General features: G+C 42.7%; 2 protein-coding genes across 5 annotated transcripts; both read left to right on the plus strand.

Moving 5' to 3' along the window:
* Positions 1 to 9,958: 9,958 nt before the first annotated feature.
* On the plus strand, positions 9,959 to 16,862 carry LOC149319114 (uncharacterized). 2 transcript variants are annotated; one of them, XR_016279844.1, is made up of 5 exons: positions 9,959 to 10,030; positions 12,284 to 12,450; positions 13,699 to 13,819; positions 15,036 to 16,658; positions 16,782 to 16,862. XR_016279844.1 is itself a non-coding variant. In XM_089507970.1 (4 exons), exons 2-4 carry the CDS (start codon positions 12,376 to 12,378, stop codon positions 16,355 to 16,357), a joined length of 1,518 nt encoding a protein of 505 aa, XP_089364096.1. In that variant the 5' UTR covers positions 9,959 to 10,030; positions 12,284 to 12,375; the 3' UTR covers positions 16,358 to 16,741. The 2 variants fall into 2 exon arrangements, 1 of the variants encoding a protein (XP_089364096.1); XM_089507970.1 differs by lacking the exon at positions 16,782 to 16,862 and having other exon boundaries at positions 15,036 to 16,741.
* Positions 16,863 to 25,394: 8,532 nt separating this feature from the next.
* UCHL3 (ubiquitin C-terminal hydrolase L3) lies at positions 25,395 to 60,647 on the plus strand. 3 transcript variants are annotated; one of them, XM_089511133.1, is made up of 8 exons: positions 25,395 to 25,668; positions 30,936 to 31,064; positions 35,315 to 35,471; positions 35,879 to 35,964; positions 38,212 to 38,259; positions 57,952 to 58,027; positions 59,278 to 59,336; positions 60,433 to 60,647. In XM_089511133.1, exons 2-8 carry the CDS (start codon positions 30,990 to 30,992, stop codon positions 60,514 to 60,516), a joined length of 585 nt encoding a protein of 194 aa, XP_089367259.1. In that variant the 5' UTR covers positions 25,395 to 25,668; positions 30,936 to 30,989; the 3' UTR covers positions 60,517 to 60,647. The 3 variants fall into 3 exon arrangements, with proteins under 3 accessions (XP_089367259.1, XP_089367260.1, XP_089367258.1); XM_089511134.1 differs by lacking the exons at positions 25,395 to 25,668; positions 59,278 to 59,336; positions 60,433 to 60,647 and adding exons at positions 27,640 to 28,911; positions 41,034 to 41,161; XM_089511132.1 differs by lacking the exon at positions 25,395 to 25,668 and having other exon boundaries at positions 30,730 to 31,064.
* The last annotated feature ends 301 nt before the right edge of the window (positions 60,648 to 60,948 follow it).

The following is a 60,948-nucleotide window of genomic DNA, read 5'->3' on the forward strand; positions in this document are numbered from 1 at the left end:
TACTGAGGATTGCTTTCTGCTCCTCTAGAGCAAAGGACACTGGACTGAAGCCACAGGAAAAGGGGTTCTACCTAAACATTAGAAGGAACTTCCTGAGCTATGCCACAGTGGAATATACCCCCTCAGAGCATGGTGGCGTCTCATTATTATTATTATCATTATTATTAATAATTTCTAAAGTTCTCCTTCTTTGAAGGTCTTTAAGGGTCTTTGAAGGTCTGTAAACAAAGGCTGGGTGGCCATCTGTCGAGGATGCTTTCAATGTGTTTCCTGCATGGCAAGGGGTTGGACCAGATGGTCCTTGTGATCTATTCCAGCTCTGTGATTCTATAATTCTAAAGTGGAATCACAGTGCCATGATAATCTAGAATGAAAGGGCCCTCACTCTTCATAGTAAGGGCAATGAATTGAGCTTCCTTACCCACAGAGGCCACATTCTCGTAATTCTCCATCATCACATCATTGTACATAAGTCTTTGCTTGTTGGTCAACAGTTTCCATTCCTCCTCAGTGAAATATACCGCCACATCCGCAAAGGTCACCTGCAATAGAAAATAGCCCTCATCCAGAGAATGACTAATAAAAGGGGAGGGAGAAGCACATGATGCATCCCAAAAATTATTTGATCACCTCATAATTTAGTCCAGGAAATAAACTTTAAATTCTGTTAGCAAGAGAAAAGCTACTGCCTTTGAGACCTAGTTTGTAATATACAATATAATCAACAATATAATTTAGACCATGGCTGGGCTACTGATGATGGATTAGCATACTGACTATCCTGACACGTAGGACCTTATCACACATGGGGTGGGGGTTGCAGCTCAGATCTGCAGTCACTCCTGTTCTAGCAATGCAAAGCGTGATTTTTTTTACACCAGATCCAGAGTCACTCCTCTCTAGCAATTCGGATTGAGGTTAAAACGTCATGTTTTTGCACACCAGGTTGCCTTTCTGTTGTCCTTCCGAAGTGAGGGGCAAGCAAAGTCAGTTCGATTCCAAGCAAATCACGTGATGCGGATTCAAGCAAAGGGGAGTGAGTGCACATTGTATTACCACACCAGAGCATACTTTGAGGGTTCAACAATGTGAATCGGCACCCTTGGGCATGCTCAGTGGGGCTCTGGACGCTGTCCTCATTTCCTGCCCCCTCCTTAGCTGTCATCCTTCATAGAGGTGAAGGAGGAGGCAGGGGATGATGGGATCGGTAGCAGGTTGAAGGAGAGGAGCAGATCAGAGTCTAGGAACAGTTAGGGGATGATGGGATAGGTCACTGGGGGTCCCTGGGTCCAGGATGGGGATGCAGGAGAAGGCAGGGGATGATGGGATAGCTCTCTGGAGGTCCCTGGGGCCAGGATCAGGATGCAGGAGCAGTCAGGGGATGATGGGATAGCTCTCTGGAGGTCCCTGGGGCCAGGATCAGGATGCAGGAGCAGTCAGGGGATGATGGGATAGGTCGCTGGGGGTCCTGGGGCCAGGATCAGCATGCAGGAGAAGGCAGGGGATGATGGGATAGCTCTCTGGAGGTCCCTGGGGCCAGGATCAGGATGCAGGAGCAGTCAGGGGATGGTGGGATAGGTCGCTGGGGGTCCCTGGGGCCAGGATCAGGATGCAGGAGAAGGCAGGGGATGATGGGATAGGTCACTGGGGGTCCCTGGGGCCAGGATCGGGATGAAGGAGAAGGCAGGGGATGATGGGATAGGTCGCTGGGGTCCCTGGGGCAAGGATCAGGATGCAGGAGAAGGCAGGGGATGATGGGATAGCTCTCTGGAGGTCCCTGGGGCCAGGATCAGGATGCAGGAGCAGTCAGGGGATGATGGGATAGGTCTCTGGGGGTCCCTGGGGCCAGGATCAGGATGCAGGAGAAGGCAGGGGATGATGGGATAGGTCACTGGGGGTCCCTGGGGCCAGGATCGGGATGAAGGAGAAGGCAGGGGATGATGGGATAGGTCGCTGGGGGTCCCTGGGGCCAGGATCGGGATGCAGGAGCAGTCAGGGGATGATGGGATAGGTCGCTGGGCGTCCCTGGGGCCAGGATCAGGATGCAGGAGCAGTCAGGGGATGACAGGATAGGTAGCTGGGGGTACCTTGGGCCAGGATTGGGATGCAGGGGCAGTCAGGGGATGATGGGATAGGTCGCTGGGCGTCCCTGGGGCCAGGATCAGGATGCAGGAGCAGTCAGGGGATGACAGGATAGGTAGCTGGGGGTACCTTGGGCCAGGATTGGGATGCAGGGGCAGTCAGGGGATGACAGGATAGGTCGCTGGGGGTCCCTGGGGCCAGGATCAGGATGCAGGAGCAGTCAGGGGATGATGGGATAGGTAGCTGGGGGTACCTTGGGCCAGGATTTGGATGCAGGGGCAGTCAGGGGATGATGGGTTAGCTCGCTGGGGGTCCCTGGGGCCAGGATCGGGATGCAGGAGGAGTCAGGGGATGATGGGATTGGTAGGAGGCTGCAGGTGGGGAGCAGATCAGGGTCTAGGAGAAGGCAGGGGATGATGGGATTGGTGGCAGGCTGAAGGAAGGGATCATATCGGGGTCTAGGAGGATGCAGGGGACGCAGGGGATGATGGGATCGGCTGGTTGGCAGAAAGGAGGAGATGGCATGAAGGAAGAGGAGGGGAATGACGGAGCAGGACGCAGGGGCCAAGGAGGGTGGCATCAGAGTGCTTTTTCCGACCAGAACAAATCGCAGTGCAATCGAAGGCAGCCTGGAAGCGAATTCTCTGGAGTCATGAGAACAGGACCCGGAACAATGGATGCAAGCTACAGGAAAAGAGATTCAACCTCAACATTAGGAGGAAGAACTTCCTGACAGTAAGGGCTTTTCGACAGTGGAACAAACTCCCTCGGAGTGTAGTGGAGTTTCCTTCCTTGGAGGTCTTTAAGCAGAGGCTGGATGGCCATCTGTCGGGGATGCTTTGATTTGGATTTCCTGCATGGCAGGGGGTTGGACTGGATGGCCCTTGTGGTCTCTTCCAACTCTATGATTCTATGAACATTGGACTTTTTCCCCGTTTTTCTCAAAATGAGGGGTGACTTCAGAAACACTGTTGAAGCAATTCGCAAGGGGCTCCCATAGAAATCAATGGCGTCTGATAAAACAGTCAGTTTATGACATGAAACCGGATCATTGGAAGTGCAATCACTTTGGAAGTGAGCTGGAACGGAGTCACAACACCACCAAAAAGCTGAGTGTGATATGCTCCGTATAGTACATTTGGCTTCCAAAGATTATAGTGCATTTAGCCATTTGTTGCCAAATTTCAGAGGCAAATGTCATTTCTAAAAAGCAGTTCTGGGCAGCACTGTGGGTTTGAGGGCCATAGAGCCACCCTCAATTTAGATCCGGAGACATTCTCCCTTATCCCCCAACATTTCACAGATGGAAAAAAACAAGACGCATGTGGACAAGCAACGCCAGAAAGTGGTGAAGATGGTCAAAGTTGTTTATGAGGAAGATCACACAAGCGGGGAAGGGCACAGCACTTTGCTTTTGCCTCAGACTCCTAGCAAGGACATGTCCCTGCCCCCTTCTTTCTTCGCCTTTCCCCATGTTTGAGTTGATGGGGTGCAAACTCCTTGGCATTCATTATGCAGAAACTGGAGTCAGCTGAAGAAAGGGGAAAGTGGGAGGAGAAGAGAGAAACCAGGACATTTTAAACGCCCCCGAAATAATGGGGTGACAGAGGATTAACCAGGACTGTCTCTGCCAAACTTGGACAGTATTGTATTTCATTCCTTTCATAAATTGGCCCAGCAGTGACCCAGATGAAGCTGAGAGAACATCCTCATCTCACCACTGCCAGTCTAATAATGTTTAAAATGCCCCATCTTTTAAAACTGAAATGGGGAATTGCACCCTCCAGCTATTTGAGGACTATAGCTCTCATAATCCTTCACCTGCGGCAATGTTGGCTAGGCCTGATGGGCATTGTAGATAAAAAATAATAAGAAGGGCCCTCCCTCCAGTCCATCTGCCCTGGTCCAGGCATAAGAGGGAGTGAAGACCTGCTGGACTTTCCCCCTTCCCCACTGCCATTCCCTTCTCCTTTTGTTTCTTGTCTCTTTAGATTGTAAGCCTAAGGGCAGGGAAATGTCCAATTAACAATTTGATAGCCTTCTGGCTGAAGAACGGGGTATAAGTAAATAAATTATTATTATTATTATTATTATTATTATTATTATTATTATTATTATTATTATTTGGATAGTGACTCACCAAAGAGCTGTTGTACCTCGGTAGCCTCTTTCTCTTGGAGCCCAGCTCCCTCTGGTTGGCCTCTCTGTCAGCCATCAGGTGGGCAGGGGTCCTGGTGGTCCTGCACTTGGGTCACTTCCAGCAAGAGAGGCCCCAAAGCCGTGTATAAGGAAGCCAAGATGAAGGTCCTGAGAAAAGGGACCAGGGACCAGGGTTAGGATTGGCTTGGCAAGAAACCCTGCAGCAGTCAAAGACAAAGAGAACAGCATCCTGCTGGGGACATACGCAGGTGACATATGCCGCTTTTGGGCCGATGCACAGGTGGGTATCCCCTTCCTCCCTCTGCACCAAACAAAGTCCCGTGGACCTAGCATAGATTCACTGCAGCTCCCCTACACAACAGATACGCCATGCCATATTAGTCATGGGGGATTAGGGCGTGGGAAATTGGAGAGGGCCCTGGTTATGTCCCCGTAGCTAGATGTGAAATGAGTGCATCATTTGCTGAAACCTCCTGACCTCCCCAGTGGCCCTCAGAGGAAGATGTCTTTGTTTTGCTTCTGGCTACAAAAACACAGCTGGATTCTTCTCCAATACCTCGCACCCAACACTCTCACCAGGCATGGAATGGCCATGCGAGATGGCTTCCACAACTCTATGGTAATACCTGGGTCAGTGAATGCCCAGTTGTACCGTGATTCCACATGGAGCAACACTAGATCATAGAGGGTTCTGCTGGGTCAGGCTGTCTGACCGCATGGCCCCTCATTCTCCCAGTGGCCAAACCAGTTGCCATCCATTCCCCAAGGAGGCCCCTGGTCAAGCAGAGCAGAAAAGGAGCTCTCTCTTCTCTGGTTGCCCCCCCTGCCAAGAGATCCAGCCCTCCTCCCAGGATCGGGGGGCACCAGAGGATTGAGCTGATGGGAAGGGAACACCCAATTCCCAAGGCAGCCTTCTGCCTGCAGAGAAGTCACAATTCTGAGAGTGTCTCTGCCCACACTGTTGCTTGGTCATCTTGGCTTGAGAATGTCCTGTTCTAGCCACATGCAGGACTAAATCTTAGCCTGTATCCTATCCTATACTTAGTCCTGATCAGAGTAGAATCACTCAGTCTCTTGGATTTACCTACAGATTGACTCACCAGTCAATTATGGGTTCAGTGAGTCTACGCTAGGGTTAACCAATAGGATTCATGACTCCTCAGACTTTATATTCAGAAATGTTGCAATAGAATGTAGAAAATATATATATACAGAATTATGCATTTTATAACATTCATTGTATGGACTTTAGTTTCAATAAAAATTATTTTTCAAAAAGACTTTAAATGCAGGAATGCTAATTTTTCCATGCTGTGTCATCATCACTGATGAGAATTTGATTTCTATTTCATGCAGAGGAGGAGGAGGACCACCTTCTTTATGGAAAGCTTCTATAGCAGATCATTAAAAAGAGAGTCTGTGAACATCTAGAAGGCAATGCCTTCTAGTCAACATGGGTTTCAACAAGAACATGGGTTTCAACAAGAAACAAGTCATGCCAGACAAATCTAATCTCCAATGATGATCCTGGTAGATGAAGGGAATGCTGTGGATATAGTATACCTTGATTTCAGTAAGGCCTTTGACAAGTTTCCCCTTGACATTCTTGCAAAGAAGCGATTTTGGGCTGCATCAATAGAAGTTTAGTGTCTGCATCAAGGGAAGTAATAGTGCCACTCTATTCTGCTTTGGTCAGGCCCCACCTGGAATAATATTGTGCCCAGTTCTGGGCACCACAATTCAAAAAGAATGTTGAGAAACTGGAGCCATGTGTCCAAAGGAGGGCAACTAAAGTGGTGAAGGATTTGGAAACCATGCCCTATGAGGAATAACTTAGGGAAGTGGGGATGTTTAGCCTGGAGAAGAGAAGGTGATATCATAGCTCTGTTTAAATTTTTGAAGGGATGTCATATTGAGGAGGGAGCAAGCTTGTTTTCTGCTGCTCCAGAGAACAGGACCCGGAACAATGGATGCAAGCTGAGGAAAAGAGATTCCACCTCAACATTAGGAGGAACTTCCTCACAGTAAGGTCTGTTTGACAGTGGAACTGACTCCTTCCTCGGAGTGCAGTGGAGTCTCCTTCCTTGGAGGTCTTTATGCAGAAGCTGGATGGCCATCTGTCAATGGGGATGCTTTGATTGAGAGTTCCTGCATGGCAGAATGGGGTTGGACTGGATGGCCAACTCTATGATTCTGTGATTTATATCCCAGGTGGAGAAACTCCGGCCCCTGGGCTGGATAAGACCTGTATTACTTTATGGATCTGACCCACGGCTGCCACTCATCACATCCCCTTCCCCATTTAGACACTGGCGAAAATAATCATTTCATTTTTCCAAATGAGACAAATCTCTGGGCTTAACTGCTGTGTTTATAATATAATAATATAATAACAATAAATTTATTTATATACCGTCTTACCAAAAAGGTCAAAGCGATTTACAAATTTACCATTACAACATTTGTGTGTTTGTGTGTGTCAGTCACAGCAGGAGCATGAAGTATGCACCTCCGCCCTCTGCTTGCTAAAGCCACACAGAAATTGAGGCATGTACATTTCTGGGCATTGTTTCTGAATGGATCTATTGTCAAAATCACAATTTCTTTACTTTTCCTTGTATATATTTTTTAAAAGATGCACACTGCTGAATATGTTGCACTTATACAACAAAAATCTATAAATGTATATAGGTTTATGAGTGAAGATTGCATCCTGGGTTATGCTCGTTTTTGGGAAGTGAAGACCTATGTAAATTCCTTTTATAAACCCAGTGAAACAAATACCTGACAAAGCTCTACTAAACAACACGAACACAGTCCCCACACAAAGGACTCACTGGCGCATTGTGTGTCTGTCTGGGGTCTGGAAATCCAACTTCCACCTTCTGGGAAGACAATGCTGCCAGAGGCTGAATTTGGGGCTTTACGGCTGCCAAGCATGGACCCAGTCTCTCAGCTGCAGCTCTCCCACACAATCCTGGACTGAAACATTTAAACAAAGGTCCTCTTCCAGCTCCAGGAATAAAGGCCTACCTTCAGTACAAAGCCCCTGATTCCTGCAGAAAGGCCTCTCCTGCAGTCCTTTATGGCCGGAGCTTCCTGGGTCAGAGGCGTCTCCTCAGCCGCAGAGAAGGGTGGCTCTGAGTGCGAAGGAGGAGGAGGAGGTCCACAGGGCTGAGGGAGGGAAGGCAATGGGGGAAAAGGTCAGTGCCAATGGCCATGGAGGGCAGAAGGTGATGCCTAGGAAGCTCCTCTGAGTCCCAGCCCTAGTAACTCCTGGTAGTAAATAGTCCAGGGGGTGAGGGGGTCTCCTTTTCCCAAAGTGGAGTAGTAAGGACCGGTTCCCATGGGACTGTGGGCCCCCATGACCTCTTAGCAAATCTATGGGATACACTGCCTCAAAGAGCATTGGAGGAGTCTCTGGCTGGATGGCCATCTCTTTGGAGGACTTGAGGGCAGAATGGGGCTGAATGCATGGCCCTTGGGGCTCCCTTCCAGCCCTAGGAGCCTTTGAAGCCTACCTTACAAGGCTGTTGTGGAATCACAAGACAATTACTACACAAGAATGGCCACCTTTTAGCAGCTTACAATAAAAAATATCCATACAATACAACAATAACTTGTTTCATGATCTCCCAAACCCTGACCTTAACATTCCCATCCAAAATAAAATACCATTAAATTATTGGACAGTTGTCATTAAAAACAGGGATAGTAGTCAAAGCCCGATGTTTGTGAAGAATAAGAATAAGGCTTCTATTAAAACTATCATTCCCATTTCTGATCCCTTTTAAAACCCTTGTTCCCCAGAAGGAGCAGAGCTGTGTAATAAGAAAACCCTCTCAGAAAAGAGACACACTTCCTCCCTTTTGGCCCAAGGAGCCTGGCCTCCTTCTCTCTCTGGAGCCTCAGGAGAGAAAGAGGAGCCTCAAGCAGCACAAAATGGCCAACACTCTCACCAGGCATTGAATGGCCATGTGAGATGGCTTCCGCCTCTCTCTCCCAGCCCCCAAAGCCCAGCCTCCCCACTGCCCCTGAGTCCCCTGCCCCCCCTTCCTCAGACCCCCACAGGCTCCTTCCTTTCTTCCTTCACCCCAAAATGGAGGGCCAGAGGCACAAAGAGACACACTTCCTTTTGGTCCAAGGAGCCTGACCTCCTGCTCTCTCTGGAGCCTCAGGAGAGAAAGAGAGGCCTCTGTTCAACTGAGGCCTCAGAGAAGGTTCTGGAAAATTATTCCCCAAAGTCACAAGCAGCACAAAATGGCCGCTGCAAAGACAAAATGGCCGCCTGTGCCTCAGCGCTTGGCAGTTTGAGGCCTTTAGGGAAGCCAAAATGGAGGATGAAAGGGCCCCAAAGTCAGAAGGGTCCGCAAATAGGATTCCTGAACCTAAACAATCCAGAAAGGTTTTCCTGATCACACACGATGGATGAGAGAACACAAAAAGTCCCCAAACAGGATTTCCAAACCTTAACAACACCTAAACATTTTCCTGATGCTATTGAAAGGAGGAACCTGATCCCCTCCTTAATTACAATCAATAGTGAAAGATATTAATATTAAGTGTGCCCATCATCCACAGCTCAGGTCTTGACCGCTCAGGGAGGCCAGTCCAGCGTCCGTCCTCCTTTCCTAACGCATTCCTCCTCTTTTCCCCAGCATCAGCCCCTTTCCCAAGAAGGCTGCATCTGCACTATAGAAATAAGGCACTTTGACACCGCTTTAACTGCTCAGTGCTATGGAATCCTGGGATTTTATCTTTGGGACACTTAGCCTTCTCTGCCAGAGAGCTCTCATGCCACAACAAACTACAAGTCCCAGGATTCCACAGATGGAACCAGGAGAGTTAAAGTGGTTTTGATTGGGATTATTTCTGTAGTGCAGATACAGCCTCAGTCTGTTTTAAAAGGATAGAAGCACCCAAGTCGAATTTTTATCCTTTTAAAAATGATTTTGCTTTTTTAAATTAAAACTAGTTTGTTTTTCTGTCTAATCCTTATTCTTCTTGTTGTTGTTGTTTGTATGTATCATTCTTGGTCATATGAGATGGTCTGGTGTCTCGCCTTCCTTCTTGCCTGAAAATCTATCCATAAGAAAACTGGGGAGACTTTTAAAACCTCCCAAAGGAGGTACTTTTGGCCTTTTGGGGGGCAGCCTCCTCTTGGAAGCCAAAGCCCAATGTTTGTAAAGAGGAAGAATAAGACTTGTATTAAAAGTATCATTCCCATTTCTGATCCCTTTTAAAACCCTTGTTCCCCAGAAGGAGCAGAGCTGTGTAATAAGAAAACCCTCTCAGAAAAGAGACACAAAGGGACACACTTCCTCCCTTTTGGCCCAAGGAGCCTGGCCTCCTTCTCTCTGTGGAGCCTCAGGAGAGAAAGAGAGGCCTCAGAGAAGGTTCTGGAACATTATTCCCCACACTCACAAGCAGCACACAAAATGGCTGCCGGAAAACAAAATGGCTGCTGGAAAACAAAATGGCCGCCAGAACACAAAATGGCCGCCAGAATGCAAACTGTGAGTCTGGGCAGTGGGCGGGGTCTTCCGGCTCCTCTGCCCCCATTGGCCAGCCTCAAGAGGAGGAGGAGGAGCTTCTGTTTCTCTATTTAGCTCTGGGTGCGGAAGAGTGAGTGAGGAGGAGAGAGACAGTCAAGGCCTGGAACTGTTAGGCTTCTCTGCTTTGCTGAGGTCTGCCTTGGGTCTGCTGCTGCTTTTCTTTGGCCTTGCCCTCAGGGTGAGGAGGCAAGGAGCCCAGCAGTCCTTCTAGGCATGGCCCACTCTCTCTGAAGGTGGGAGAGTGGGACTCCCCAAAGGGGATGGCTCTCCTGCTGTAGCTATGATGGTGGTGGTGATGGTGATATTTTGAGGGCTGTGGGGCAGGGATGGGGCTGCCTCCACCCCTTAATCATCATTAGTGCCACCACTCCTGGGCTTTCTTGCCTGAACCACTGTCATGGCCATGGCTCAGTGTCAGGGAGCTCTGGGAATTGCCTTTTGGTTTCCCATTTTAGCTGTTGTTAAGGTTCACAAATCCTGACTTTGGGGCCCCTTCATCCTCCATTTTGCCTTCCCTGAAGGCCTCAAACTGCCAAGCGCTGAGGCACAGGCAGCCATTTTGTTTTCCGGCAGCCATTTTGTTTTCCGGCAGCCATTTTGTTTTCCGGCAGCCATTTTGTGTGCTGCTTGTGAGTGTGGGGAAGAATGTTCCAGAACCTTCTCTGAGGCCTCTCTTTCTCTCCTGAGGCTCCAGAGAGAGAAGGAGGCCAGGCTCCTTGGGCCAAAAGGGAGGAAGTGTGTCTCTTTGTGTCTCTTTTCTGAGAGGGTTTTCTTATTACACAGCTCTGCTCCTTCTGGGGAACATGGTTTTAAAAGGGATCAGAAATGGGAATGATACTTTTAATACAAGTCTTATTCTTCCTCTTTACAAACATTGGGCTTTGGCTTCCAAGAGGAGGCTGCCCCCCAAACTAGGCCAAAAGTACCTCCTTTGGGAGATTTTAAAAGTCTCCCCAGTTTTCTTATGGATAGATTTTCAGGCAAGAAGGAAGGCGAGACACCAGACCATCTCATATGACCAAGAATGATACATACAAACAACAACAACAAGAAGAATAAGGATTAGACAGAAAAACAAACTAGTTTTAATTTAAAAAAGCAAAATCATTTTTAAAAGGATAAAAATTCGACTTGGGTGCTTCTATCCTTTTAAAACTGACTCAGGCTCTATCTCCGCTACAGAAACAATCCGGTTCGAAACCACTTTAACTCTCCTGGTTCCATCTGTGGAATCCTGGGACTTGTAGTTTGTTGTGGCATGAGAGCTATCTGCAGAGAAGGCTAAGTGTCCCAAAGGTAAAATCCCAGGATTCCATAGCACTGAGCAGTTAAAGCGGTGTCAAAGTGCCTTATTTCTATAGTGCAGATGCAGCCTTCTTGGGAAAGGGGCTGATGCTGGGGAAAAGAGGAGGAATGCATTAGGAAAGGAGGACGGACGCTGGACTGGCCTCCCTGAGCGGTCAAGACCTGAGCTGTGGATGATGGGCACACTTAATATTAATATCTTTCACTATTGATTGTAATTAAGGAGGGGATCAGGTTCCTCCTTTCAATAGCATCAGGAAAATGTTTAGGTGTTGTTAAGGTTTGGAAATCCTGTTTGGGGACTTTTTGTGTTCTCTCATCCATCGTGTGTGATCAGGAAAACCTTTCTGGATTGTTTAGGTTCAGGAATCCTGTTTGCAGACCCTTCTGACTTTGGGGCCCTTTCATCCTCCATTTTGGCTTCCCTAAAGGCATCAAACTGCCAACTGCCAAGCGCTGAGGCACAGGCGGCCATTTTATCTTTGCAGCGGCCATTTTGTCCTGCTTGTGACTTTGGGGAATAATTTTCCAGAACCTTCTCTGAGGCCTCAGTTGAACAGAGGCCTCTCTTTCTCTCCTGAGGCTCCAGAGAGAGCAGGAGGTCAGGCTCCTTGGACCAAAAGGAAGTGTGTCTCTTTGTGCCTCTGGTCCTCCATTTTGGGGCGAAGGAAGAAAGGAAGGAGCCTGTGGGGGTCTGAGGAAGGGGAGGCCGGGGACTCAGGGGCAGTGGGGAGGCTGGGCTTTGGGAGCTGGTGAGAGTGTTGGGTGCGAGGTACTGGAGACGAATCCAGCTGTGTTTTTGTAGCCAGAAGCAAAACGAAGACATCTTCCTCTGAGGGCCACTGGGAAGGTCAGGAGGTTTCAGCAAATGATGCACTCATTTCACATCTAGCTACGGGGACATAACCAGGGCCCTCTCCAATTTCCCACGCCCTAATCCCCCACGACTAATATGGCATGGCGTATCTGTTGTGTAGGGGAGCTGCAGTGAATCTATGCTAGGTCCAGGGGGCTTTGTTCGGTGCAGAGGGAGGAAGGGGATACCCACCTCTGCATGGGGCCAAAGGTGGCATATGTCACCTGCGTATGTCCCCAGCAGGATGCTGTTCTCTTTGTCTTTGACTGCTGCAGGGTTTCTTGCCAAGCCAATCCTAACCCTGGTCCCTGGTCCCTTTTCTCAGGACCTTCATCTTGGCTTCCTTATACACGGCTTTGGGGCCTCTCTTGCTGGAAGTGACCCAAGTGCAGGACCACCAGGACCCCTGCCCACCTGATGGCTGACAGAGAGGCCAACCAGAGGGAGCTGGGCTCCAAGAGAAAGAGGCTACCGAGGTACAACAGCTCTTTGGTGAGTCACTATCCAAATAATAATAATAATAATAATAATAATAATAATAATAATAATAATATTTATTTACTTATACCCCGCTCTTCAGCCAGAAGGCTATCAAATTGTTAATTGGACATTTCCCTGCCCTTAGGCTTACAATCTAAAGAGACAAGAAACAAAAGGAGAAGGGAATGGCAGTGGGGAAGGGGGAAAGTCCAGCAGGTCTTCACTCCCTCTTATGCCTGGACCAGGGCAGATGGACTGGAGGGAGGGCCCTTCTTATTATTTTTTATCTACAATGCCCATCAGGCCTAGCCAACATTGCCGCAGGTGAAGGATTATGAGAGCTATAGTCCTCAAATAGCTGGAGGGTGCAATTCCCCATTTCAGTTTTAAAAGATGGGGCATTTTAAACATTATTAGACTGGCAGTGGTGAGATGAGGATGTTCTCTCAGCTTCATCTGGGTCACTGCTGGGCCAATTTATGAAAGGAATGAAATACAATACTGTCCGAGTTTGGCAGAGACAGTCCTGGTTAATCCTCTGTCACCCCATTATTTCGGGGGCGTTTAAAATGTCCTGGTTTCTCTCTTCTCCCACTTTCCCCTTTCTTCAGCTGACTCCAGTTTCTGCATAATGAATGCCAAGGAGTTTGCACCCCATCAACTCAAACATGGGGAAAGGCGAAGAAAGAAGGGGGCAGGGACATGTCCTTGCTAGGAGTCTGAGGCAAAAGCAAAGTGCTGTGCCCTTCCCCGCTTGTGTGATCTTCCTCATAAACAACTTTGACCATCTTCACCACTTTCTGGCGTTGCTTGTCCACATGCGTCTTGTTTTTTCCATCTGTGAAATGTTGGGGGATAAGGGAGAATGTCTCCAGATCTAAATTGGGGGTGGCCCCATGGCCCTCAAGCCTACAGTGCTGCCCAGAACTGCTTTTTAGAAATGACGTTTGCCTCTGAAATTTGGCAACAAATGGCTAAATGCACTATAATCTTTGGAAGCCAAATGTACTATACGTATCAGGATAGTCAGTATGCTAATCGGTTATCAGTAACCCAGCTATGGTCTAAATTATATTCTGGATTATATTGTATATTACAAACTAGGTCTCAAAGGCAGTAGCTTTTCTCTTGCTAACAGAATTTAAAGTTTATTTTCTGGACTAAATTATGAGGTGATCAAATAATTTTTGGGATGCATCATGTGCTTCTCCCTCCCCTTTTATTAGTCATTCTCTGGATGAGGGCTATTTTCTATTGCAGGTGACCTTTGCGGATGTGGCGGTATATTTCACTGAGGAGGAATGGAAACTGTTGACAAACAAGCAAAGACTTATGTACAATGATGTGATGATGGAGAATTACGAGAATGTGGCCTCTGTGGGTAAGGAAGCTCAATTCATTGCCCTTACTATGAAGACTGAGGGCCCTTTCATTCTAGATTATCATGGCACTGTGATTCCACTTTAGAATTATAGTATCACAGAGCTGGAATAGATCACAAGGACCATCTGGTTCAACCCCTTGCCATGCAGGAGACACATTGAAAGCATCCTCGACAGATGGCCACCCAGCCTTTGTTTACAGACCTTCAAAGACCCTTAAAGACCTTCAAAGAAGGAGAACTTTAGAAATTATTAATAATAATGATAATAATAATAATGAGACGCCACCATGCTTTGAGGGGGTATATTCCACTGTGTCATAGCTCAGGAAGTTCCTTCTAATGTTTCGGTAGAACCTGTGGCTTCAGTCCAGTGTCCTTTGCTCTAGAGGTCTGAAACCAGATTGAATGCAATGGGTGTTTGGTGCAAATACAGTGGGCCCTCGCCTTACACAGGTATCCGTTCCGGATCCGTCCGCGTAAGGCGAATTCCACCTATGCTCAAGCCCCATTGTAAACAATGGAGCTCGTGCGCAGCGGGGCGCAACAGGTGCACGCGTCCATTCTATTGAATGGGACGCAACGCCCATTCCACCGCGCGCATGCCACGTGGCTTGAGCGCGTATGCTCAAGCCACGTAAAGCGTGCCCGCGTATGACGCGGGAGCGGTGTATATCAGACATAAAGGGTTAGCACACTGGCTCTTATGTCCTTCTTGGTTCTGAATTCTGATTGTGTTCACAATCTGAGGGGGATGCTCCAGATGCAGCTCAACAATAACATAGCAGAATACGGAAGCAAATACCCAGATATAGATATTGATATTGAGCTGCATACTGTATTGGCTGTGAGTCATATCCTGGTGCCAAACAGCATGAAGTGACCTCTGCAGTAAGCTAGCATCATGTGTTCCAACTCAGCACTGTCAATCAAAGTATTTTTGCACATGTTTCATGGGATGTCCTTTGACTATCTGCTTCCACTGATTCCTTCAAGGCAGTCCCCATACAGTCTCTTTGCTAGCTCGTGTGAGTAAGGATACAGTCGTTCTATGGATTTAGGGGCATAAACAGCAGGGTCACGCTTGGCTTTCTCACAGCAACTTTATTAATTTAATCTAAAATAAGGAGGGGTTAATGAGGGCTAAATCATGGTGTAACAACCTCCTTTCTTAACTCTGATTTTCAGTCTTAACTGTCATTGTGCTTCTTTACAGAAGAACATTTGATTCATGAGAGAGTCCAGACAGGAAAGAAGTCACATAAATGCCAGAACTGCGGGAAACGTTTTGCTTACAAGTCAATCCTTGTCATTCATCTGAGAGTCCACACCAGAGAGAAGCCACACAAATGCCAGCATTGTGGCAAATGTTTTTCTTGGAAGTCATACCTAATGACACATGAGAAAGGTCACACTGGAGTGAAGCCATACAAATGCCAGCATTGTGTGAAATGTTTTTATCAGAAGTCACACTTAGTGACACATCAGAGAGTCCACAGAGGAGAGAAGCCATACAAATGCCAGCGTTGTGGGAAAGGTTTTTCTCAGAAGTCAGTCCTAGTGAGACATCAGAGAGTCCACACAGGGGAGAAGCCATACAAATGCCAGCATTGTGCGAAATGTTTTTCTTTGAAGTCAGTCCTAGTGACACATCAGAGAGTCCACCCAGGAGAGAAGCCATACAAATGCCAGCATTGTAGGAAATGTTTTTCTTTGAAGTCAAACCTAGTGACGCATCAGATTGTCCACACAGGGGAGAAGCCATACAAATGCCAGCGTTGTGGGAAAGGTTTTTCTCAGAAGTCATACCTAGGGAGACATCAGAGAGTCCACACAGGAGAGAAGCCATATAAATGCCAGCATTGTAGGAAATGTTTTTCTTTGAAGTCAAACCTAGTGAAACATCAGATTGTCCACACAGGGGAGAAGCCATACAAATGCCAGCGTTGTGGGAAAGGTTTTTCTCAGAAGTCACACCTAGGGAGACATCAGAGAGTCCATACAGGAGAGAAGCCATACAAATGCCAGCATTGTGGGAAATGTTTTTCTTTGAAGTCAGTCCTAGTGACACATCAGAGAGTCCACACAGGAGAGAAGCCATACAAATGCCAGCATTGTAGGAAATGTTTTTCTTTGAAGTCAAACCTAGTGAAACATCAGATTGTCCACACAGGGGAGAAGCCATACAAATGCCAGCGTTGTGGGAAAGGTTTTTCTCAGAAGTCACACCTAGGGAGACATCAGAGAGTCCACACAGGAGAGAAGCAATACAAATGCCAGCATTGTAGGAAATGTTTTTCTTTGAAGTCAAACCTAGTGACACATCAGATTGTCCACACAGGGGAGAAGCCATACAAATGCCAGCATTGTGGGAAATGTTTTTCTATGAAGTCAATCCTAGTGACACATCAGAAGGTCCACACAGGAGAGAAGCCATACAAATGCCAGCATTGTGAGAAAAGTTTTTCTCAGAAGTCAAACCTAGTGAGACATCATATTGTCCACACAGGGGAGAAGCCACACAAATCTCAGCAGTGAACTAACATTATTTTTGTCAACAAGGAATATAAAAATATATATTTTAATTCAGTGGGGCTAAGGAAAGGCCTTTGTGATTTTGTTTATAAGGTTTGTCTGTCCATATGTCTGTTTGTGTTTTAAAGGTGTATTTTGTTAAGATTAGGTTTTAATTGCTAATAGTATAGATAGTTGTTTTGGTTTGTAAATTTGGGTGGGGTTTATGGCTTGTGGTATAGGTTAGATAGATGGGGGGCTGGGATTTGTTGTAGCTGGCTAGAAAGTTATGGGAATGATCGCTTTGGCAATGTGTGGGATGTTGGCTGAAGAAAGTTGGAGGCTGGTATTAGGAGAAAGGGGGCTAGTTTCTGGGAATGGCAAACGTGGCCTTGTTATCTGTGGGGCATACACTATGGGAATTGGAGGTGGGGGCTAGGTTTGGAAGAGGGTGGAGTTTTAGGTGTTGGGGTTTTAATGTATTGTTTGTCTTGAAGTGGGCAGTTCTGACTTAAACACTGAATTCCTGACTCTGTGTTCTTAGTAAAGTTCTTTGCTATTTCAAAACACTGGACTCTATGATGCACAGAAGTTCTGAATTTGCGCAAAACTGACCCTTTCCTCTCTCCTCAGTCCTCAGCTCCATTCCCATCCATACGAACAGCAGAGGCAAACACACACACAGACACACACACACACACACACACACAGGATACACAGAGAGAGCTTGATTTCCAAAGCAGAGCCTTCCTTTCCTGCCTTTCCCTCCTTAGTGCAGCTTGGCACCTTGGGCTCCATTGCAGTCTCCTCAAAGGAAGAAAGGAGGGATGGAAAGGGAGGCCGCTGAACCCCCGGCGCATACCTTCCTTTCCCACAAAAGCCTTAGTGGAATAAGCAGCAGCAGAGGGGATAATAGACGATTCCCTGCTCTCAGGCTTACAATCTTTAAAAATCCAAAATGTGTAACATATACATTTTAAATAATAGCCAAACCCTAACCCTCCCTCCCCCACCCCAGTCCCAATTACGCAAGTAAATGATGTAGTATAAATTAAAATAGAGATAAGAAAAAGGAAAAGGGGGCTAAAATTAGGGTGTAGAGGCTGAGGGGAGAACTTGTCTCTATGCAGGGTAGCTGGGGTATCGGTATTAATATCAGTGTCAATTGACAGTGATAAGAGGGGGGGAGCTAATCTGGAAACGCCTGCCGAAAGAGATCCGTCTTAACAGCCTTTTTAAAGGCTTGTAAGGCGGTGATGTGATTACCTGGATTCATTTTGAGTTTGTTTTCCCTCATCCAGTCCATTACTGCCTTAAAACAGTCATTCAGAGAGAGATGCCATCCTTAGTTACTGCGTCAGTCCGAGACGTAGAGAAACATATTTGGGTGTCATCAGCGTACTTGTAAACGCTTGAAAACACCCACCGGCCTATACGCGGTGTAAAACACATTTAGGGCACCTTCCTGGTAGGATTTTTCTTGAACTGCTTCCCATATAATATATCTTCTTTGAAAGATTATAACCATTGCGTCTTTTAAAGGGGAAAACTGTAAATATCCATGGCCGTGAAAGAGGTGCATAAATGTACACATGGGGTGGAGAAAGCGGAAGAAGATGCGGGTTTCTCCCTCTTTCATAATAGCTGATCTTCAGGTCATTTGGAGGAGCTAGCAAGCTCAGGACAACAACTTTATTGATCGGTTTCCAACATTTCTAAGTTTGCAAGGCGACATTATAGATGACTAGAAATTGGCGTGTACATTATTGAGATTCCCATGGCTTCATTTAGTATATATTTTAACAAGGAACAATAGAGAATCGTAGAATGGTAGAGTTGGAAGAGACCACAAGGGCCATCCAGTCCAACCCCCTGCCATGGAGGAAATCACAATCAAAGCATCCCCAAGAGATGGCCCTCAAGTCTCCGTCGAAAGACCTCCAAGGAAGGAGACTCCACCACTCTCCGAGGAAGGAATGTGTTCCACTTTCCAAGAGCCCTTACTATCAGGAAGTTCCTCCTAATGTTGAGGTGGAATCTCTTTCCCTGTAGCTTGCATTCTTTGTTCCATGTTCTAGTCTCTGGAACAACAGAAAACAAGCTTGCTCCCTCCTCAATATGATATCCCTTCAAATATTTAAACAGGGCTATCATATCACCTCTTCGCCTTCTCTTCTCCAGGCTAAATATCCCCAGTTCCCTTAGTCGTTTCTCATATAGCATGGCTTCTAGCCCCTTCACCATTTTAGTCGCCCTCCCTTGGACACGCTTCAGTTTCTCAACATCCTTTTTGAATGGTGGTGCCCAGAACTGGACACAGTATTCCAGCTGAGGCTTGCCCAAAGCAGAATACATTGGTGCTATTACTTCCCTTGATCTAGACACTATACTTTTATTGATGCAGCCTAAAATCGCATTGGTCCTTTTAGCTGCCGCATGGCACTGTTGACTGATGCTCATCTTGTGGTCTCCTTGGACTACTAGACCCCTTTTGCATGTCGTCTCATTCAGCCAGGTGTCCCCCACCCTATATCTATGCGTTTCGTTTTTCCGCCCCGAGTGCAGTACCTTACATTTCCCCGTATCGAATTTCATTTTGTTAGCTTTAGCCCAGCTTTCTAGTCTATTCAGGTCATTTTGAATTTTGATCCTGTCCTCTGGGGTATTTGCTATTCCTCCTAATTTGGTGTCATCTGCAAATTTGATAAGTATGCCCCCAATTCTGTCATCCAGGACACTGATAAAGATGTTGAATAGCACTGGGCCAAGGACAGAACCCTGCGGGACCCCACTGGTCACTTCTCTCCAGGATGAACAGGAGCCATTGTTTTGCACCCTTTGGGTTTGGCCAGTCAACCAATTACAAATCCATGCAACAGTAGCCTTGTCTAGCCCACATTTCAATAGCTTGTTTGCAAGAATGTCATGGGGAACCTTGTCAAAGGACTTACTGAAATCAAGATATACTATGTCCACACCATTCCCTTCATCTACCAAGCTGGTAATTCTATATATAAAAAAAGATACGATTTGTCTGGCATGACTTGTTTCTCTGAAACCCGTCTTGACTTTTTGTAATCATGCCATTGCCTTCTAGATGTTCACAGACTCTCTGCTTAATGATCTTCTCTAGAACCTTTCCTGCTATTGGTGTCAGACTAACTGGACGATAATTGTCGGGATCCTCCTTTTCCCCCTTTTCGAAACTGGGAGCAACGTTCGCCCTCCTCCAGTTTGCTGGGACTTCTCCTGTTCTCCAGGAGTTTTCAAAGATTATTGCCAATGCTTCTGATATTACATTTGCCAGGTTGTTTTTTTTTAACACCCTTGGATGTAGTTCATTTGGTCCTGGAGACTTATATTCACTTAGATGAACAAGGTATTCCTGTACTATCTCTTGACTTCTTCTGTGCTGAATTTCCCCTATTCTGTCCCCTCCTCCTTTATACTCATGTTTAGCACCCTTTGCCTTTTCTGAGAAGACTGAAGCAAAGAAGGTGTTGAGTAATTCTGCCTTTTCTCTCTCCTCTGTTAGCATTTTGCCATCATCTCCACGTAGTGGCCCTACCCTTTTCTTCTTCCTTTTGCTGCGGACGTACCCAAAAAAGCCCTTCTCGTTGTTCTTAATTCGTTATGTATTATTTTGTTTGTGGACTTTTTAGCGTGAGCCGCTCTGATTGTCTTGCTACAGAAGAGTGAGATAGATATCCACGTTTGATTGATTGATTGATTGATTGATTATTTAACCGCTCTAGCAAGCCTGAATTCATTCTGCGCTTGAGCTTTTCTGACTTACCTCTACATGTGCTGGCTATTAGTTTGAATTCCTTAAGGGTGATTTTCCCATTTTACCATTTCTTATACATGTTCCATTTAAAACTTAGCTCTGTTGAAAGTTCTGGTTTCTTGAGACACCTCCCATTTTTCTTTCTCATTGGAAGTGTTTTAAATTGTGACTTCAGTATCCCCCTTTTTAGAAACTCCCGTCCATCCTGAAATCCCTTCTCTTTTAGTATTCCTGACTGTCAGATCACCCCCAATATTTCTCTAAGTTGACTGAAATCAGCTCTCTTAAAGTCTGGAATGTGTGTCTGACTATGCCTGGCTTCTCCTTTCCACTGTCTAACAAACTCCAGGAGAACATGGTCACTTCCACCTAAGGATCCCACCACTTGCACCCCAGAAACCAAGTTATCCCTGTTGGTTAGGATCAGATCTAAAAGAGCTGACCCCTTTGTTGCCTCTTCCACCTTTTGGAAAATGAAATTGTCTTCCAGGCAAGTGAGGAATTTGCTAGACCTTGAGGTTTTGGCTGAGTATGACTTCCAGCAAATATCAGGAACATTGAATTGATTTCTCTTTAGTCAGGCCCTGTACAGAAAATGTATCAAAAGGGCTGGAGCATGGCTTTGGTGCGACTTCTGGACTCTTAGGATGCATGCATCATTGAAACACCACACCTCCACTGTGACTCGAAGCAGCTTTATTTTGGGCGTCTGTAACAGGCCAAAGTCAATGAAAAATTATAGCTGCACTGGTGTCTCATAGTCCAACAAGAGGAGGGGATAAATCATCCCACAGTTGTGGGTTTAGCCCCTGCCCTCACTTAGACTATATGTACTTACTTCTGGTGTATTACTTTGCAAAAGGACTAGTGTTATCCCTCGTTCTTGAGCTACACTCATAATGCAATTTAATCATATCATAATTTCTGGAAAAGGTACTTAAGTACAATAGCTAACTAGTTATTTGTAACCAATTACTTACAAACTCTGACATGTCCTCCCCTACCCCAAAATTATTGAGTACCTGTTTATTTGTTGCACAGCAAAATTCTTGTATCATTAAGTTTTTTTGTACAAAATAATACCCTCTTGCTATTATTGATGCAAAAAGACACCCTTGGTAGCTGCACTGTGCTCTGAAAATGCCCCTGTGTTTTGTGATGGAGAAATACATTGCTGAGTTTGTTCTAAGTCAGTGCAATGATACTTTAAAGTGCAGTATTGAGTAATACAGTTACTTTATTATATACTTCTTGGGGATACCACCTGACCAGGTATTGCACATATATATCACTGATATTTCTTTCTGCATTTTGGCTAAGGCATCTACAGTTCAAAACAGATTGAACAAATCATCCAGTTTGAGGCCACTTTAACTGCCCTGGCTCATCGCTGGGGAACGGTGGGGACTGTAGTTTTATGAGGCATTCGGCCTTCTCTGTCAGAGAACTCTGGGGCCACAATAAACTACAATTCCCAGGATTCCCTAGCACTGAGCCAGGGCAGTTTAAGCGGTCTCAAACTGGATTATTTATGCAGTGCGTTCTGGACCTCTGCCACTAATTTTAAAAAGGCTGTACTTAATATATGTGCAAAGAAAACATTTCACGCTTTATAGTACTCATGACACAACATTCATTGCTCACTGTGCTGAGGGCCTCAAATACGAAAGTTGGGAGGCATTCTTAAACACCTGGCGACACCCACCAGACACAATCCGAAAAGCTACAATGAATTGTGACTCCTTCTTTGCGTATGGTTTCATTGCACATTTAAGGTGTCCATCTTTACTGCTACAAACACAGAGTGTGACTCAGCATTGATGCACAGCATGTCATCCACGGAAGCTGATAAAGTCTCCAAAGATTACTGGCATGCATTAATTAAAAGGCATTAATTAAAAATGAACTGCCAGAAGGAAGTAGGGCTGCCAGCAACTATTACCCAGGACAACCATCAGGCCATGCAGCCTTCTTCAGGACTGACTCCTGGAAACTGAGGCAAAGAACAGGGAATGATGATGATGAATCATTGATTCAAAGCACACCGGCCTCCTTTGAACAACATTGCCTAATGGGAATTACCAGCTAGTCAAACAGGTGGCAAGGAGGACACCTTTGCTTTAGTCACATTTAGAGTTGCTATAATTTGCTAACACCAAAAACCAGGACAAAACGTAGATAAAGATGTAGGACAAAATTTGCCTGAAAATGTAAGACATTCAAGAAAAATGGAGGACACAACCAACTACAATATCTAGGTCCTCCAGTGCAACTCTATGGTCAAGTTTAACTTAGAGATTCCTAGAGAGGATGCTCTACTAGGCCTTTGTAGCTCCTCCAGTGCAATTCTATGGGGAGTGCCTGGAGGACCTAGAGATTCCTAGGGAGGTGTCCTTTCGGGTAAAAACGTCTTGCTTTTGTTATTCGTGGCCTTTTCCATATTCACAGGGGTCTTGTGCCCCTAACCCTGGTGAATACAGAGGGACAAATGTATATTGACATCCCAAGTGACATCTTTATAAGGCCAACCAAAATGCACAAAATATATGATGCAAGGTTTCGACGCTCCACTGGCTTATCAGGTAAAGGTGTTAAAAACCATACAGGAGAAACTATATATATATATATATATATATATATACAATGATTCCAAACACACTGCAGAAATAATCCAGTTTGAGACTGCTTTAACTGCCCTGGCTCAGTGCTAAGGAGTCCTGGGAACTGTAGTTTATTGCAGCCCCAAAGCTGTCTCTCTGACAGAGAAGGCTCATAGTTTCAGGAAACTACAGTTCCCAGGATTCCCTAGCCTAGAGCCAGGGCTGTCCAAGCTGTCTGAAGGTGGACTACTTCTGCTGTGTGTCTCTGAGTCAATGGCCCTAGGGTTTCCTCCAGGGGAGCCCAAGGTATCACAATGCACACTGCGCCCTCTAGAGGCCTCCAGAGGCCCTCCCTCAACCAAGGAGGGCGGGAGAACCCATTTAGGGTAACCGGGGGGGGGGACCAGAGACAGAGGCACCATCTATCCTGAGGAATCTCTCCCTCTTTCCCTTATTACTTAAATCAGGAGGTAATATTTCCTAAAAGGAGTGGGGGGAGAGGGACTCCTGTGGGGGGGGGGGAAGAAGAGGAGAATGAGTTTTTATTGTGTGGGCATTCCTCATAACCACCCCCCTGCTCGGGGATTGGTACAGTCCACGTCGTGTTCAGTCGAGGAGAGGGGAGGGGAGGGGAGGGGAGGGGAGGGGCGGGGCTGTGAGGAGGAGGAGGAGGAGGAGGCGGGGCTGCTCTAGGCTGGTGCTTTTCCAGGCAGAAGAGAAATAGAGAGAGAGTGAGCGCGCGCCCAGGGACGCACGAGCCACGACCATCCTCCTTTTTCAAACGGCTTTTCTTCCCCCCGCTTCCTGTTGAGCGCGAGCCATGGAACCTCACCGCTGGCTGCCCCTGGAGGCGAACCCTGACGTAAGCGCCTGGGACGGAGGGAGGGGGAGGGGGAGGGGGAGCAGAGCAGAGCCAAAAGGGCTCATAAAGGAACTGAAGGGAGGGAGGGAGGGAGGGGGTTCCCAGCCATGAAGAGCTGGAGCTTGGAGCCACTTTTTAACAAGACAGGGTCAAGATACTGCAGAAGGAGTATATCTATATATGATTCTCTCTCTCTCTCTCTCTCTCTCTCTCTCTATATATATATATATATATATTATAATATTATATATAATACTAATATATATATATATATATATATATATAATATTATATAATTATATATAGATATAGTATATATTATAATATAGATATATAATATTTTATTATAATATTATATATATATATATTATTTATATATAATATATATTTTATAATATATATATAGAGTATGTTTTATATATATTATAAATAACATATATATCATATATATATAATATTTTATAATGTGTATATATATATATGTTGTATATTTTATATATATTATAAATAACATATATATTACTTATATATATATAAAATATATATTTTATAATATATATATTGTATATTTTATATATATTATTTATATATATAATACATATTTTATTAATTATATATATATTGTATATTTTATATAATAAATAACATATATATTATTTATATATATAATATATATTTTATAATATATATGTTTTATATATATTATAAATAACATGTATATTATATATATATAATATTTTATAATGTATCTATATGTTGTATATTTTATATATATTATAAATAACATATATATTTTTTACGTATATATATATATATATATATGTTGTGTGTGAGCACCATTCTTTTCTGATTTTCATACAGTTCCTGCTTTCTGTCTGTTTTGCTTCAATTAATGCAAGTACTGCATTCCCTCCTGCCAGCATTCTTTAGTTTATACATTTATATTATTATTATTATTATTATTATTATGTATTTATGTCTTGAACCTTCTCTCTTTTAAAAAAAACAGAGAGAAGGCTCAAGATGTAAATACATAAAAATAAAATAATAATACAAATGCATAAACTAAAGAAGGCCAGTAAGAAGAATGCAGGAGTTGCATTGAAAGCAAAAGAGACTGAAAGCAGGAACATTACGAAAATCAGAAAAGCCCTAATAGTTTATTTTATATATCATTTAATATAAAAACATTGTAATTTAAGTATTGTTTCTATAATCCCATTGATATATTATAACCATCGCCTTTATAATTCGCTATAGCCTGTTCACTTGATTTGTTATTTTAATGGGTGGTTTTAAATCCTTCATTGTGTCATTGATGTTTTAGGGGAGGGTGGGATATTGGGACGTGGGATTATAGGTAATTTTTAACTTGTAAGCTGCCTCGATTGCCATAGACAGAGAAATAGGGTATAAATAAGGTTTTATTATTATTATATTACATGTGAGAGGAAGGATTGCTTCTTCAAAGGGAAAGGGAGTGTGGTGTAAAAAGTTTCAGAGAGAAGAAACAGATATCATTCAGCTGGACTTTGAAGATGAATGCTTATTTATTATCTATGTAGGAATGTAATGTTTATGATGTGGATTGTTACGGGGAGAAGGGGAGAGGCATTGTAAACACTAAAATATCCTTTGTGTGCATGCTATGTGGTGAAGGGGCTGCTGGAGTCGGTATTTTATAATGAAATATAATAATAATACTAATAATAATAATAGAAAGGAGGGTGGGTAGTGGCATGGTGCCAGAAGGAGTGGTGAGAGGAAGGTGGGAGGATGTAGGGGTTTTGGTGGGGGAACCTGAGAGGACTTGTTTTTAAGGGCTTTGGTTCTGAGAAAGACCTGGAGCTTGAACATTTCTTTGTATGTGTGTTCTTGTTTTTCAGGTCACGAACCAGGTGAGCAGCTCCTACCTGTTATTACCTGCCAGTCAGAGCATGGCCCCTCTTCTTCTCTGGGAGCGTCTGGGTCTTCTCCCGATAACCTTTCTGCTGTGTCATAGTGGAAACGAGGGAAATAGGGTGGCCTTCCAGATGTTGCTGGGCTGCATCTCCAAGAAACTGTCCTTTGTATAATCAACAGCCCGGTAGACATTGCCCACCTTTGTTTTGCGTTAAGGCAACAAGAGGAAGGACCCTACAATGTGGATTGAGTCATCTGCTTTCATGGACCTGCTTGAAGAGCAGGTGTAATGTAGTGGTTTGAGCATTGGACTAAGGTTTTCTTGGCGGGTTTCTTCAGAAGGGGTTTGGCATTACATTCCTCTGAAGCTGAGAGAGTGTGACTTGCCCAGGGTCACTCAGTGGGTTTCCATGGCTGAGAGGGGATTCAAACCCTGGTCTCCACTACACTACACTGGCTTTTCAAGAAGGCTGTAGCCCATGAAAGTGGATGACTCAATTCACGTTTTAGCGTCCTTACACTTCTTGATGTTGTTACAACCCCATAAATGAGAGCCCTCCAAATCATTTTATCTTCAGCAGCCCTACTCAGGTCTCACAGACTCAGGGCTGTGGCTTCCTCAACTGAGGCCATCCATCTGGGATGTGGCTTTTCTCTTTTCCTGATGCCTTACACCTTACCAAGTATTATTGCCTTTTCTAGTGAACCATGTCTTTTCATGATGTGGCCAAAACATGACAGCCTCAGTTTAGTCATCTTGGCTTCTGGGGAGAGTTCATCTCTTCCACACTGCACAATTATAGCACTATGGTTCCACTTTGATTTCCATGGCAGCATCCCATGGGATCCTGGGATTGGCAGTTGAGGGAAGGGCCTTTAGAGCTCCTTTGGTGCCTCTGACCAAACTGTAGACCCCATGATTCCATAGGAGGCCACTGTGGCAGCTAAGGTGAAATCATGGCCATATATAAATGACAACTCCCAGCATTCCTGACCAATAATCATGCTGGCTGAGAGTGATGGGAGTTAATCTGAAATACCTTGGAAGGCCCCACCTAATACATGGCAAGCTTTATAGTTAGAATGTAAGGTATTCTGGACTAAAGTGTCAGCTTTTCTGAAACCAACCTTTGTTCTATCTTTAATAAATTAGGACCTTTACATGTTAAAAATAAAATGGTTTGTGAATGGAGGTCTCTCTTCTCTAGCAGCTGGATTAATAATATATGAAATATGATCAAGCTAGTACTTTAATTATGGGTACATGGGTCAGCATAAGTTTACCTGAAGTCCTGTCTACAATTATATAGCTTTATAACTTTCTAGCATTAGAAAAGTGTCTAAATATTGATCACTTCAATTTTAGTGGTTACTGTTTTAAAATTGTGGTTACTTTGTGTAATTTTCTCTGCTTGCTGTCAAATCTTATTGATTCGATAATTTCCTTATTTTGGCTCGCTCTGACTTCATAATTTCTCTTCCATAATTCCCTTTAACATGTTTCATCCCTTCTGCATATACTGTATAAGCTATCTAGATAGTATCATGCCATTTCTGTAATCTGTCATACCTATAAGACGTCTCACTGTGTCCTGTATGACCAGTCCTAAGTGACACTGGGAAGTGTGCTTCCGTAATGCTTAGGCAATGCCTCAGTTTTGTAGAGAGGGACAGCAATTAAAAGATGATGGCGCTGATGTGGGAAGAAGATTAATTCTGACATGTGTGCATAAGGAATGAAGGTGAGGAGTAAGCTTTAAAAATATGGCAACACCTAGAATATACTTGATTATTAATTATATAGAACTCCACACATTTTTTTTTCATTCGGTTTATTTTGTCACCAACTTCAATGGAGGAAGCTCCTAGTTAACTAAGGACCTGAACATTTAGCTGCTTCAGGTCACTTTGGAGGTATTCTGTTCAAATGGCACACACATCTTAAGAGGCCAGAAGCTGTGCCAAAGCTGTGCTCTAGGCCTTAGGACTCGAGTGTGGCTTTGGTGCGGCTTCCTTAGGACGCATGCAGCATTTAAAGAGCATAACCTCCAAAGTGACCTGAAGCAGCTTTATTTTGGCCTGTCTGTTTGGGCCCATAGTTATAAAGTAGCCTTCTGCAACTTGGTGTTCTCCAGATGTTTTCATCTGCAGCTTGCATTATTCCTGCCCATTTACCCTACTGGGTAGGAATGATGTGAATTAGGGTATCCCAGTATATCTCGGGATATCAGAATAGAGAAGGCAGAATAATAGATATAGGGGAAAGGTAAGAATCATGTCATCTTCCAGATATTGAATTGCAACTCCCAGCATTCATCACCATTGGCTATGATGACTAAGGATACTGGGAGTTGCATTTCAGCAGTGTCTAAGATGCACATTTTCCACCCTTGGTATAGAGCCATCAAGAGTGTGACGTTTGAGAATGCTGTCCCTAAAGAAGCTGAGATGAGGAATTTAATTTGTATTTGGTTTCAGCTAAATACATTAATACGGAAGAATTCTTTTTTGTGAGACGGTTATCTCTATATACTGTGTAGGGGTTAGAAAGGCGTTGTTCAAGATTGTCCCAGAGAAAGCAAAAAGAAGGGAAGAGTTGACTGGTGTTCTGACAATGCTGAAATGATTCTTTCTAGCATGCTCAGAAATCTAATGCATCAGCACATTTGCTTCATAAAGGAACTTTCCTTTAAGTCTGTTGGGCAGGCTAGTTTTGATTTCCATGTAGATTTCCATGCAACAATTGTTGTTTATGCAGAGCCAGCCATGTACTTTGTAGCAGTTTATAAGCAAAATGAAACTAAAAACAAAAAGCCCTGACCCAGCTTAGTTTTACAGTGTCAATTAAGAGATAACAGAATGTGAGTAGCGAGAAACCTTGGTAGCAGGGCATGGCTATGAACAGAAGAAGTTAACATGTACTTAAGAATTTAATGGCAGCTCAGGATTAGAATTAAAGGGCTAAGCTGAAGTTCTTGTGGAAAATGTGGGTTTACCTGTGTAGCAGTTATTCTCATTTATGTGCCTGCACTGTAGGCTATATTTCAGAGGAAGGAACTGGCAGAACCACCACTGAGTGTTCAAGTCAACTAGTCAACTAGTGACTTGAAGGCACATATACACTTGTACATTGCTTATTGTAAAATTCCAAGCACTATGATCAGTCATGAAGCAAACTTTCCATTGGAATAAAGAAAATACTTTCTTCAAGCCTAATTATATAATCAGGACTGAAGCATTGTGACAGAAAGGAAAGGGTTAACCTTGAAGCAGTTACTCCTTTCTGCTGTTGCCATGTAAAACAAAAAGGCTTGCTAAAAACCCAAGAACCTCCCCTTGGTTCCAACAGAAGGCTTTTGACCAGACAACTATTATGCAAGTCTTTTGCTATGTGGTTGCATATGAGAAAGAAGATAAGAAAGAACTTGTGTGTTCTTCTTGCTTTGTGTCCCTCACAGTATTGTGTTTTTATATGAATAATTGTTTAATTCTATCCTAATATTTTAGCTCTCTGTGTTTTTATCTGTACCTACTTTTAATCCTCTTGTGTCCCAGTTTGGGGAGTAAGGTGCAATGTAAATTAAGTGCCTGAATGGTTTGCTAAATAATGTCTGAAGAGTATCTCCTGGATATGTCTTATGTAGTACTTGCTTTTTAATAATGAATGTCAGATTCCCATGTTGAGTTGCAAACTGCTTATACAGTGGGTCCTTGTTATACGCGGGGGATCCGTTCCAGACCCCCCCGCGTATAACAAAATCTGCGTATGCTCAAGTCCCATTTGTCCCAATGGCGGTGCGCGTGCACGCGCGCCGCCATTGGGACAAAAGTTCCTTCTCCCTCCCCTCCCCCGCTTCCCTCCTCCCTTCCCTCCCTGCCTCCCTCTCTTCCCTTCCCCTTACTTACCTTCTCGGCGCAGCGGCTTGGCCTCCGCCGCCCCGCTGCGGGGGAAGCCGGGTGGCAGCGGCGGCGGCGGAGGCCAAGCCTTGGCTTCCTTGCCGCCGCTGTGCAAGGGTGCGATGGCGGTGCTGGAGGGCTCTTGGCCCCCAACAGCACCGCCACCGGGCCTTTGCCACAGCGGCGGCGAGGGAGGAGGGCTGCCGTGCCGGAGGCTTTTAAGGCCTCCCGCGCCGGCATCCGGCCTCCTCCAGGCCGCCGCCGCTGCGGAAAGGGCGGGTGTCAGTGCTGGAGGCCAAGAGGCCCCAGCACCGATACCTGGCCCTTCCGTGGCCGCGGAGGCCTGGAGGAGGCCGGGTGTGGGTGCTGGAGGCCTCGCAGGCCTCTGCTGCTGCTGCCCTCCGCGCCTCCTCTTCCTCACCTCCGCGCCCAAAAAAGGCGTGGAGGTGGGGAAAAGGAGGCGCGGAGGGCAGCAGCGCCAGAGGCCTGCAAGGCCTCCAGCACCCACACCCGGCCTCCTCCAGGCCCCCGCGGAAGGGGCGGGTGTCGGTGCTGGGGCCTCTTGGCCTTGAAGGCCTCTGGCGCTGCTGCCCTCCGCGCCTCCTCTTCCCCACTTCCGCGCCTTTTTTTGGAAGAGGAGGCACGGAGGGCAGCAGCGCCAGAGGCCTTCAAGGCCTCCAGCACCAGCACCCGGGCTCCTCCAGGCCTCCACGGCCAAGGAAGGGGCGGGTGTCAGTGCTGGGGCCTCTTGGCCTCCAGCACCGACACCCGCCCCTTCCGCAGAGGCCTGGAGGAGGCCGGGTGTGGGTGCTGGAGGCCTCGCAGGCCTCCGGCGCTGCTGCCCTCAGCGCCTCCTTTTCCCCACCTCCGCGCCTTTTTTTGGGCCGGAGGTGAGGAAGAGGACGCGGAGGGCAGCAGCAGCAGAGGCCTGCGAGGCCTCCAGCACCCACACCCAGCCTCCTCCAGGCCTCCGCGGCCACGGAAGGGCCAGGTATCGGTGTTGGGGCCTCTTGGCCTCCAGCACCGACACTCGCCCCTTCCGCAGCGGCGGCGGCCTGGAGGAGGCCGGATGCCGGCGCGGGAGGCCTTAAAGGCCTCTGGTGCGGCAGCCCTCCTCCGTTGCCGCCACTGTGGCAAAGGCCCGGTGGCGGTGCTGTTGGGGGCCAAGAGCCCTCCAGCACCGCCATCGCGCCCTTGCACGGCGGCGGCAAGGAAGCCGAGGCTTGGCCTCCGCCGCCGCCGCCGCCACCTGGCTTCCCCCGCAGCAGCGGCGGCGGAGGCCAAGCCGCTACGCCGAGAAGGTAAGTAAGGGGAAGGGAAGGGAGGGAGGCAGGGAGGGAAGCGAGGGAAGGGAGGGAGGAGAAGAAAATTTTCCCCAATGGCGGCGCGCGTGCACACGCGCCACCATTGGGGACAATTTCCCGATTTGCCATCCGCGGATGCTCAAATCCGCGGATGGCAAATCCGCATATAAGGAGGGCCGACTCTATAGCTTCCCATAGTTCATAAATGCAAAGGATGTATTTATTGACACATGTTTCTTTTTTAAACTAGTTTCTCAAACAGCTGGGGATACATCCCAGCTGGCAATTCGTAGATGTATACGGTATGGATCAAGAACTACTTAGCATGGTGCCAAGACCTGTTTGCGCTATCCTCCTCCTCTTTCCAGTTACAGAAAAGGTAAATATTTGTAGATCCCTAACACAGTGATCTTGTTGATTACAAAAACCTTCTCCTGGGTCTCAGGAATGAGCTAACAAAATGAGATTTCAGCCTGGCATATTGGACCTGGGAAGCAAAGCAGTGAATGTCATTTTCCTCACCTTCTCTCCTCATGTACATCTTCTCAGGAAGAAGATGTCCTCATTTCTTAGGGCAGTTTCCCATGATAACCAGAGTGAAGAGCTACAATTCAAACCAGGATTTGTTCTTATGACCTCTTCCCTTATTCCACTATACCTAGGTATAGCTGAAACCCTGTAATCAGGAATCTTTGCAGTAGAGAGGTACTGTCAACATTTTATTTAGTAACCTTTGGCTGCTTTAAAACAATTTTTCCAAGATACTATGAAATAAACAGTGTGTGTCAGGCATTTGAAATTCTGATTAAGCGTGGCATTTCTTTAAGAAATTACTTTTTTTCTTTCTGAGTGAAAAAGCTATGTCAGCAATGTGTTGTCATATCTTCTAAATACATTTCCCTCTCCTATTGCATAAAGTGCATTCACCATCATTTTACAAACATATGCAAAAAGTTACAAGCCCATTCCCTCATATAACTTGATGGCTATGTTTGTGACACATCAACAACTTGAAAAATAATACAAGTAGAAATTTTCTTCCTGGTCACCTAGATGCAGTTCTTTGCACAGAAATGGCAATTTTGAAGCCTATGTTATAGGGTCTGATAATGTTGGCTCTAGACATGATAATATTCTAGAAGCATATTTTTATAGAGCTGTATATTGACTGGCAGGTTTTTTTAAAGAGTTATTTTTGTAGAACAACAACACTGGCATACCAGCGGGCATTGCTGACCAAAGCATATATTAATTGGTTAAGAGTTTCTAATAAGAGTGTTGTTGTGTGCCTTCAAGTTGTTTCCAGTTTATGATGACTCTAAGGTGACCTTATCAGAGGGCTTTCTTGGCAAGATTTGTTCAGAGGGGGTTTGCCTTTGCTTTCTTCTAAGGCTGAGATGATGTGACTTTTCCAAGGCCACTGAGTGCGTTTCCATGGCTGAACAGGGATTTGGACCCTGGTTTCTAGTCATAGTCCAGCACTCAAGCTGCTACATCACAGTAGCTGTATAGCTGCTTAATTTTATCAGACCTTCTTTCTCCCCACTAGGGCCCTCCGTTCTGGTAGTCAAGGTCTGCTGTCTCAGCCCAGGATTTCCTCTGCCCCATCCTGGATTCGCCCCTTTTCACTTGCTGCCCCTCACTCCTGGAACCTTCTTTCCCCACAAGCAAGAGCCATCACTTCTTTAACCAGCTTCAAAATGGAGTTGAAAACCATCCTGTTCAGAGTAGCCTTCCCAGGCATTGCATCATTGTCGCTTACTATTTGATGTTCTTTTGGTGCCTGTTTATCAAACCATTTCCTGTATTGCTATGTACTGTATATGCATTATCCTACTTGAGAGTATGTGTTTTCCCTGGAAAATGATTAACCATCCATTATGAAGCCAAGCCCTCCCTCCAGTCCATCTGCCTTGGTCCAGGCCTTGGAGGTAGAGAGGAACTGCTGGACCTCATCCTCTTCCCCTCCACCCCTCCCTTCTCCTTTTGTGTCATGTCTTTTTAGATTGTAAGCCCGAGGGCAGGGAACCGTCTAATTAAAAAAGATTGTATGTACAGCGCTGTGTAAATTTACAGCGCTTCATAAATAAAGGCTAATAATAATAATAATAATTAATCAGTTAAAATACACTGAATCAGTAAGATGCTATCCTTTGTTAGTTGGATAGCAGATCTGTTGGTGCCTAATTATTTTTTATTTTTAATATTAGTACTTAAAAGTACCAAAGATAGAATTGTCTGAAAAAAGAAAATGGTAGGTGCTTCTTCTCAGATAGCGCTTATTGCAGTATGTGCTAATTATCTAATTAGTTTTTCATCAAAGCAACAGGTTTTAATGACAACCAATTAACATGTGTGTAAGAGTATTTGAACTGGATGACAACACAGCTTTTTAATTACTAAAATATAGGAGGCAAATTGAAGATTGATACTCCTTTCATGTAAAATGTCTGAGAATGTTATACACCTATGCAACTAATTTTGTTTGTTGAGGTGTTCATATCATCTTATCTTCTTCAAGTGGGAAGATAATGATTAAAACCTTTGGCCTAAGTCTAACATCAGATTGGAAGAAACAGGCTGGACTGCCAGTTATGAAACAGTGGAATCCAACTAGAAGGGTGGCAGTATCTCCCCTGCAGCCAGTCATGCTCCCTTAAAACTAGCCCGAGGCCCACTTCCTGCTAAATCCTGTTATTCTGCCAGCAGAAGTTCAGGTACACACCACCTCCTGATACATTTTCAGTAGATTGTAATGTTCTGAATAATGAGCACAACCAGTCATTTGTGCTTTGAAGATTATTTAACCAAATATTAAGGGTTCTGTGCATAACAGACCATGCACTGCCAACTTTTTGGAAGCTTTAAGACATGTGACAGCCATATGAAAACTAGTCAGATACAGTCCTTTCAGTTGTCAGTAAAATAATATGATGTTTTTACATTATTTTACATTATTAGGAGTAAAGAACTAGATAAACTTTTGTTATATAAACATCCAATACAAACAATGAGTTAATGTTTTCAACTGGGACATATTTCAGATCCAATATATCCTTCACAATTAAAAATGAGCTAATTCATTAAATTATTTAGAACTGAATGGGACAGTAAAAAAAAAGGGGGGGAAGCACTTCAGCCTCATCTCAGTTTGTGGAGGGATGTTATAATTGATTAGTAGGAGTAAATACTAACCATGCTAAAGACAAAACATGAATGATACTCAATGCATGTATACTAAAAGTTAGAAGTAAAAATGGGGTGAGATCCTAAAGTTTAGAAAAATCTCCAGTTAATGCTGTACATACCTGACTATGGGCCTGAATAGATAGGCCAAAATAAAGCTGCTTCAGGTCACTTTGGAGGTATGCTATTTAAATGACACACACAATTTAAGAGGCCAGAAGCTGCACCAAAGCTTCCCTCTGGTCCTTAGGACTGGAGTATGGCTTTGGCGAGGCTTCTGGCCTCTTAGGTTGTATGCATCATTTAAACAGCATACCTCCAAAGTGACCCGAAACAGCTTTATTTTGGCCTGTCTGTTTGGGCCCTATAAGTCAAGAAATTTATGCCCAAAAACTAACCTTAAAATCCTGGGTCAATTTATAAATGGACCAATAAAGTGATAGTGCTTACAAAGGTCCTGAAAGAAGCATCGGCCCATGTGTCTCAGCAGTGATTTCGAAAAGAGCTTCTGGGCAGGGAGTGTGTGTGTGTGTGTGTGTGTGTGTGTGTGTGTGTGTGTGTGAAAGAGGTGTTTCCTTTCCCCATCCGATGTCAATGCCTTCTCTCCCCACCAAACCCCACGTTTAAATCCACTTCTTTCCCTCCCTTATCTGATGTTAATGCCTTCTCTCCCCACCAAACCCCACATTTAAATCCACTTCCTTTCCAATCTGATGTTATCTCCTCAAATCCCATATTTACATCCACTTCTTTTCCAATCTGATGTTAAAGACTTCCTCTCCCCACGTAACCACACATTTCAATCAACTTCTTTTCCTTCCCCATCTGATGTTAAAGCCTTCCCTTCCAGCACCTGGGAAGGGTTGTTAGGTGGTCAGGAGAGGTCCCGGAAAGGAGAAGGAGGAGAGGAAGTTATTTTTTTCCCTTGTCCTTTGTTATAGGCTGCTAAGGTTTATCTTGGAGTTACCCATGGGTCAAATCAAAATCCATGATTTTGACCCTAAAACCTTACCTCAGCTTATACATGAAGTTGACTTGTACAGAACTATGTGCGGTAATCTACAGTGGACCCTTGTTATACGCTGGGGTTTGGTTCCAAGATCCCCCATGTATAACAAAATCCGTGTATGCTCAAGTCCCATTAAATATAATGACATAGCAAAATGGTGTCCCTTATAAAAAAATGGAAAATCAAGGTTTGATATTTGATATTTATACTTTTTTTGAACATTTGCAAACCGTGGATGCTTGAATCCGTGTATAAAAAATCCGTGTATAAGATGGGCCAACTGTATTTCCAAAAGCTGAAATTACTTTATTTCTAGACCGTATTTAACTCTTTCTGATATGGGCTGTTTACAAACTTGATACTATTTTTTTAAATCAAAATTTGAAAATATTTTATTTTCTAAATTTGATGCCTCTTTCTTTTTCACTTTCTAGTATGAAACTTTCCGAACAGAAGAGGAAAATAAAATAAAAGCTCAGGGTCAAGAAGTCAAGCCATCAGTGTATTTCATGAAGCAAACAATCAGCAATGCCTGTGGAACTATTGGGCTTATTCATGCTATTGCTAACAACAGAGATAAAATTAACTTTGGTAAATGCTTAATCTTTATTCTTTATCTTTTATAGGTGGCGTTCTTGAATTAGTTACTATTTATGACAGGAAAATTTACAAATACGCAACTGTAAGCTGTGCTGCATTTTAAATAAGTAATACATGAATGATGAGTACCAAATCCAGCATGGATTATTTAGAAAATGCCTCCTGAGAGTTGAACGTGGTCCATCTCCAAGCTGCATTCAGTATAATACAAACAAGCTTGTAACTGCAGGCTTTTGATTTTTAATTTTACTTCTGTTTGTGTATTAGACTAAAAAGTGAATTGGAAAACTGGTTAACCTTTCTGTGTTTGAGGCTTACAGTATATCAACACAGCTTGAAATTTCATTGTACCTTGAAAAAGTACTTTTTAAAAAGTTCATGTTCTTTAATGTGTTTAGAAGCAGATTCTTCTTTGAAGAAGTTCCTAGATGATTCGGTACCCATGAGTCCTGAAGAGAGGGCCAAATACCTAGAAACTTATGAAGTTAGTATTTATTTACTTAATTTCAGTTTAAACTGCACTTTTCTTTTTTGCTTATAATTTACACTTCCACATATTTAGCCCAGTCACTATCAAGCAAGATTGTAGGGCATTTATTAAACAGTCACCACACAGCTTAGGATTCAATTATTACTCAGAATATCAAATAGCTAACGTGTGGTGTGGGTGTGGGTGTTGCTTTTTATTTAACCAGTAAAAAGTTTATGTAATATCAGAAAGAGAGCCTACACAGCATAATGGTTTGAGTGTTGGGACTAGGCCCCCAGGAGACCAGTGTTCAAATTCCCACTCAGGCAGCAAAACTCACTAGGTGACCTTGGGCCAGTAGTGTCACTGGGGGAGTGAGGGGGTGCGGATTGCACCGAGTGACACCCCAAAAGAGGGGTGAAGAAAGCAGTGGCACACCTCTTCAGAAAACCCTGTGATAGGATTGTCAGGATCATAAGTCAGAATGACTTGAAGGCAGTAACAAGAGCAACAAATATTAAAATATCAAGACAGGAGCCTTTTCAGAATTACTTAATGAACTAAAAATTCATGATTTAACTCACATTCACTGCCCCTCGCTGTTAGTGTGAGGTGTGGGTGTGGTTTTGCATTCTGTTGTACTATAATATCAAAGCCTGAAAAGATCAAGATATGTGACCTTCAATTTCAGTAACACCCAGTATTGAAGGAATGTTTTGATAATCTACATAGTCAAATGTACAATCGTTATTGTAGTGTGCTGCACATTTGCCTTCAAGAGGCCTATTAACTTATGGCGCCCATGAATTTCCTAAGATTTCCTAAGAAAACTGAGGGCTGGAACAGACAGCCCAAATATGCTTCAGGTCATCATCGGCGTGCAGCGTTTAAACACTGCATGTCACAATGATGCCTTGAAGCTGCCTGAAAGCTAGGCAGCCGCCCATACATGGGCGAGTTTAAGGCGCTCTGGCGGCACAGAATTTATACGCTGCATACCACTGGAGCGGTTTGAAGCTGCTATGGGGTTGCGGCAAGGTGACGAAAGCTGCCTTTTTGTCAGCCAAAGAAGGAACGGATCTTTTCTGTTTCTTTTTTGGCCAGGTTGAAGGTGGATTGGGGTTGTGGAGTGTGCTTTCACGGCCCCAATCTGTCTTTGGAAGGAGCAGCTTCAAGCCATCCCTTCAGGGTCATCTGTTTTGGCCCTAAGAGATGTTTTTGTCAGTTCTTTCCTTTGAAACATTACTGGCAGCACCTGCTATTCTTTGCCTATCTCCCATCCAATTACTAACCAGGACTCACCCTGCTTAGTTTCCAAGATCAGATGCCATCAGGTATTTTTAGGGTATTTATGGCAGGCTATCATTACTATTAATTTATAAAGCATATAATACTGCCATTTGGCATGAGCAACAACTCCATCTGCAGACTTCCATCAGACATGAGCTGTGTTATAGTGGATAAAGTATATTGATACAGTATTTTCTGATTTTTGTACCAATAGTGTTTTTATTGAAAACAAAATGTTAATAAAGCTTAGCAATACAACATAGGCTGTGCAGATGCTTTAACTAATCTTAACAACTGCAATCTCCAGTTAAGGGACTTTTGGTAGCAGGATCTGAAAACTATAGCATGCTTGACTGGCAATGGACTTATGTGAAGAGTACTGAGATTTGAGCTGTTGGTCTTAATTGACTTTGAGGAAGAGCAATATTGTTTTCACTTCAGTTATTCGTGAAGGAACTGCTGTCCTGCCTGGGCCTACTTTTATCAAAGTGGATGATTGCTTATCTAGAGAAAATGATGTTAGAGTAGTTGAAGCTTCTTCTGAATTACTGTGTTGCTTTCAACATAAAGGCACATGATTCATTATGCAACTGCTATTAGGTTAAAAAGTTCATTATTTGTTGCTGTGCTCCTTCAAGTTGTTTCTAGTTTAAGGTGAACCTATCATGGGGTTTTCTTGGCAAGATTTGTTCAGAGAGGATTTGTCTTTGCTTTCTGTTGAGGTTGAGAGAGTGTGACTCACCCAAGTGGATTTCCATGGCTGAGCAGGGATTTGAACCTTGGTCTCTATAGTCATAGTTCAACGCTCAAACCACTAAACCATAGTGGTTCAAGTTTGTTATACTCCTTATTTAAAGATTGAAATTTTAAAATGAGGTAGCTATTAAATGACTGCATATATAATTGATAACTGTATAATGTAAACAGTTTAAGATCTGACATAAAGACTAATGACAATTCTTGAAATTTCAGGCTATTCGTGTTACTCATGAATCCAGTGCCCATGAAGGTCAGACTGAGGTACTAAAGTTAACTTTTACTAAATAGAGTTGTTAGTAGTGTTATTTCTGAACTGTGGTAAATACATTTTGTATACATTACTTTTCCCTTCCTTTGAAAATTTCTATCAGACTGCTAAAAGCTCCAGAAGAGCAGTATCATAGAAAATGAGCATTATCAGCCCAGTCGTATGAATTATTCTATAATAATTAGTAGGTTAATCATTTTCTCAGCACAGCACACTTGTCTCCACCAGGGGGAGCAACCCCTAGAAAAGGCAATGTCATTCCTGGCTCCTGCTCCAATAGAACACATTTCTGTCCTTATTCACCATCCCATAACTTGCTGCTCTTTGTCTTCTCCCCCAATCTAACTTCTAACATTCCTCTTAAAATAAAACTTCCTCAACTTTCAGCCCATCTCTGTTTTCGTCATCCCTTCAAAGCCCCCACCCTGCTGAGCTGAGCAAGGGAATAAGCTGTCTGACTGTGCATTAAGATTCGCTTGGATTGAAGAGAGGTTTCCTGGCCTGGCCAGAGATACTCTCCTTCCAGCTCCATCTCTGCATCCTCTGCTGTGAGCTGACCGGAGCAGGATTAGAGGTTGCTGCGAATACGAAGGAAATGCTGGAGTGGTCAGCTGAATTGAAACCCATCTGTTCCAGTGCCTCTTTGTACTGCCCACATTCAGCCCAAAATGGGCCAGAGGAGGAGACACTGAACTGGGACAAGGAAGGTGTGAATATTGGGGGGCCCTGTAGCCTACCCGTGATTGCTGAGAAAGAGTTTTTTACTTCTGAGTTTACGACTTGGCTCTGAGCACTGATCTCCCAGGAGGCTGCTGCCATTGCTGCCACCCACCATATCAGGGATAGAAAGGATGGAGCACACAATTCCCACTTCATAAAGCTTCCTGGTGCGTAAAACAGAATGTCCCCATGGCCAAGGGGCATACAATGCTTGCCAACATGACTGTGTGGGGAAGCCTCAATTTTCCTGTATGGTGGACACTTGGTATGCTGCAGAGGCCTCAGTTTCTAAATCTGATGGGCACCATCTTAATGGCCTTGAAAGCCCTCAGTCCAATGATGCAACAGGGCCCCCCAGCAAAGAAACATGAGAAAGCCTGAAAGGCCCCCACCCTCAACAGCAAAGCCTATGCCAGGCATTTATCTGGAGAGGACTACGGGGTGGCAACGCCTCCTACATTTTTTTTGGAAGTAAGAAGGAAGATATGCTCCCATGATGAGGATAAGTCCATGGCAGTTTTGCTCTCTGCATGTTTGTTTCAATCAGATAACTACGGTATTATTAAGGAAGCGAGTTGGGATATTAGGCCTCAGCATACCTGCTGGAGCCTCCTCATACCTAGGATACAGACCTTACCCAAGGGAGCTGGGGGTGCTTCCCTAAGCAATCTCCTCTTCCCTTGGATATCCCCTTTCCATCTCTCTTTATGGATGTGGTAAGAGAGGAATGGAACAAGTCTGCCTCCAACAGGCCTATTCTATCATGTATTTTTTAAAAAATACCCTACCCAAGAATGTTATATCTAAATTACAAGTGCCCTTAGTGGATGCTCCCATTTTAGCCCTTGTATCTTCTGCCCTTTTCTTTAAAAAATAGTGAGGATATGCTGGACGTTACAGAGAGTAGGAAAGCAGAGGCTGCCCTTTAGAAACCACGTGAAGCCTCCTTGACCCTGAGAGCTGCAACATCAGTCTCCATCATGACCAGAGCATCCATGTTGTGGGCCAAGGTGGTATTAAATGAAAAGTTAGTAAGGTTAAACCAAGGCAAGAGAAGAACAAACTGATGAAGGTTGCAGCCTTCACAACAGTTGCCAGCTTGGATGCTATCCAGTTAAGTGCCAGGATAAAGGCAGCATCTGTTGTGGTCAGGCGAGAGATGTGGCTTGCAAATTGGAATGTGGACTCATACACCAATCAGAATCTCACCTTTGCCTCTTCCTAGGCATCAAGCTTTCCAAGGAGTCCTTGAACCCTGCCCTGGTTGAGACTAAAGACAGAGAGAAGGCTTTAGTTTTAGGCAAGAAAGGGTGTACAGATAAATGACAGAGAAGACAGTTGGACATCCTTTCATTCACCTCATTGCACACTTCAGTTCAATTCCTTCTTTTAATTCAGGGACTTCAAAGGATACAGATCTCAATGGGGAGACCCTAGGTTTCAACTCAAGCAACAAACAGCCCACAACTCTAGCAGACAATAGTCCCCCTCCATAACAAGGATCAGTGAAAAATTTCATAGGCGTGACATCAAACTATCAGTAGAGGGCAGGCTTCAAGATTTTGCAGACACCTGGGAGATTTCAATCTCATACCAGTGGCTACAGGATACTGTCAGATAGGGCTACCTAATCTAGGTTTCTTGCAGACCTCACAACTTCATTTGCTTCCCCAAAATCTGTGAAGCTGCAGAAACATCGCCTTCTAGTGAAGAGCCACATTGAACCTAAAAGGTGTAAACTGGTTCATCAAGACATGCTGCATTTCAGCTGGAGACACTCAAGCACATTCTCCAAGGCTTTCAGCCAGAGAACTCCTGATTTCTCTGGATTGGACGGAAGCATGCCTTCACATCTTGGTTCACCCTATTCCCAGTTCCTTGGCTTTGCCTATGGAGGCTTCCATTCCCAATGCAAAACAATACCGTTGGGCTTGTCAGGGTGTTCTCCAAAATCATGGTAGCCATGGTGGCACACTGGAAGAAGTTCCACCTTCATGTGTATCCATACCTTGTTGATCTGCTTATTCAATATGCTTCTTTCCAATAGGGCCTCAAAGATGTCCAGCAAGTGTTTCACTCATTGACCGTCCATGGTTTTCAGGAAGATCATGGGAGAGCCTCTTCACCTAGTCTCAAGAGATCAGCACTTTGAAGCCATAATCAAAACATGATCAGGTATGGTCTCCCTCCAGCAACGAATTCAAGCCATCAGAACACCATTTCGTCAGTCAGAGGTTCTCCCCTGCTGGACTTAACCCTATTGGCATACCTACAGGGACTCATGATATTCACCATAGAGTGTCTCCTTTGGGCCCATTTCCATGCCTGATCCCTCCAGTGGCTTCTGCACCCACACTAGTCTGCCACTGCAGTCAGAAAGCACTGTAAAATAAGGGTTTACCATTCATTCTGCTACTCCCTCAAATAATTGATCTTCCCTGCCATCAAGGAGGAGTAGTACTTCTGGCAGTTAGCCCAAGTGCAGATCACCACTGACACTAGTCTGAGACGCTGGGATGCCCACTGCAGGCCCCACCTAGCTTAGGACAAATGGAACCAGGAGGAAATGAAACATGGTATCAACTGGCTGGAATTAAACAACCTCAGCACAAAACCCCATTTAAATCTCGGAGGGGGAACAAAGTGCCCAACCCTCATGAGGAAGGTCCAGAAGCTACTGATCTGGGCAGAATCACATATTTCCATAGAGGCAAAGCACCTTCAGGGCACTCTAAACTCCCAGGTGAATTGGCCCAGCTGGACAGATAAAACCAAGATGAGTGGATCCTGCACCCAGAAATGTTTCATCTTGATAACCAGAAGGTTTAGCCAACTGGACATAAACTCTTCACCTCCCCAGTGAATGTTAAGATAAACAATGAATGTCAAGATTAACTTCAAGATACCAAACAGAGGGTGCTGAAGACATGGACACCCTGTATCTCCCCTGGGCCAAAGGAGTTTCTATATGCCATCCCCCCAGTTGCCCTGCTTCCCAGGGTAAGGAAGGTGCAGTGAGAAAGAGTCTCATTTATCCTAGTTGCCTCAGTGTGGCCGAGAAGGGTCTTATTCTCCGAATACATACACAATTCCTTGACTTGCCTCTTGACACAGGGATAGGTATACCATCCTTATCTGGAGTGGCTACAGTTCTTAGAAATTGAGCAGAGAAACTGGTGGATATCATCCTGATTTCTAGACATGTACCAATCAACAGAATTTATGAATACAACTTTAGAATTTTCTGCAGGTGGTATAGATACAAACAGATCAATTTTCTCAAGTTCTCTATTTCTTATTGGAATTTCTCCAGGAGAGCACTGACCAAAGTCTCATATCCAATACGATCAAGAGGTAAATCGCAGCCATCACCTCACTGCTGCCTCATGCACAGGGAGCCAAGATTGTGTTGCATTGCATCCACATATTCTCAGATTCCTTAGGAATCTGATGCTCCTTGCCCCACTATATTTCGCCAGTTTCCCTCCTGAGACTACACACAGTTCTCAAAGCATTCCACCATTTGAACCCTTGTGAGGTCTTGTTAAAGGACTTATCTTAGAAGATGTTCTTCCTGATTGCCATCCCCTCACCACACAGGTTGTTGGAACTCAGCACATTGTAAATGAACAGATAGCTCTGCATCATCAGACCAGACTCTGTCGTGCTCTGGATGCCCCTGCTTTTACGATTAAGGTGAACTCTGCCTTCCACAGGGTGCTGGTAGTGATCCTCCCTTCCTTCTGCCCTTGCCCTTCCAAAGAATTGGAGAAGATATGGCACACTTTGGCCATTTGCAGAACCATCCACATTTAACTGAAGAGGACGAACAACTTTGATCTTTGGATTCTTTGTTTCCTTCCTGCCTGTTCCATGAGGAAGAAGATATCAACATCCTCACTTAGCAGATGGATCAGAACTTGCACTATGGCTTACTGTGTCTGGGAGTTCCCCCACCAAGGAAAATAGTTGCTCACTCAGTGAGGAGCATATTACATCTACTTTATTCAGCCATACCTCCTTAGCAGAAATCTGCAGGACAGCAATGTGGAAGTCACTCTTAACATTCCTAAGGCCCTGTAAACTTTACATCTTGGAATCAGGTGAAGATGCCTTTAGCAGGTGGGTGCTACAAGTAGTGGAAGTTACAAGTAGTAACATGGAAGACTCCAACAGGCAGCAGCAGTACCCATCCTTATCAAGCTCTGTTATATCCAAATGATGGGGCTAAACCATATATGTAGATAGTTTGTAGGGGGCATGTCTTTTCTCCCCTCTATCTGTTGTTCAGTTTCACTTTTAGCAAAAAAAAAGTTTATTTTTTCTCAGATCATCCTTCAGCTGTAATAGTGACTATAACCTTTTGAGGGTTACTATCCCTGGTGGAGACACAGGGAAAATATACCTTTTCTGCCTTTTAGAGAGATGGGGAAAGTAATTTTTGTGGAAAAAATACAGCACTGGAAAATTTCCAGATCCTTAATCTTCTCTAGCCATGGTTGCTGCTCAGTTCAGGATCTGAAACTAGTTTTATAAATGAATCTAGATCCTAGATCAAATGGAAATGTTTGTCATGATTCTGGTGAATATCTCTGGTATACATGTAGGCAGCAGGACTGATTCTGCACCGTTCTGTAACGGCAGATGATCAGTCATCTTAGTTTTGTGGATTAAGACAAATACTCTTCAAGAGTTGTTCACTCCCACATCACTGACTGCAAAATAAAACTGTTGGAACAACAAGGCATGTTTGTAACTACAGTGGGGCCTTGGTGAAATGGTGGGAATCCAAACATGGGCCTGTTACAGACAGCCAAAATAAAGCTGCTTCGAGTCACAGTGGAGGTATGGTGTTTCAATGATGCAAGAGTCCAGAAGCCACACCAAAGCCATGCTCCAGTCCTTAGGGCTGGAGCGTGGCTTTGGTGCGATTTCTGGACTCTTAGGATGCATGCATCATTGAAACACCATACCTCCACTGTGACTCGAAGCAGCTTTATTTTGGCTGTCTGTAACAGGCCATAGTGTTTGGTGGGAATACACGCCTCCTGCCATTTCCCAGATCCACCTGTCTTTCTGGAGCCTTGCATTCCCAGAGGGCTTTTCCCTTTCCCTTGTTCTCTGTCCAAAAACCTGCGTGAAACAGCTTCCAGCTTGGCGTGCAGGGTGATGGCAAGCCCCAGGCATGCATTCTCCCTGCTTTGTTGCATTCAGGAAGCATGCCAACCTCCACTTCTGCCTTTGGAATGGAAAAAGCAGAACTACCCCAGCCACAGCAGGCCTTGCCACTACTTTTGCTGCTGCCCTCGGACAGCATTTTGGCTTGATTGCACTCAGACGCAGGAGTTTTGTTTACTATTTCTGCATTTTAAATCCACGTTTGGCTAACATTGCAGACCCGGAGCATGTAAATACCGATCGTCCACTGTATACTATCAATTTATACACTGATTTAGATGAAGAGATTTAAGAGAAACCTGTAAGAGAATAACTGTTCTTGTTGCTTTTGGCAGCACACTCTAGGCCACAGGTTGCATCTGACTGTCCAGGGCTATTTTTTCAGCTCCCATGATACCTTGGTGTAAAACAAAAATTACTCCCTAATACCTCCAAATACCACAGGAGTAATCTGAGTGAAATTTGTGGATATTTTCCTCATGTTTATGTACCCCTGGGCTATTTAGGCCTAGGAAAGGCCTTTAAAAAATAGGAATTGAATAGAAAGTGACTTTTCTGGGCCTAAAATAGCCCATGGGACTACAAAATATAGCAAATATGTCCCCATGCTTTCCAAAGGTCACAAGGGCATTATAGAGGGAAATGCATTTTTGCCTTTGCAGTGGGGGCCTCATCTCTCTCAGTTGTCCTGTGGGGCAGTGTGGACCCCTAGCTTCCAAGGGTTGCCTGTCATGACTGATGTGGTTACCTTTAGTATTCATTGAAATGTTCAACATCTGAAATGGGTACCAGTGGTCAAGATGACAAACTTGAAAAGGTGTAAGTTGCTGACTGGTTAATGCTGTAAAGTGAAAGATTTCAAGTTTTTTTTTTTTTTTTGGGGGGGTGACTTTCTAAACAAGTGGTTGAGAAAAAACATGAAAGAATTGCATAGACCTTTATTTTGTATTTGAGTTTATTTGTTTCAAGTTTATTTTGTATTCACAATTCTCGGGTAGATGGTTTATACTTCAGCAGAATAATGAAAGGCTATAGAGGTGGCTGGGAGCAGACCAAGGAGGAAACCTTTCTGTCTGCAACATGTTTATACTATTCTGATATACTGTTCTAACTGCGTTCTGTGTACTTATGCTGACCACATAACCACAGAGTTGTCTTTGACAACGCTGGTTCTTCGACTCAGTAACAGAGATGAGCATCACCCCTTACAGTCGGACATGACCTTGTCAAAGGGGAAACCTTTATTTTTTTAATATCTAATAGGTTAGATCGTGGGTCACACCTACAGCTTCCTTGATTTATTTCTGCCCTGTATAACTGCAGGGATCCATCTTCCAGTTGTCTTGTCTGGGAAATGTGTGCCCCATCCTAGAGAACTTGTTACTCAGCCACAGGGATAATCTAGGTAAAATTAGTTGTTTAGGAGCACTTGTTCTTAGAGCATGCTGGGACCATCAGGTAAGGGCCTTGATGCATTCTCTGCAATCGACTGCCTGCTGCATCAGTTTTCTCCAGTAAAACCTACCTTATAGCAATGATGTATGTCAGTTTTTTTCTATCAGAATCTTAGGGAGACCTAGAATTGCAGCCAATTCCAGCTCCAACATGCACATATTTTAACATATTTGCACTTCAAATTAAATTGCTTTTTTTAAAAAAATCCCAGCTTGAAACAATACATTTTATTCCAAATATGAAACACAAGAAAACCCTTTTAGAATTATTTTAAAAAAATCTTTGGGTACATGTTCTTTGTTTTATTCTGGATGCCACTAAAAAGCCCCGACTTGTGTATTACTTGCTTTGGTCAACATGTTTTTCCCTATTATGTTGCTAAAATGTGAGATATTGTTATAGTCCAGTGATGGCGAACCTATGGCACGCGTGCCAGAGGTGGCACTCAGAGCCCTCTCTGTGGGCACATGTGCCATCGCCCCAGCATAGAGTTTGCCACAGTTTGTTACTAGAAAGCCAGAGGGACATGGCACTTTGCAATAAATAAATGGCTTTTGGATTGCAGTTTGGGCACTCGGCCTCTAAAAGGTTCACCATCACTGTTATATTCTATTATGCAAAGGTTTGAATTAACATAGCAGTGTATTCTGAAATGGGTCAATATGTTGTAATGGTTTGAGTGTTGGACTGGGACACTGGAGACCAGGATTCAAATCTCAGCTCAGCCATGGAAATCCATTGGGTGACTGTGGGCAAGTCACACTCTCTCAGCCTCAAGAGAATGGGTATGGCAAATCCCCTCTGAAGAAACTTGCTAAGAAAACCTTATGATAGGGTTGCCTTAGAGTCACCATAAGTCAGAAACAACTTGAAGACACATAACAACAACAACATATTATTATTATTATTATTATTATTATTATTATTATTATTATAATACATAACATTTGAAATACCAGTAATGACTGCCTCCAGTAGGTCCTGAATTCCTGTACAGACTGATTCTTCCTTATCCAAAATGCCTGGGACCAGAAGTGTTTTGGATTTTTTTTTTTTACTTTTTTATTTATTTATTTAGAATAGACTATTACAACATCTAAGGAATAAAGAAGAAGAAACCCCATAACCTTAGAAACACCCCTATTAAAACCAACATTTACACATTTAAACAATTAAACATATAACAAATATTTACATCTGATCATCCATATTGTTATCCTTCTATTTGTTCCTTCCCTTATATCTGGATGTTACTATATACTGTAAGCTATATATTTGTTCCTGGTCTATAACTTATAATGTTAAATTCACATGGTGCTTTCCGTTTTTCAATTATATATCAACCTTATTTCTTTGAGCTTTTTAGTAACACATTTCCTTCAATAAAATTCAATACACTCCATTCTTTTTCCATACTTTCTACAGATTTTCCCTTTAGTAAAGCAGACAATATGTCCATATTCTTAGCCTCGTAAAGTCTGCTCAGCCATTCCTCGATCGGTGGGATATTTGGTGTTTTCCAATATTGTGCAAAGGACATTCTTGCACACGTAACCATATATAAATAACTCTGCTTAACTTAACGTTTTTGATGTCATGCGTCATATTCAGTAAGAACAATTTCGGTTCAAAAGGGATACTTATTTTAAAGATATCTTCTATAAACTTATGAATCAAATGCCAATAATTCCTTGTCTTGGGACACAGCCACCACATATGAAAAAAATTCCCTTCTGGTCTTCCACACTTCCAACAACTAACACTACCTGATTTGTAAATTCGATGAATTTTTTGAGGGGTTAAATACCACCTGTAAAACATCTTCAGGTAGTTTTCTTTATAATTTTGGCAAAGTGTAAATTTATTTGTCCCTTTCCACGATTTTTCCCATTCTTCTATAGTGATTGTTTTTTTGATGTCCTGTGCCCATCTTATCATGTTATATTTAATCGCTTCAGTTTCCAAATCTCTTCCCTTCAGTAATTTGTAATATTTAGATATATGTTTTCCTTGTTTGTCAAATATTATTTTATCAAGTTCATTGTTATCATTGGTCAAACCGATTGTTTCATTCTCAGTTTTAAAGTGGCTTTTTAGTTGGTTATATAGAAACCAGTCCTGCATTTCTCCATTTATATAAATTTCTTCTATCTTTTTTATGATGAGTTTCCCCTCCATATTTTTACAAATTAAGTCTTCATATTTTATCCATTGTTGATCTTTGCCTTTTGTTCTTTTGTAATATGCTTCTTGAATTAAAACCCATTTGGGGATGTGATTATAGAATTGTTTTTTAATTTTATACCATACTTTTATTAATGATTTTCTCAACACATGGTGATTAAAGTTGCTTTTGTCCTTAGGTTTAACATACCACAAGTATGCATGGATTCCCATATTTAAATTTGCACACTCCATATCCAGCAATTTTTCATCTCTTAGGCTGATCCATTCTTCTAACCAATTAAGGCATGTTGCGTAGTAATAGATCTTTAAGTTTGGTAGATTACATCCTCCCTTGATTTTTTCTTCTGTAAGTAATTTCCATTTGATTCTTGCTTTTTTACCTTGCCATAGAAGGATTTTTCAGATTTTGAAATGTTTGCATGTCCAAACATAATACTTTGGAGATGGGACACACATCTAAACATTGAATCCATTTATGTTTTCTGTATACCTGAAAGTAATTTTATATATCATAATTTTAATAATTTTGTATGTGAAGCAAAGTTTTTGTACACCGAACCACCAGAAAACTAAGATGTGACTGTCTCTGCCACCCACATGGGCAATTTTTGGATTTTGGAGCATTTTGGAATTTGGAATTCCAGTTGAGGAATACTCAGCCTGTACTGTATATTGAATGAATCTCCTTTGTTCACACAACAATTCATAATTGGGAAGTACACAGTGCCTCAAACAAACACATCTCTGTAACAAGTGTTTTCTCTCCATTAAATTAAACAATCTGGTTTAGATATCTCTAGAAGGCTAATCATACTGAATTAAGATTCATTTGGAAAAAGATTTAATGTGTTCTCATAATAACGGGTGAGACGTAACTTTTGAAAGGCTTAATTTAAATGTATATTATACATTTCAAATTAGGACAGCTGAGCTCAGAAAATGTTAAAACAACAACAACGAGTTCTAGTGAAGCAGAATCAGTTGTAGATGTTTGTTGTTGTTGTTTTCTGGAAACATTAAGATTTACAGTAATGGCTTAGTCTATGCAATTTTCCGAGGAACGAGTCATGTGCTGCTTCCTTTCCTTCTGCATGGGTTCCTTGCCTTTTGCTTCTTCTTGGTCTTTGTTTATTGGGAACCCAGTATCTAAACCATCAAGCTCCAATTTGGTTCTGTCCTTGAGCTTGGAAATCACTTGAATTGTGGATGGAAGGCAAGTACGTACAACTGCTGGAACATTCAAATCATCAAACTAACCGATTTCCACAAAATAGCAAACAGTGAATCCTTGCTGAGGAAAGTGGGTGGCACATAGCACAATCATGATCATGAAAGCCATGTTTAAAAGATGAGGTAGAGTAGTGCTTTTACAGAAGCAAAATAACCTTAAAGCAGTTTACAATTTCACATAACCACAGTCTCCTTCATGATTCTGGGAATATTTGAATGAAATTTTAAAAGTAATTCTTTAAATGTTCTGCTCAGATGTAGGATTTGCTCTCTTATTGGGGAATGTTGAGAGCTTCTTTGATAGATTTCTTTTTCCAAGGCAGCATAATGACACCACATGCTGGTATTGTTGAATTACATGGTTGTAAAATTAACCTCCTTCATTTCCTGCCTTTGTTTTTTTAAAAAATGTACTGGCTCAAGTTTAAAGAGACAAAAGCTATTCCTTTGACTACAAAGTGAATTTTAGTTAGAAATATGCAGCTAGCAACTTCCTGCTTTTATAAAGAAAGCTCAGGAAATCTAGTTCTGCTCCAAATGGTGAATTACACCTGAATTGTACAGAATGTGTACAACCCAGTCCATACATACATTGCATGCCTTTTGCAATATATATATATATATATATATATATATATATATATATATGGCCATAATATATTTGATAGGAAGCAAGGACTTCTTAGGTGAAGCAAGGACAAGGAAAGGACTTTGAAGATTCATTCATCATGGCTTGAGCTGTTCAGGCAGGTAGTTTTTTCCCCCTGTGCTAACCTTGCTTCAAAACCTGTGATTTCTAGCACTAACACTTTGACCACGACAGCATCTTAAAACATTAACTTGCAGTTTTTAATCCTGGTTTACATACAAAGAACAAGCATTGGTTGCTGAGGTCATTTGGAATGTGTCTTGAAGTTTAAAGATGGGATTTAGAGTTATCTGGGGTAATGTACAAATAAAATCAATTTTAAAAGTTTAAAACAGTTCAGAAAATTTCCTTCATGTTGAGTTGGAGACAGATAAAAAGAAGGCAACTAACTAGTTCTGAAGCTGTGTGTGCACACACACACATGCATTTTAAGAATGAAATAGATACTGGATTAATGGTGATATCTCCGGTGTAAGTTTAGTATTAAAGATGGTAGTAGATTATGTGAGGGGTAACGGGTATTGTTTTAGCTATGTCTCCTACAAAAAACTCCTGAGTAAACTTAGAAATCATGTAATTCAGCCATCTTATCTGGTGCAATAGAAGCAGTAAGTAGGAGTTAGTGGATAATTCTAACATAATTAAAACAAGGACAATTAATGCAGAATTCTCATAATTAAATTTCCTTTTTAAAAAGAGTTGCACAAAAATGTTGGTATAATATTTCCATTTTACATCTAAATTACTTGTTCATTTTCTGCTTCCTTAATCATATAAACTGCAGTGCTTTTACGACTGGCCTAATCTGTCGTCTTGATGGAACATTGGTTGAATTCCTTAGCCTTCTTTTTCAGAACAAAGTACACATGCTGTAAAAGTTATTTCCTGCCGTGTGTTCACCTGACAAAAGCAAGTTTTCATCTGGCTAAGCTTATTTTTTTATTGTTTCTGGATAAACAACTCATATATAAGGAAAATAAAACCTTTCTCTTGCCAAGGAAGGCTGATGTGTTAAGGAGTGGAAAGTTTCCCATATCTTTGCTTTGGTGTTTCAGGTATGAGGATTTTGATAGCTTTCCGTTTTCCAGCCTGCCTACACACCTGTCAGTGAAAACTTTCTTTCTCTGAAAAGGTTACCATACAGTGAACCCATCTTAGGGATTAATAAATTCAGGTGTTTTATGGACTTTAATGCCTGGTTCAAATTATTCTAGTTTAGGCCAGGGATGGCAACTTGTTACCTTCCAGATGATAATGCATTATAACTCTCATCAGCTATAACAAGCATAACCAGTGGTTGGGGCTGATGGGAGTCTTAAGGTAGCTAGAGGCCCACAAGTTGCCCAGTCTTAATTTAGATGCTTGTGAATGGGCTGCAGATACTTGCAGGAGCCCTGGTGGCGCAGTGGTTAAATGCCTGTACTGCAGCCATTCACTCAAAACCAGAAGGTTGCGAGTTCAAGACCAGCAAAAGGGCCCAAGCTCGACTCAGGCTTGCATCTTTCCGAGGAGGGAGCTAAAATGAGTATCCAGACTGTTGGGGGCAAATTAGCTTACTTGCTAATTAGCTTACTTGCTGTTCACCACTATGATCTTTGGAATAGCGGTATATAAATAAAACATATTATTATTATTATTATTATTATTATTATTATTATGCCCCCTCCTTTCCTCTTATCCCTTTGTACGTAAGAGAAAGAGTGACAGTTTCTTCAGGATGTGTAAAACCAAGCAGGATCAAACTGTAGTTCGTTATCCTTGTTCAGTCAGTCTTGGATAGAAAATCCCCTGGACTAGACCAAAGTGTGCAGGTAACTTGTAATCCAAATATGCATATTTAAGGACCAAGGAATAATTTCTTCTCCAAGGTACTTCCATAATGTTACTTGCAGTTGCTCTTCTATACTGGATTTCTAATATCGTACTTCACCTAGGGTTGTAGATTATGTGCACAAATGTGGTGCCCAGTGTTCCTTAACAAGTCCTTGGAAAGAGAAGAGGAGATTATGTAATTGTAGAGAGTCTTTCCACCAATGTTGCAAAAGTTAGAAAAATTAGTGGTGATCACTGAAGTTTCATGAATGGATGACAATTTCCCCCTTTCCTCATATATTTTGCACTCTCAAAGGACAAGCATATTTACTGGTATTGCAGGAATGGGAATAACTCAATATGCCAGTTTGAAAATCAAATAATAAATTGTTATGATATGCAGGCTGTCCTCATTCAGAAAACTCTGGCAATCTGGACCATGCACATGTCTATTATTAGGACGGCGGTGGGGAAATTATTGTTAGACAGCAACTCCCAGCGTTCCTCACCGTTGCTAGGCTGGTTAGAGATGATGCAAGTTTCAGTCCAATAACAGCTTCACACCCATTCTGATTTAGGGCTGTGATCAGTAATACAGTTTCCCCCCACTTTTGTGTAGTATGACACAGCAAACATTTCCATGAGGATGATATTTGAATGATTGTCCCACAGTTTCTATTTTTCTGAATGTTTCATTGTTTTAAATGCTGTTATACATCACTTTGGGAGGTTTTGTTGTAAATAAACACTCCAATATATAATCTAGTTCCATGCAGCCTAAAATGGTACATCATAGAAAAGATTTATTAGTTAATCTGCTGATAAGTTATCACTTCTAGAGAATTCCTGCAGCGATCAACAGACTGCATCCCTTTACTTATCTATATGCCCACCCTTGCACTATCTGTGACTTAAATGAAACATAGGCGGGATACACACCGCCATATAGTACGTATTGTATACGTACTAGGATTAGGAAGGGGCGGTGCTTCCGCACCCCCCTAACCCTAGTACGTATACAATACGTACAAGATGGCGGCGCCCCTTCTACATGGGCGCCGCCATCTTTACATACTGGACGCATAGCGTCCAGATGTGTCGCGGCTCCTATGACATCGCGAATGCGCCAGCGGCACTTCGTGACGTCATCAGTGCGCCGCAAGAAGAAGCTCCGAAATGGAGCTTCTTTTTTGCTCCGCGCAGGAGCCGCGCGGTTTGGCTGCTGCAGCTCCTGCGCGGAGCAAATGGCGCCGGCGGGGAAGCGCCGCAAAGCGGCGGTTTGTATCCCGCCATACTTTGATGCAATAATAGTATAGAACCACTAGCCTTTTTTAAAAAAAGATGATGATAGTCTAAAGCATGCAGGCCATTTCAACGAATCACTTTGTGTGAAGTACACTATTTTGAATAGTTGGTCTTTTGAAGATTATTTGCCTGTACCCAGTTTATTCTACCCCTTCCCCTGGTTATCACGTAACAGAAAGGTACTTTAGCAACTTGTAGCGCTATCATTCAAAGATTGAAAATACATTTGCTGGTTACAAAAGTGCTGTTTTTGATCCTAGTACATCTGTTCTGTTCATTAAATACCACCAATACATTTTTAGACATAAGTTCTTTCTGATATCTTCAGCTAAATGTCTGTCCATTGGGGGTTGTACAAGAGAGTGAAAAATATAGCCCCGTGTAAAGTGTGTCTTCTTTTAATATTTATATAGTCATCATCATCCCTGCTGCCCTCGCCATCCTCATCACAGTCTCAATTTAGCCACTGCAAAATGAAGGCTTCACCTTTGCGTCGCTCTGCATCCTTGACACTGATCAGATGTGATCATGTAGCCTCTGCAAAAGCTACAAGCCCTGTAAAGGCTACAAGTCCACCTGTCTGCCTTCAGCGTTGGAGGCCCACAATACCCTTATCATCTATTGGGCTCCATTGTGTTGTAAGTGTAGTCGGTCTTCCATCTCTTCTCTATGGAAAGCCTTTTGCCTCAACATTTCAGCTAGAACTAATTCTGCTCTCTGAATTCCTTTCTGGTCTTTTTGGTGTAGTAAGCGTATATCCACTATGTTTTCCTGTCTTAACTCCTCAATAAAAGCTCTTACTAATGAATATCGAATGGCTAAGAAGGTTACCTCTAAACAAAAGGAAACTGATACTTGTTTCTTAGCCTTATACCCACCTATTGCTTGGTTATTCTTTTCATATTGGTGTTTCAGTTGGGCCTGCTGACATCTCATCTTATGCCAAATCCATTTCCTTCTCATCTGATTTAATGTTGCTTAAATTTTCTGTTTTCTTGGCAACTTTACTCTTTAAATTTGTAGTACATAATTCTTCTGGTTAATGATAAAAAGTGTCAATTCCTGTGTTCATTACTCTTGGATCATATACTCTTCATCTTTTAAAAGTGTCTTGATTTACTCCAATGAAGCAACACTTTCCTACAATTTAACTTCTTTTATAAGAGGTACTTAACATGTTTCTGTGTCCTGCATACATTGTTTCCGTCTATGACACTGCAAAAAAAAAAAAAGAGAGAGAACTGGAGCAGTTGTTAAATTGGATTGTAATTACAGTTTAACATGTACATAAAAACTTTATCTAAACCCTAATTCCATTTAAGGTAGAGTAGATCCAGTGATCAGTGGGATTATGTAAAATGATCATCATCATTCTTCTGCCTTTCTCCCAAAACCAGGGTTCAGAGTGGTGTACAGAAATCAAAACAGTAATAAATCCACTTGAAGACCAATAGTAAAAATAAAAATCATACCATCATTGTTAAAGTGCAGTGAAGCTATGCATAGAATTAAAACCATTAAAATAAATCAAAGAACAAAAGATAAAAATAAAACAGCACACTAACCTTGTAATCAGTTTCTCAAAGCCTATTAGAACAGAAAACATTTTACTTTGACTTAAAATTGACTTACTGAACAGCAATTGATTCAGTAGCTGAACTCTAATTGTGATGTTTACATTTGACTGCATTTCTATGCAAGAAAAGAAAGAAAAGAGCTGTTGGCAGAATGGACTATGCTTCAGGAAAGCAATGACAAAATCTGAGGCAAATAATTCAGACATAGAAGTAGTGAGCTGTATGATTATAAGACTCAGAATATTTCTCCCCAGAATATAAGACTAAAGTGCTATGTCAGTGTATATATGCAAGATTTGGTTTGCAATTCCATTTGAAGCTGAAAATATTTACAGAAATTAACATTTTCAGGCAGTATGGGAGGAAAATGATAACACAGTAAAAGATAGGAGTGTAGTGGTTTGGAAGTGATGTAATATGGATTTTAAGGAATTACTGAGAGCAGAAAAAGTATCACTTCAAGAGTGACTGGCATGCAAATTTTCAGTTCCTTACTACAGCTTGTTCTTAAAGCTAACATTTTCCCATACTGGTAGAATTTAAAGATATAGCCTTGTTAGTGTGTAGAATTAATATGTACAGTCATCCCTCCTGGTTTGCAGGGGATCCATTCCAGACCACCCTGTGATTCTGGAAAAATGGCAGTATTTGAGTTACCATTGGTTTCAGTGGTGGAGCGCTCCTGTGTGTGCCACTGTGTGTGCGCCTCAAGCACACACACCATTTTGTCCCTTCCCGCTTGCTGTCTGAATCAGGAGGGACGACTGTATAGAGGATTTGTAGCACCTTTGAGACTAACTGGAAAAAAAAAACTTTGTAGCATAACCTTTTGCAAACTTTAGTCTATTTCTTCAGATGCTTATGGTGGAGTAGAAGCCAGGGACAGACAAGAGTGCATGAGTTTAACTGAAGAAAATTCTACCACTATGGAAGGCACCAAATTTAGCCGCATGAAGTGGAAATCCATCAACCTCTTCAAGAAACTTGCCCAGATATAGATCAATATCTTCTTTCTCAACAAGTACAGAAAACGGAATGTCGTTCCTAAGGACCTACATGTCGGGAGCTCTTTGCAAACTACGTATCATGTAGAGCTCATTGGTTCTACTCATGCTGTCTGATCTGCACTAACCAACATTTCCTTTTCAGTTTTCTTCAGTTAAACTCCTGCACTCCTGTCTGACTCTAGCTTCTACTCCATCATAAGCATCTGAAGAAGTAGACTAAAGTTTTCCCATACGTAAGTTTCTGCAGTTGGTAAATGGCACAAATAGACATTCATAGGCCCAAAACAGACGGTCCCGAAAGAACGGTGTGCAGCTGCGCTGGGGCCAGTAACGCTGGGGCCACCGCAACTATCCACTCCTCCTTGGTTCAGCTCTTCCTGTATGGTGCAGCATCAATATGGCTTCCAGCCACATTTAGGGTGTGCATCATCTGAACACTACACCACGAATGTGGCCAGATCCACATCATTTGGCTAATGTGTTTTGAGCCCTGGTGGCACAGTGCTTAAATGCCTATACTGCAGCCACTCACTCAAAACCATAAGGCTGCGAGTTCAATACCAGAAAAAGGGCTCAAGCTTGACTCAGGCTTGCATTCTTCCCAGGTCACTAAAATGAGTACCCAACTTGTTGGGGATAATTAGCTTACAGTTGTAAACCACTTAGACACTGTTAGTTCAGTATGAAGTGGTATATAAATGAAGCTGTTCGTTTGTTTGATTCAGGTCACCATTGCAGTCCTGAACCAGGCTGCCAGAAGAAGCGGATCCCATCCACTCCTCTTTGGTCCAGTTATTCCTGTATGGTGCAGTGTCCACATTCAGGGTGTGCAACATGTGAACACTACACCACAAATGTGGCCATATCCACATCATTTGGCCCATGTGTTTTGAGCCATATTTGCACTGATCGAGCCTCCTTTGTATTATGATTTACCTGTGCTTTTCTAAGCAATGCAAACACAGGATTAAACATCAGTGATAACCAGCATTTTAGACAAGAATGATGTTTGGAACAAAAAGAATAATAAGGTTGAAAGGAGGAAAAGGAATATTTTGTAGACAGAAAATGCTTACATGAGCATGTAATCTTTTGAATTGGAATGCAAGGTTCCCTACAAAAATCTTTGAGCCTTGGAGTGTGATTTCCCACTTAATTTCTTGCAAGTCCTGCTTCTCTCATATTGAGTCTGTGTTCAACATTTTTCTCTTCTTTTCTTCTCTTTAGAGTGAGCCTCTGTTTTAGATTTATAAATATTTTAGTGTACAAAAGTGGCTTTGGTTGAACAGACCTTGTAATTCAGATTCAAAGCAAAGATTTGCATATACTTCCCTCTCACTTGAATTCTGATCTTTTCCAATATTTTTCTCTCTGCAAGTTTTCCTGCTTTGCCAAGGGAGTCACTATACCAAATAATGCCTAGAAACCTGTAAAAAGATATCTGTTCCAGATTTGTAGCATATTTAGCAGCATCTTGCTGGCATAATTGTTGTGTTCTAAGGCAAGGTTTTTTCATGGGGAAGCTAAGATATGTAACTTTATTACTGTGAATGCTGGAGGCCTTTTGCTGAATTGTAAGAGATTGAAAAACTTAAGAGTTCACACTGAACTGCTTTAAGAGCTCTTGCCATGAATACCAATATATGTTGGCTTTCATTAAATCACTACTTGGGGAAATAATTGTATGTGAGTATAGGTTAACCAGTGACAAGCTTTCTTCGGTTAACTAACTTCTATATTTGTAGTTATTTTGTTGTAAAAGAGCTGTCCTCTTTCATGGTATGTTTTATAATTTCATTTTTATTGATTAAACAATTATTGTAATCTATTATTGTAAACTCAGTCATATACTGGTTTCTATTAGAAAAGCACAGCTCTGACATGAGATTCTGAATCTGTGTCCCTGTACAAATGAGCAGGAAGGGGAGGGCAAGATGGCGCCCCTTTCTGCCCTGGATCGGTACCATGGCAAACACACACCACAGCACCGACCCGGCCTCCACAGAGCACAAAAATGAGCTAGTTTTTCCATTTCTTTTTTCTGCATACGAAGCGGCACCATAGCCGCTGCCAGGCAGCTTGATCACGCCCCTTTGGCACAGCACTGTTTGGGCACTGCGCCAAAGGGATCATGGCACGCATCAAGATGACACCCAGGCAGCGCAGGGAGGGCTGTGAGCATGGGGACACTCAGCCCTCACCCCACCCACAGGCCCATCTGTACTGGGCCTAAGTTTGTAAGTTTAAATACTAAGTTACCAGTGTAGTCTTATATGTGTCTGCTAACAGAAATAAGTCCATTTGAGTTTAGTAGACTTGCTCTCAGGTAAGTATACCTGGTTTCTCACATATAATATCTGGAAACCCTAACTGTGATCCTAGAACTGTGTGTCTCTGAATGAGCAATAAGGAAAAGGAACCCATTCATGTTCAGAAGCATTTGTCTTAATATTTCTGGTGTTGACACTGAGTGTGCGTCCAAGCTGATGTTAGGTTTTCTTCAAACTGTGGACGCAGTGTCAAATGTCTACTTTTACCTTACATGTCTCACATTCCTTCTTACAGGCACCAAGTATAGATGAGAAAGTAGATCTGCACTTCATTGCATTAGTAAATGTTGGTGGCATTCTCTATGAACTAGGTAAGAACAATCCTGAAAGACACGATCAAATTGTCTACAGCCAATTCTGCCTGTTCTTTTAACTCCTCAATGAAATATTTATTTTTTTCATTCAAGAACAATAAGATAGAATGCAAAGATATTGGTTTTCGAGTTTTTCAGAGGGGAAAGAAATCATTAAGCTGATAAACAGGGTTCAGTGTTGAATTCAAGATTTGTTTCTGCTTTTTGCATGTAACTCCTCCTCTCCTTCATTATCTATGACACATGTATAGATAATTTGGTGTCAGTCTGACACATGATATTACCACTTCTTTTATTCAGTATCCTGGCTTAGCCCTTAAACCACACTAGAGCCGTTACATTTGGGGGCAATTAGGAATCACTGCATTCTTTTGTGGAAAAATGACAAATTACCACTCACTGCCATGTATACCTATTAAAAATATATTTGACTAATAGAAAAACTATTAGGCAGCATAGAATAAGCTGCCAGTTTCATGAAACATCATGATTTTTTTAAATCATGATGGGCCTGAAGAATGTGCCCTTAATAGTATACTTTTAAATGTTGATTTCCAAACATTTCGGTAGATTGAAAGACTTTCTAGATAGTCTTGCTTTTAGATCTTGGAAAATCACATAAACACAAAGCTATGGCCTGGATAACATGCTATTATATTTACAGGTAACAATTTCGAGTGGCATTTCCCTGAATAGACCTGGGAACTGAACCAAAAACTTAGCTTGTAAAATGTGGATGATTCAACTCAGAGATCTGTGGAATTTAATCAAGGATGTTTACTGCAGAACTTCCTCTTGCATTGTCACACATTATGCCCATTATGGATTTAAATTGCTGACACTGAGTCTAAATCAGTGCTTCTCAATTATTTCCTGTCAAGCCCCCCCAGGAAGAAGAAAACATTTTGCGCCCCCTGCGCGACTGTAAATAGTATCATTTGTCTATAAAATTGTTATAAGTACACCTCTGCATAACAGAGCCTCGCGCCCCCCCTTTACAGAGCCTCACGCCCCCCCTGGGGGGCCCGCCCCACTATTTGAGAAAGGCTGGTCTAAATGAATGTATATGAAAAATATAAACTGGGTTTGAAAACAGAGGCTTGGTAAAGTATGCCAGTATTATGGAAAGCAATGAGGTATTAGCCACAATATATCACTTGTAGAGGATAGAGGATTCACATGAATTTTACTACCTAACACTTTTGAATAAATCCTAATGATGAATTGCTTTTTGTGCATTCTGACAGATGGACGGAAGCCTTTCCCGATAAATCATGGGCAATCAAGTGATGATACCTTTTTAGAGGTAGGAATATTAAGTGTTGGAGCTATATTAAGACTGAGTAAAGCTGTGATTCCCAAACTTTAATCCTCTAGATGTTTTGAACTTCCACTCCTAGAATTCCTGACTGCCAAATTGTCCAGGGTTTATGGGAGATGAAGTCTCAAACACCTGGAGGAAACTTTGGGAACTACTGGAGTAAAGCAAGAGTAAAGAAAGCGTGGCCCATAGCAACATGCAGTCCTTGAAACACACACACACACGCACCCCACACACTTTCCCCCCCTCTTTTTTTGGCCTGAAATATTTCTCACTGCCCTGGAAATGTCTTCAAATCCATTTTCTACTGGATAAAAAACCCCAAACTTCTCCTGAGCTTAAAATGGGCCCAAGAGATAGCTAAATTGTTTGTTTCATAGTTGAGGGGGCATTTGGGGTCCAAATATTAGAAATTTCTGTGGGTGTGGTAAAACAGGGAGGTATAATTTTCCAAGGTCCCATAGGGTGTTAATGTGGTCTCTTAACCACTGACAATTGCCCATGCCTGGCTTAAAGCAAAGTACTTGTGGGTAGATCTTATTTACAGGGGCATCTTTTGAAAGGGCAGTTCTAGAAGTGAATACAAATTTAAGTTGCTTGTTTTACTAAAGTTGTGTATTACTACACTGCAAAAAAATTCTGATTCTGAGAAGCCTAAAAGCATTCTAAACTAATAGTCTAGAATGTCCTACCACCATTGTCAGGTGATATTTAAATTTTGCATTTATTTATTTTCATATAAACTATTTTAACTGATTTTAACTTACAGGGTTTTAAATAGTAAATTTTAGTATATTTTTATGCATGTTTTTATTGTTTTAAATGTGTTAAATCAGTGTTACTGTATGGCACCTGAGATCCTTTGAACAGGGTGGAATATAAATATTTTAATAAATAAATAAAATACATGTTTAGCTAAAATAGCAGTACACTATTTCAGCAAAGAGTACACTATAAACTTCACTCCCCATTAGCTGAAAAGTATAAAATAAAAATGTTGATCAGTGTCAGCTGAAATCAAATATGTTTACTGAAATGAAAGTGACTATACATCCTTACCGTTTTTATGTTTTCTTTCTAGGATGCAATAGAAGTGTGTAAGAAATTTATGGAACGTGATCCAGATGAATTAAGGTTCAACGCGATTGCTTTATCAGCAGCTTAAATTATTTTTTTCATGCAAAAAATCTGTTATAATGTATTAGAAGATCAGGTTCTTGCCATAAATCAGTGATCAAATTTTGATACCTCTCCACTAACATGTTAATACATATTAAACTTCAGATTTGTCCTGCATCTCTTGTTATCCTTTCCTTCTCATTTTCAATGACTGCATTAGTATGGAGTAGAAGAGCGCTTGACTGTTAATACATACAAGAAGAGTAAATCATCGTGAAAGACATTGTGCTCGTGTTCTTTTCTTAAAGTAAGCAATCTGAGTATATTTGAAAAAAATTATTTGGGTAGCTGAGCATTCCTGGGTATGACCATCATCAGATGAGAAGGCTTCATTCCAGTAGAAAAATTGCTACAAACCTGATTCACTGATTGATACAATGCTTTTCTTAACATGAGTGTGTCAGAAAGTCAGGATGTC

This window comes from Sceloporus occidentalis, unplaced genomic scaffold (assembly GCF_023333645.1).
Source record: "Sceloporus occidentalis isolate IW3139 unplaced genomic scaffold, rSceOcc1.0.p SCAF_2, whole genome shotgun sequence".
Taxonomy (NCBI): Eukaryota; Metazoa; Chordata; class Lepidosauria; order Squamata; family Phrynosomatidae; genus Sceloporus; species Sceloporus occidentalis.

Bases quoted from the DNA above. Each gene is read 5' to 3' on its own strand.
- LOC149319114 (XM_089507970.1), top strand. From the start codon at position 12,376: ATGGCTGACAGAGAGGCCAACCAGAGGGAGCTGGGCTCCAAGAGAAAG. The intron at 12,451-13,698 runs GTGAGTCACTAT...TTTCTATTGCAG, and splicing joins CGAGGTACAACAGCTCTTTG to GTGACCTTTGCGGATGTGGC. The intron at 13,820-15,035 runs GTAAGGAAGCTC...GCTTCTTTACAG, and splicing joins CGAGAATGTGGCCTCTGTGG to AAGAACATTTGATTCATGAG.
- UCHL3 (XM_089511133.1), top strand. From the start codon at position 30,990: ATGGATCAAGAACTACTTAGCATGGTGCCAAGACCTGTTTGCGCTATC. The intron at 35,472-35,878 runs GTAAATGCTTAA...TAATGTGTTTAG, and splicing joins CAGAGATAAAATTAACTTTG to AAGCAGATTCTTCTTTGAAG. The intron at 38,260-57,951 runs GTACTAAAGTTA...TCCTTCTTACAG, and splicing joins CCCATGAAGGTCAGACTGAG to GCACCAAGTATAGATGAGAA.